The sequence below is a fragment of the Camelina sativa genome, chromosome 12 (genome assembly GCF_030686135.1).
Source record: "Camelina sativa cultivar CO46 ecotype springtype chromosome 12, ASM3068613v1".
In the NCBI taxonomy this organism is placed as follows: Eukaryota; Viridiplantae; Streptophyta; class Magnoliopsida; order Brassicales; family Brassicaceae; genus Camelina; species Camelina sativa.
The window spans coordinates 40,246,370-40,301,085 of NC_141891.1; the positions used below are offsets into that span (position 1 = coordinate 40,246,370).

General features: G+C 34.3%; 5 protein-coding genes, 1 long non-coding RNA gene and 3 pseudogenes across 14 annotated transcripts; 6 read left to right on the forward strand and 3 right to left on the reverse strand.

Annotated features, from left to right (window-relative positions):
• Positions 1 to 6,703: 6,703 nt before the first annotated feature.
• LOC104733984 (FBD-associated F-box protein At5g38590 pseudogene) lies at positions 6,704 to 8,142 on the forward strand (annotated as a pseudogene).
• Positions 8,143 to 8,675: 533 nt separating this feature from the next.
• On the forward strand, positions 8,676 to 9,678 carry LOC104733986 (agamous-like MADS-box protein AGL75 pseudogene; annotated as a pseudogene).
• An 893-nt stretch (positions 9,679 to 10,571) lies between these two features.
• LOC104732871 (uncharacterized) lies at positions 10,572 to 12,506 on the reverse strand. The gene is made up of 4 exons (XM_010452464.2): positions 12,371 to 12,506; positions 12,075 to 12,252; positions 11,222 to 11,286; positions 10,572 to 10,850 (listed from the first exon to the last, which is right to left on the reverse strand). The coding sequence occupies exons 2-4, from the start codon at positions 12,223 to 12,225 to the stop codon at positions 10,782 to 10,784; spliced, it is 285 nt and encodes a 94-aa protein (XP_010450766.1). The 5' UTR covers positions 12,226 to 12,252; positions 12,371 to 12,506; the 3' UTR covers positions 10,572 to 10,781.
• An 83-nt stretch (positions 12,507 to 12,589) lies between these two features.
• LOC104732872 (protein PTST, chloroplastic-like) lies at positions 12,590 to 15,257 on the forward strand. 6 transcript variants are annotated; one of them, XM_010452467.3, is made up of 9 exons: positions 12,596 to 12,746; positions 12,982 to 13,018; positions 13,120 to 13,342; positions 13,455 to 13,544; positions 13,665 to 13,839; positions 13,932 to 14,020; positions 14,129 to 14,241; positions 14,343 to 14,474; positions 14,889 to 15,257. In XM_010452467.3, exons 1-8 carry the CDS (start codon positions 12,743 to 12,745, stop codon positions 14,443 to 14,445), a joined length of 834 nt encoding a protein of 277 aa, XP_010450769.1. In that variant the 5' UTR covers positions 12,596 to 12,742; the 3' UTR covers positions 14,446 to 14,474; positions 14,889 to 15,257. The 6 variants fall into 6 exon arrangements, with proteins under 6 accessions (XP_010450767.1, XP_010450769.1, XP_010450768.1 ...); XM_010452466.3 differs by having other exon boundaries at positions 15,023 to 15,257; XM_087478458.1 differs by having other exon boundaries at positions 12,629 to 12,746; positions 13,098 to 13,342; positions 15,023 to 15,257.
• LOC147933388 (uncharacterized) lies at positions 15,238 to 19,201 on the reverse strand. Of its 4 annotated transcripts, none has more exons than XM_087478455.1 (6): positions 18,915 to 19,201; positions 18,622 to 18,704; positions 17,421 to 18,478; positions 16,073 to 16,492; positions 15,630 to 15,886; positions 15,238 to 15,550 (listed from the first exon to the last, which is right to left on the reverse strand). In XM_087478455.1, exons 3-6 carry the CDS (start codon positions 18,406 to 18,408, stop codon positions 15,290 to 15,292), a joined length of 1,926 nt encoding a protein of 641 aa, XP_087334581.1. In that variant the 5' UTR covers positions 18,409 to 18,478; positions 18,622 to 18,704; positions 18,915 to 19,201; the 3' UTR covers positions 15,238 to 15,289. The 4 variants fall into 4 exon arrangements, with proteins under 4 accessions (XP_087334581.1, XP_087334582.1, XP_087334580.1 ...); XM_087478456.1 differs by having other exon boundaries at positions 17,421 to 18,475; positions 18,915 to 19,047; XM_087478454.1 differs by lacking the exon at positions 18,915 to 19,201 and having other exon boundaries at positions 17,421 to 18,475; positions 18,622 to 18,830.
• Positions 19,202 to 20,421: 1,220 nt separating this feature from the next.
• On the forward strand, positions 20,422 to 21,574 carry LOC147933389 (uncharacterized). The gene is made up of 3 exons (XR_015573861.1): positions 20,422 to 20,917; positions 21,022 to 21,120; positions 21,441 to 21,574. It is a non-coding gene; the product is annotated as an uncharacterized LOC147933389 (long non-coding RNA).
• Positions 21,575 to 27,109: 5,535 nt separating this feature from the next.
• On the reverse strand, positions 27,110 to 28,234 carry LOC147933390 (zinc finger BED domain-containing protein RICESLEEPER 1-like; annotated as a pseudogene).
• Positions 28,235 to 36,966: 8,732 nt separating this feature from the next.
• On the forward strand, positions 36,967 to 40,750 carry LOC104732875 (crossover junction endonuclease MUS81-like). Its single transcript, XM_019233831.2, has 14 exons — positions 36,967 to 37,381; positions 37,805 to 37,899; positions 37,995 to 38,073; positions 38,181 to 38,267; positions 38,363 to 38,485; positions 38,622 to 38,857; positions 38,955 to 39,070; positions 39,185 to 39,315; positions 39,390 to 39,441; positions 39,533 to 39,691; positions 39,779 to 39,858; positions 39,944 to 40,181; positions 40,264 to 40,350; positions 40,441 to 40,750. The coding sequence occupies exons 1-14, from the start codon at positions 37,185 to 37,187 to the stop codon at positions 40,543 to 40,545; spliced, it is 1,785 nt and encodes a 594-aa protein (XP_019089376.1). The 5' UTR covers positions 36,967 to 37,184; the 3' UTR covers positions 40,546 to 40,750.
• A 4,361-nt stretch (positions 40,751 to 45,111) lies between these two features.
• Positions 45,112 to 50,892, forward strand: LOC104733987 (protein neprosin-like; the record flags this gene model as incomplete). The annotated part of the gene is made up of 8 exons (XM_087477433.1): positions 45,112 to 45,168; positions 45,315 to 45,399; positions 45,476 to 45,699; positions 45,768 to 45,916; positions 46,042 to 46,098; positions 46,246 to 46,391; positions 50,755 to 50,818; positions 50,871 to 50,892. Coding segments are annotated over 8 exons (804 nt in total), but the record flags the coding sequence as incomplete, so codon positions are not given.
• Positions 50,893 to 54,716: the final 3,824 nt, after the last annotated feature.

Here is a 54,716-nt window from a genome sequence, read left to right on the forward strand (position 1 = left end):
TCGAAGCTTGAGGTAGTTAGGCTGCTGTTGGAAGAGCTTAACATATGGTGAGGCTCCGTGAAGTACATCGGATGGCATCCGATTTATCAAGTACACTGCAGTGGCGAATGCATACGGCCAGTATGACTTCGGAGCCGAGGCATGACAGAGCAAGGCAAGTCCAGTTTCAACGATATGTCGGTGCTTGCGTTCGGAGATGCCATTATGTTCCGGAGTGTGTGGCGGAGTCGTGAGATGTGTAATGCCATGATCGGCGAGAAAGGAACGCAGGGCAATATACTCGCCGCCATTGTCCGTATACAAGGTTGTTATGCGACATTGGAACCGGTTCTCAACCAAGGCTTTGAATGCAACAAACACTTGTCTCACTTGAGATTTCTGTTTTAGAGGATAAAGCCAAGTATATCTGGTATAATGATCAACCAAAACCAGATAATATTTGAAATTCTCTGTTGAATAAAGAGGAGATGTCCAAACATCTGAATAGATATACTCAAGAGGACGATTTGAAGTAATGGTGTTTGTATGAAAGGGCAACTTATGACTTTTATTGATAAGACAGTCTGAACAAGAGAACTGTTTTTGTGTTTTTGGAGAAAGAGGCAAAGAAAATTGTGAAACAACAGTGTTTAAAACTGGTAAAGAAGGGTGACCAAGCCTGTGATGCCAAGATGAGAGGTCGGTGCACGGTTGTGGAGACACGGTGAAGCTAGTGATAACATTATTGACTACCGGCCACTCATATAGCTCATTCTTAGTTCTGCCTTGGAGTAACTGGGCCCCCGTTTTGAGATCCTTCACCTGAAAATACGCAGGAAAGAAGTGCACCGAGACATTATTAGCATTGCACAGTCTGTACACCGAAATGAGATTCTTGCAAACATTTGGCACATATAAAACATTAAGAAGTTTTAGTGGACGAGATGGAGTAGGAAGTAATGCTGAACCCGTTTGTGATATGGGAAGACCGGAACCGTCGGCGATAGTCACCTCTTCGCCACCGGTATAAGGCTGATGCATGGAGAGATTAGCCAAGTCGGAAGTGAGGTGATGTGTCGCGCCGGAGTCCATGATCCAGTTAGCCGGATTGTAGGCAGGAGCCATGACAACGTTTGCACGTGGTTGCCATGGCTGCATGGGAGATGCGGGAGTACCACCCGAATACGTGTTTGACATCCCATGTGTCATCGGATAACCACCACCAGCTTGAAGTTGGGAGCACCGGCGTGCACTGTGACCAAAGACGCCACACAGTTGACATCGCCCTTGATAGCCACGTCCCATACCACGAGAATCGTTACGCGAGTAGTTGTTTTGTTGTTGTCCACGAGAGCCAGTACGATTGTTGTGACGATTACCAGAAGGTTTGTATGAAACGGTGTTAGCCGTTGTTGGAACCGAAGATGAGGGAACCACCGATTGGAGTTTGAGCTCTTCATTGATAAGCTTCTCATTCACCTCTGTGATTGTTGGAGCGATGTCACGACCCTCGATCTGGTCAATGACGCGCTTGTAGTCATCGGAGAGACCACCAAGAATGTAGTCGATCTGGTCCTCATGGGCAATCGGATTGTTCAGCAGTGCAAGCTGATCAAAACGAATAGTAAAACCCTGCACGTACTCTTCAATAGATTTGTTGCCCTTCTTCCAGTGTGTGAGTTGATCACGGATCTGCTTGATATGAGTACGACTCGGCTTAGCGTAGGTGTCCGTGAGCGTGACCCAAATGTCACGAGAGGTCGAGGCTTTCGACAAGAGCGGCTGGATGGAGACAGTGATCGTACCAAGGAGACCAGAATAGATGAGTTTGTCTTGTCTCTTCCAGTGTTTGAACGCTGGATTTGGTGTGGAGACACCGCGGTGGTGAGAGTGGCATCCGGGGGAGACACGGAGCCATCGAGATAGCCAGCTACATCATAGCCATCGAGGAGAGCGTGGATCTGTCGACTCCACATCAAAAAATTTGTTGCAGTGAGTTTTGTCACATTTGACATGTTGACATTCATGAGTGAAGAGTCATCACTGGAGACAACAACTTCATTGGGAGCAGCCATGGTCGAAAAATAGAGAGAGAATGAGAGAAGAAAGAAGAAGAAGAAGAAGAATAGATGGCGGCTGACAAAAAAATTTTAGGTCTTTTGGATCTTTTTCTGCTCTGATACCATGTGGGATAAAGCTGATATGATATTAAGACAAAATGATTACAGAGTATATATACAGCTGAGAGGTAGGGTTTAGGTTAATACTAATTACAAGTATACCCTTAACATATACACATCCTAACACAAATATGAAGAAGACTCAAAGCAAATCATGTTCTGACTTTTTTGATGTTTTGTCTGAATCCACTTTACAGATTATAGTTTTTGTTACAACCTCACCCTCGAAACCACCAACACAGGCTTGTGTAGTTGTACACAACCGAAAACGACAATAGTTTATAAAAGTAGAACAGAGAAGTAAAACAGAGAAGTAAGAGAGAAAGACACACAGAGCTTTAACGAGTTCAGGTATCGAATGAATACCCTACGTCTCGGCTTGACGGCACAAGCAATTCACTAGTATAATCTTTGTGTTATGTTACATCACGTACAAAGGATCCTTATATAGAGACTAGCCCTAGATTTGAACTTATCTCTACCTTTGTATCTATCCAACTTTGATTCTAGCTTATCACAATAACAAACTCTCCTTATCACTCATATAGATAGAGTGAGCCGGTTACAACTTGAGCCAACCAAATAACAACCACTTAACCAATGATCTTCAATCGACTCTTTGTACCTGTTTGAGTTACAACCAAACCCGGTTTAACTCAAACCACAAGTGTTGTCTGTCACATGTACGATCAACAATTTTATTAAAAGAAACCACAACCAATATATCAGTCTGATTCAGATCATGTTTCAGATTCATAAATCATAATCACTTTAGAGTTTAGACGGTTATTTATTTGTTTGACTCGGTATATAATGTGACATATCAGTAACTCTTATTATCATCAGTTTATCAACCAACACATCTTACATTTCTATATATTTTCTCATTAAATATATAACGTATTTAATGAGAAAAAGGCAAATAAAAATTGTTAATAACAAACTTACAAAATTTAAAAAATACATATCAATTAAAAATAGTTTACCAAATATTTCCAAAGAATGATTATTATTTTTTTAATAATTTGTACTGTCGCGCGGTCGCGCGCGAATATGATATTAAAATGCTGAAAAGGAAAGAAAGAAAATAGTATAAGGTTTTATAGGGTTTTGTCTCTGTTCCTATATCTGTGGGTTGTTACTGTAAGGAAAGGCTTGTCTATTATTGAGAAGGATTTACAATATATATACATATGATCAGTAGGGTTTCACCATTACTATTTACACTTAAATCCTTTACATAAATAACTCTCCTATACGCCCCCTCAAGATGGAGGGAGTTTCTGCACTCCAATCTTGACATTAAGCTCACGAAATCGAGGACCCGGTAGAGGTTTAGTCAAAGCATCAGCCAGTTGATCATCTCCAGAAATGTGAGCAACGCGTAGAACACCCGATTGAACAAGCTCGCGGACGAAGTGATAATCAATGGCAACATGTTTCATCTTTGTATGAAAAACTGGGTTTGCACAGAGATACGTAGCCCCAATGTTATCACAGTAAATGACCGGAGCAGTTGGTAACACAATACCCATTTCCTGAAGCAATGAACAAACCCAACGCAGTTTGGAAGCAGTATTGGCGACGGTGAGTGAGATGTCGAGGATGAGCCAGGATCAGACGATGACAGCGGAGACCTTGGCGGTGTAACGGTGACCGGCGGAGCTGATGAGTGAGAATCTGAACACGGAGGCATGGGAGGATGGGCGATCGGAGACGACACAGGTGCTAGCGGAATCACGGAGTTCCAGATAGAAGAACCGGCATCGTTCGACGCCGTAGATACCCGAGAAACACCAGGTTGTGTAGCAGTGGCAAATGGGTAACACTTTTCATCAAACTGGACATGACGTGAGACATAAACACGTTGAGTCTTGACGTCTAAGCACAAATATGCACTTTGGGTGAGAGAATACCCAAAGAAAACACACTGTGTGGACCGTGGCTCAAGCTTATTTTGACGATATGGGCGCAACCAAGGGTAACAGGCACACCCAAATATGCGAAGTTTGAGATAATTGGGACTCGTCTTGAAAAGCCGCATGTATGGAGAATCACCGTGAAGGACATCGGTGGGCATCCGATTGATCAAGTAGACTGCCGCCGCGAACGCATAAGGCCAATAAGAACTTGGGACTGACGCATGACTAAGCATTGCAAGTCCTGTCTCAAAAACATGGCGATGCTTCCTTTCAGACACACCATTATGTTCAGGTGTATGCGGAGGCGTTGTAAAATGCGAGATACCATGGGTTGCCAAGAATGATCTTAAGGCAATAAACTCACCACCATTATCCGAGTAAAGAGTTCGGATTTTGGTTTGAAACCAATTCTCCACTAGAGCTTTAAAAGCTATAAAAACATCTTTGACTTGGGATTTTTGTTTGAGAGGATAGAGCCATGTGTATCGTGTAAAATGATCAACTAGAACCAGATAGTATTTGAAATTTTCAGTGGAGAGAATAGGAGATGACCACACATCAGTATAGATATATTCGAGAGGGTGAGTTGAAATAATAGTGTTTGAAGCAAAAGGAATCTTGTGACTTTTATTGATGAAACAATCCGAACAAGACAAATGAGTTTGTGTGGGTGAAGAAAGAGGTAAAGAAAATTTTGAAACACAAGATTTTAAAACTGAAAAGGAAGGGTGACCAAGTCTAAGATGCCAAGAGGAGAGATCGGTTTTTGGTGAGACTGAGGCCGCAAGAACATTGATCGAATTATGAAGAACCGGCCACTCATACAACCCATTTCTAGTTCTGCCTTGGAGTAACTTGACCCCCGTGTTCAGATCCTTCACCTGAAAATAAGCAGGGAAGAAGGCAACCGAAACGTTATTAGCATTACACAACCTATATACAGAGATAAGGTTCTTGCTAATATCCGGAACATATAACAAATCGGTTAAAGCAAGGTGACGAGAGGGTGTAGGAAGTAAACCAGAACCCGTATGTGCAATCTTAAGACCAGAACCATCGGCAATTGCAACCTCCTCGCCCCCGGTGTAGGGCTGATGAAGAGAAAGGTTAGCAAGATCAGAGGTCAAGTGATGTGTGGCACCACTGTCCATGATCCAGTTGGACGGATTGTACTGAGGGACGGCAGCAAGATTGGCACGAGGTTGCCACGGCATGTGCGGTGAATAGCCACTGTTGGAGGATTGGGATCCGGAGGACTGTAACTGGGAGCACCTCCGTGCACTATGTCCGAAGACACCACACAACTGACAACGACCTTGGTAGCCACGGCCTTGAGATCCACGAGGATATTGTTGTTGACCGCGAGAGGCATAACGGTTTGAGTGACGACCATTGTTGTGATTACCATTATTTTTGGAGGAAGCAGCGTTTGCAGTGACTGGAACCGACAGCGAGACACTACCTTGAGAGAGAAGTTTCAACTCATAGTTGATTAATTTCTCATGCAACGCCGTTACGGATGGAGGAGTGTCACGGCCATCGATTTGATCAATCACAGGTTTGTAGTCTTCCGGAAGCCCAGCGAGAATATAATCGACCTGCTCTTCAGGTTCATAAGGTTTCCCAAGAAGAGCAAGCTGATCAAACCGATTGACAAAGCCCTGAACATATTCATCAACTGAGCGAGAGCCCTTCTTCCAGGTACGGATTTGTTCACGGATCTGCTTGATGTGTCCCCAACTTGGGCGAGCATAGGTGGAGGAGAGGAGACTCCAGATCTGAGCAGAGGTAGCGGTTTGAGACAAGATAGGCTGGACTTCAACAGATATCGCACTCAGCAGAGAAGAATAAATGAGTTGATCTTGTCTCTCCCATAACGTGTAGTCAGGATTCACCGTAGTGGCACCATTCATGGTGACAGTAGAGGCTGGAGCAGCAACAGAGCCGTCAAGGTAACCAGCTAGGCCGTAGCCAGCCAGCAGAGCCTTAACCTGACGATTCCACATCAGGAAATTGGAAGCAGTGAGTTTTGTCACGTTTGACATGTTGACGGTGTGAAGTGTGGTGGTGTTAGAAGAGTCAATGACATCAGAAGGAGAAGACGCCATTATAAGAGATGACAAAGAACAGGGAGAAGAACGAAGAAGGAGAGAGGAGGCAGCGAAAAAAAGAAAAAGAGAGCTAGGTCTTTGGATCCTATAGCTCTGATACCATGTAAGGAAAGGCTTGTCTATTATTGAGAAGGATTTACAATATATATACATATGATCAGTAGGGTTTCACCATTACTATTTACACTTAAATCCTTTACATAAATAACTCTCCTATAGTTACTGCATCGTTTGGCTTTCGATTCTTCTTACAATTGTTTCTTTTTTGTTGCTCTCGAATCATCGTTGGGTTTCTTAAGGATTGGGTTTCCACCGAACTTCACACAGGTTTTGTTTTAATTTTTAGGGTTTTGTCCCTGTTCCTCTGTGTGGCTACTGCCTAGCTGTGTTTTTATTTGTTACTCTTACTAATATCGTTTTGGTTGGATTCAGACAAAATCCTTTGAATCTTATATAGTGTTTGTTTTGTCAGAGGCAGTAATAATATCTTCTTGGAGTGTTAGTAAAAGATATGGACAGAATCAGTCTGTTATCTGATGACTTGCTGGTGAAGATATTATCGTTTCTTCCGACTAAAGAAGCTGTGTCCACTAGCGTTTTGTCTAAACAATGGGAGTTTCTTTGGATGTGGTTGCCTAGACTCCAGTTCACTTCTCCTTGGGGTACAAAGCCTGGACATCGGGAGTTTATCTACAAGAATCTGCCATTACATAGAGCTCCCTTCATAGAATGCTTGCATCTTGTGTTGTTGTTTGATAGTTTGATTAAACCTGAAGATATCAGACTGTGGATTGAGATTGCAGTTTCTCTCCATGTACGTGAACTGATCATTACGATTTACTCGGATGTTATTGGAAACAAGTTTCCGATCAGCTTGTTTACCTGCAAATCGCTCGTGATGTTGAAACTCAGTGGCACGATTTCTGTTGATGTTCCCTCTATGGTTTGTCTTCCCTCTCTGAAGACATTGAAACTTGAATTTGTGACATTTGTAGATGGACTTGAACAGCTCCTATCAGTTTGTCCTGTTCTTGAAGATCTATCGGTGCTGTATTGTGCATGTGGCGACGATATGGAAGATTATTTAACTATTACTGTCCCGTCTTTGCAGAGTTTATCACTCTGTATAAATGATGGTGATAATTGGTTTTTAGATATAGGGTATGAGATAGATACTCCTAATTTAAAGTATTTGAAACTTGTGGATACGAGTCAGGAACATGAACACTACGATCCTTTGATTAAGAATATGCCGAAGCTGACGGAAGCATATGTCGATATTGGATACTCTAATCTCAACAGTATTATTGGATCAATCACATCTGTCAAGCGTCTTACAATATGTTCAGTGGTAACTAGGTTCTGTTTTTATATCAACTGCAAGTTACATTACCAGTCTCGTTAATGTGACCCTTTTGTTAATGATTTTAATATTGTTGTCAGGGTGTGTATGGTGATGGTTTTGTTTTAAAAAATCTTGAAAAACTGAAACTATGTTTATGCAAAATGACTTTGTCGAAACTCTTTGTCCAGTTGCTCAAGGATTCTCCAAACTTACAAGTGTTAGACATCTCTGGAGTGGGAGTAAGTTTCTTCGATAAACTATTTTTTTGTAAGTCTGATGCATGCCCCAATATGGTTTTAAACTAATTTTATTCTGCTTGGTCTCAGGATCATTATGTTGATGAGTGTAGTGGTATGGTTTCATGGAATCGACCGAGTTCTGTTCCTAAATGCTTGTTGTCGAGTCTACAGATTTTCAACTGGTCAGATTACTTTGGGAGACCACAAGATAAAGATATTGCGGTTTATATCTTAACAAACGCATGTCACTTAAAGATGGTAAAAATCGAGTCGTCTGAAGAATCCGTAATTCCAACCCTTGATATGTTAAAGGAGTTGGCGTTTTCTTCCCGAGCTTCAACCACATGTAAACTTGTTTTTAATTGAGGATGTTGAATAATTAGATGTTTTCGCTGCTTCTTACTTCTTAGTATATGAGTACAAAAACATATGTATTTGTTTAAGAATAGCACACAAGAATTAAGGATGATGGTAGAAGACAATTTTTTTTTTTTTCAAAGCCAGATTCCATATACGTAGTAACGTAGTACTTTTAAAATATACTTTACCAATTCGATAGAATATTTATAATAATTAATAAATATATAATAAGCCTTGAACGAATTGAGATTAGGGGGATCGGAATAAATGAGATTTTTTTCTAGTAAATATTTCCTCTTTTTTAATCAAAACCCTCAACGGCTAATTAAGCAATCTATGCAAGATATGGAAATTAAATCGCTATAGATCTCATTAACGAAGAGAGCGTGAAAGAAAAAAAGAAAAAGAAAAAGAAAAAGTAAATTTTCCTTTTAATCAATGAGGGAGAGAGTGAAAAAAATAAAAACGCATCATTGCTACTGACCTATATTCCTATAAATATTTCACATAGTTTCTTTCTCGCTTTCATATTTCTTCATCATCTTATTTTTCCTTTTCACGAAAGCCAAAGTTTGTCTCCGCAATCAACAAAGATGAGATCTTTACCTTCTTCCTCTTCGTCTTACTCACTAGCTTCAACGAGTCTGAGCAATAGACTTGAAACCGTCTTTAGGAAAGCAGAACAGCTCTCGATTCTGTGTCAAATTGATGTGTGCGTTATCTACTACGGACCTAAAGGAGACCTAAAAACGTTTCCAAACGATAAAGATAAAGTGAGAAACATGGCTATGAGGTACATTCAATTGAACGAAGCCTTGAGAAACAAAAAACGGGTGAATCTTTCTGAGTTCCTGAAAGACAAGGGTGGTTTGGAGAATCCGAACAAGAGGAGGAAGACGTGTCCGAAGGACAAGGGTTTGGATGTATTGATTCAGGACAAGGGTTTGGATGTATTAATTCAGTCGTTGGAACTAAATATCTCTACATTCCAAGAAAGGGTTCGATTTCTTGAATCATCATCATCCTCCTCATCCTCTCAGAATCATCAGACCCAATCTTTGAACCCTAACCCTAGACAGTTCTCGCTCTTTATGTATAATCATCGAGATAATACTCTCTCTCAGATCCCACTCTCTGATTATGATCGCATGAGTGACATCACCAACAACAGTTTTCAACATCCTTGTTACTCGGGGGTACAAGACTCTGTAAACAACTTTGGGATGAATCAGTTGATGCACAAGGAGTTTTATGGCTATGATCACAACATGTGTAGTATGGATAGCATCAACAGAAACAGCTTTCAACATCCTTGCGAAGAGAATTACTCGGCAGTACAAGAATCTGTGGATAACTCCGGGTTGATGCAGCATGAAGTTTATGGTTATGATCAAAACTTGTGTACGAGTAATTTTACCTACAGAAACGTTCCACAGCCTAGTTTCTCAAATCCAGTCTGATATTTCTAGAAAACTGTCAATGGTGGAGCATGAAGTAGTACAATTATGAAGCTGTGTATGCATTGCATCGGTGTCTATTTGTTAGTACGAGGACAATATGTCTATTTCATCAACATATATAATTTTGTGTATTTGTACCTTCTTTATGAATTAGAACATTGTGTTTAGTAAGTGTTTGTTCTTGGTCTATGTTTTGGTTCCATCTCTGCGTTGTCACAAAATTTACAAGTTCAAATACTATATCGGTTCTGTTTTGACGAATAAAAAGTTGCCAAATTACACCCATCAAAGAGGGAGTTATAGCTGAGTTTATTCTCAAGATTGTTTCTGCAGTTGGTATTATGGTATTGTTTCTGCAGGTTGTTCTTCTTTAAAACTATGTCCCTCTCAAAATACTTAGAATTGTGTGTATGCAGTTTGTTTTTGCAAATTTATTTCTAGAGGATACAATTCTATCTTGATTCTACCTTATAGCTCAGTCCTTTTATGGATAAATTAATTTGCAGACGTCGTTAGTGATTGAAGAAAATCGAGCGATGTTTAACTATCTTGACACTTGATCATGTGTGGCTTTCCTCTGTTTCAGTGATTCTCTGTGCTGAAAATTAATAATCAACGTACTGTATATTTATAATCTACTAATAGTAACAATACAAGATACCGAATACCATTGTTTGCAATCTTCACACTCATACTATCATCAAAGAAACAAAACAGATGAAAGGGAAATGGTACACGCTCGTCTTCGGATGATTCGTTCCCTTCCGTTATGTCTGCAGCAGTTTCCACACTTTCATTGCATGTTTACTTTATTTGTATGGGATTTTGCATAACGCATGACAAGTATCTAACAACATTCTCTGTTTTCAACTCTGTTTCAGTACTGATTCATAGTGATCAACTTATGTTTATATAATCTACTAATAGTAACAATAACATATACAACTTATGCTGACTCTATGTGAACATCTTAACTTGTCAAATGAATAATATATAATTCAACCACATAAAACATGTTATTATTTATTTTGGAATTTTATTCAAACCAAATCTCCCATTTTAAGAATAGCACAAGAGGATTAAGGATAAAGTATAAGAGAAGACAAATTTGGTAGAACACAGTCCTTAACTTGATGAAGCTAAATGAAGAAGACCTAAAAACATATTTCTTCTGACTGACTATTTTCACTTGGAAGCTTCGGCTGACTCGTTTGTGTTGACTTGTAAAGGGCACTGAGATACATATGGTTTCAGCTGTAACACCCAAAATAGATATTCATTAGCAGAGCAGCCGAATCACACAACAACATTTGTCAGGATCAGTACCCCTAAGGAGCTTCCACCAATACGACTTGTAAGAAGTTTTCTATGAGGATATCACTAATGTTTTGTTTTGCTCTCGGCTACTTAGTTATCAGGAGAGCAAAATTAAAAACTAGGAAGCTTAACGCATTAAGTAAGCAAGATATTTTACAGGTTTCCTAACACAAATACTTACAAGAAACAAATCACAAACCTAGGGAGCTTCGACCAATAAGACTTGTAAAAAGATGCAATCAACATAATGGAGGAATCAAAGACAAAAGGAAAAGGAACAAAAGAGTTTAGAAGGTGAAATGAAAAACCTTAAAGCCGGTGAGATCAGGGACTACATAATTCGGCAATTTATCTTGCTGCACAACGTATCCTCCTGCCAAAAACCATGTCACAAAAGTTTTGTGACAAAACTTAGAGAAAGATAAAAGGACGTCTCAAAACAATTGCAAATACATATACAATTATATGATGATCAGTTCTTTGCAAAACAATCTGTATTATACATCTACAATTCCACTTAAACTACCATATTCTCAGCCAACAGCAACTTTCCAGATTCTAGTCTCTCGAACACATTTTCATATGAGTTCTGTTCTGATACTTATGATAATTATATGGTCGGTAACACTAGCTTCTCTCAAGCTTGATCAGATATGACTTAAACTACCATATTCTTTTCGTGGAAAGCTAACAACTTTAGAGAGAAAAAAATTGAGCTCTGATCAGTCAAGCTACACACCATGTCATGTCACAAATATTAGAGAAAGGTAAAATCAAGTTCTAGAAACAAATGCAACTGATGATCAATACTTTGCCAAAATGGAGTTAAAGTTGTTAGCTTTTCCACCTAAAGAAGCAGCCATGTAAATTCCAGAAACTTGGATGACAACAGCTTTGACTAAAGTTGCATATATCTAATACAAAACAACTTGGTGACTAAGACCAAGTAATAACAATATTCAGTTACCAATGATCATCAATTGAGTTAAAGCTGTTGGCTTCCCCACCTAAAGAATCTGGTATCTTAAGCCATGTATATATTACTAAACTTAGGTGATAATAATAGCCCTGCCTTAGGTTGCACATATCTAATTCAAACCAAACAGTGAGACCTCTTTCAAAAACACCAGAGATACAAAAAGACTAGAACAAAGTTGGAACCTTTTCTGGTGTGGAAACCATGGGGTTTGCAGTTTTTGCCCTTGTAGAAGTCTCGAGGAGCTCGTTTAGGGGAGAGTATATCAAGTGAAGAAGCTCTCTTCCTTCTGAATGATCTTCCAATTCCCATTAACAACCCTCCTATCGTCGTCATCCTCCTCCAAATCTCTCAATCTCAAATCTGGCAAAATCGATAGAATTAGTCAAAAACAACGGATCCGTATCAAATCTTGAGACAAAATCAACCATAAAAATGGAAGCTTGAGAAGAGAAGTGAGGGATTCAATAGTATTATTTACCTGAGTGAGTGAGTGAGTAAAATGAGCACGACGACTACAGTGGCAAACAAAAAAATTAGGTTGAAGAAGACAAAGTTGTAACGATGACGTTTTGGTGGAATATGGGAAATTATTGTCTTTAGGAAAATATGTGACTCTAAATCAATGAAATGGAAAATATAGGGATTATATTTGCAAATTAGATTTCTTAGATTTACGCACGTTTTTGCAACCATTTTTGTTTTTGGTTCAGGGGTTTGTTTTCAGCTTCTTCTTCTTCTTCTTCACATCTCACAGCTTCTTGATAATTTGAAAGGTTTTAACCAAAATTAGACAACTTTGATCATTTTTTTTTTTTGTGTTGAGTGAGACGAAAAGAGTCTAATCCAATCAATGGGTAAGTAAAAAAATCATTCCTTTTGATTTTACTCAACAACACTCACTCATTTGCTATATCTGTTTCTTTCTTAATGGTTTCCTGGGAGCTTCGAACCCTTAGTTTATGTTTTTTTTTTTGAAATGTGTAATCGTCTTTGCATGTAATTAAAATCGGAGATTAGTAACATTTTTGCTTTGTTTTGAGACAATTATCGAATTGGATGATTGAAAAGTTCAAGCTTTTAAAATTGCAGGTTGTGTAGTACCCAGAATTGAATTTGGTTGTTCAAGGTACAAAAATTTCAATCTTTTTTTCTTATTCTAATTCACATTATTAGTAGGATTTTTAAGTTACTACTAATAGTTGAAGTGGTTGTTGTTCTTGAACAAAGCCTTACTCTTTCATGGAACTTAAGAAGAGCATGGAATTTGGGAAGAGTGACAACAGTCTCACAATTTCAGAAACTTCCTTATCCTTTGGTATCTTCTACTCGAAAACATTACAAGAACCGTTTGCTCTTGAAAAGATTTTTAGTTGGCGTCGGCACAGAGGAATCATCTTTGTCAGAAGATTCACTCAACGAGTCTCTTTCTAGACCTCTCACTAGTGAGGAGGTTAAGCAGCTTTATCTTCTTCTTTTTGTTATCCTAAGCATATACTCTGATTTATGAAGGAACTATGTGTTCTTCTGTACCAATTAATAAAACTCTCCCTTTGGTTTTGCAGTTGAAGTCACTGCTCATTGATGCAGAGAGATCGAAGCTTGTTAAAAAATTGAGTGAAGCTAATCAACAGAATCGTTTTCTCAAGCGCCAGGTGCTTGTGTTATATTTATATACTTAACTTTTAGTACCTCTATCTGTTCATTGTTTGATGTGCATTCCCTTATAGATGATTTGAGTTGTTTGTTGACTACTTACTTAAGTCTTTTTGCAGCTTAAAACACACGAGGATGAAATAAATAAAATCAAAAGTGACCTTGCGATTATGGAGTTCCAAGTTCAGGCTTTGGTCAAACTGGCGGAAGAAGTAGCAAACCTTGGTATACCAGTAGGTTCTAGAAAAATCAGTGGAAAGTACATTCAGTCACACCTTCTCTCTCGTTTAGACGGTTTCTTCTCTTCCTCTCTTGGTTTCATCATTATTACCTTCTCGTTAATTCCCTGTAGTGTATACTAATTTTTGTCTTTTCTCCCTATAAAGCTGTTCAAAAAAAGTTGAAGGAACAAGTAAAAGATGTCGAGGCTGCACAGACGAAAGAGGTTCACGTGTTCTGGATTGGCATGGCAGAGGTAGCGTAATAATATCCACATTCTGAGATGTTTTTACAAATGCATAAGATTCTATGATTTGATATTTTCCACAATGTTAACTTCATTTATTGATAATCTATACATAAGAGTGTACAAGTAATGGGATCGTTTGATGGATGGAGTCAACGTGAGGATCTATCGCCTGAGTACTCAGCTTTATTCACCAAATTCTCCACCACATTATACCTTCGTCCTGGGCGGTACCATTTCTTACACTCAAACTTTTTGCATTCACCATCAATTTATTCATGTTTGAAATTATACAACTTTTTCAATCTCTTGTGGAATTCTTGAAATTAAGGTACGAGATAAAGTTCTTAGTAGATGGAGAATGGCAGATCTCACCTGAGTTTCCTACTTCGGGAGAAGGGATGATGGAGAACAATGTCTTAGTGGTGGAATAGCTACTCATCTTTCTGCATCACACATTTAGGTAATACACCATTAAACATATTTAGACCGGTGTGGATGAGATTCTAGACATATATACTATAAGTTCCTTGGAGGGTTTTGCCTTGCTAATTTTTTATGCTCGAATAGAGCCTGCTGTTGAATACAAGGAATAGTATAACTGTATAAATAGGTGGGAGGAAGGACATATTAGGTGTCTTTGGATCATTAACTATTCGTCATTTTCTTCTAGTTTGTTTGTGGTTAGTCAAGAAGTATTGTTCTTCGTGGTTCTCATCTCTTTTGAGTGTTTTCCTGAACCTATCAATTAGCTCCATACAGGAGGAGCAATTTCAAATGACTCACTAGACTTTCTTAACTTTTGTTCACTCAAAAGCATTCTCATTGATATCCCCATCTCTCAGTTATTCTTTTGGTTTTGATTCTTTGGCATTAGCTTTGAATCCAGACAGAGAAGATAGATTGGTTCCATGGATATCAGTAATTTTTTTTTGTGTGTGAAAGAGCTATTGGCAAAAAAAGAGTTTGAAGCTTTGAGACTTATCACCAATAATATTTCCTTGAATTCAGATATAAAACCAAATCCTGTTCTAGACCCAATGCAATTACCAAAAATGAGTGAGCGAGTGTTTGCTCCATTTTCATAAGTGAAGAATAGAGACTGGTGAAGAGACATTGCAAGAAACTAGGATAAAACCTGGTTTTTGATGAACATTTTGAGGAAGTAATCAGATATAATTGCCAAAAATTGATGAGACTTTGTGATTTTTACTTGCAATAACATGAGGCCAAAATTTGTATTTTATTATTACTGCAATGTACAAATTTGTCAATATGTCAACAAGGGAAGAGGCAAAAGGAGGGATCTAAATGTAACCTTCTATTCACAAAGTTAATCTTGGCCAACTTATTACGACACCAAACCAAATGATCCCTAGTCAATTTGGACATATTCAAGACCCTTGTCACAAGTTTCATGTCCACTTGTGAGAAGAAGTAAAGCACATGATCTTCTGCTGTATCTTCTTCCTTGTGCTTTTGGAATCTTCTTATAATACATCTCTCACTCTTCAACACATCTTTCAACCTTTTCTCCTTCTGCAACCAATCACACAACCATTAAAACCGTAAAAGTTTAAGAAGTTTTAAACTGTTCTTTTAAAATGACAACACTTACATTTTGAAGTTGTGATTTAACCTCAGCAAACATCTCTAGATCTTCTGAGTCTTCTTCGTGATCCGGTTCTATCTGTGATTTGGTCCGCGATTTCTGATCATGAATCGAGCTAGAAAGCTTATCACACCGTACATACCGCCAGAATAATCGAATTGTTTCTTCCATAATTTCCACTAGTTGATCGCTTTTAATCGCACCGTCTTCATTTTCCTCGTAATCTCTTCTTCTTCCATTCTTTTTGTCCTTGTTTCCATCTTCTGTTAACACAATCAAATGTTCTTCTCATCAGTCACATATACAATCATCATCTCTAAACCAAACAAGTACGTATATAATCAAGAAGATATTTGATAAGGTAAATAAGAGCCAATATTTCAAGAAAAGGTTAGCAACTCCTGAACCAGATTAAGAATTTGGTGAGATTCGGTTTAAGGGTTTTTTACCTCGAATAACCGGGACCTGAAGGAGATTCCGAAGAACACAACGTCTCTTGATGTAATGCTGCACTCTAGGCTCTTCAAAAGGCTCGTTTTCAAGAAATCTCTGGAGTAAAACCTGAAACTGTTGAAATTCTCCAGCTACTTCGTTGTACCGACGAGATCCATACACATCAGATTCTAGCAATTCAATGGCCTTTTCATATTGCCAGTGAAGTATTTCCCATGACAAACACATGTGACCAACGTATACGTTCTCTAATTCCCCCTGAATATCTTTTATGAATTGAACCATTGGTTCAGTTTCTGATTTCTTCGGTTTCCATAATCGAATATTAACCGAGAAAACCGATGAAAACGACGACTGGGAAGGAGAGGATCCAACGGCCGAGGTTGCTTGTTGAGGGTTCTTTGATTGAAGAAGCCCTTCAAGAACAATGACCAAGACAATACACAAAAAATGTTAGTTTAAATCGTATGAACTCAAGAAAAATGTAAAATAAAAGCTAACACACAAACTTAATCAAACAAAACTTAATATACATATTTGTATACTTTTTTATCTGTTATTTTTAAAGTTAAATTAAATAATGATAAAAATAATAAGTTGGGAGTAAATTCATATTATAAGAAAGGTAGGTTGGCACTAGCAAACTAAGTTAGTGGTAGAGTGGGAAAAATTAGGTAAAGGAGTGCCATAAGAGAGCAATGCAATAAAGAAGAAACATAAAAGCTAACATTGAAAGCTAACCTCAAAAAACTAAACCCATTTGGTGAGATAGGCCAGTAAAGATATGCATGTGTGTGCACTGTCTTTAAAAAACAGAGAAAACAAAAAACACTTTGATATTCGAGTATGACGCACTAGTCTCAAACCATATACTGTACATATATGGTTTCATAAAAACGAGTGTGAACAAATAAGAATGACTAAAAACTTTCTAATTTCTTCTCTGACATTAGATGATTTTATTCGTCACTGTTCCCTAACAAATTTATTCTATATTCTTGATGAACGAATTTAAAAATCTAAACACACATCATCCAAGAAAACATTTACTACAAAACAAAACTAGTAAGAAACTCATTAAGACAATTAAATACTAATGGTCAGCTTTTAGGTTTGGTGTAATGTTCACTTCAAAAACGCTAATTAGAAGAAAACAAAAATCAAATTTCTGTAAACCCTATTATGTGTAGATTTCGTGGGACCTTTGTTTTCATTAACTTATAAAACACTACAAAATTAAAAAAATTGCTATGGTTGAAAATTAAAAAACAAAAAACAATCTAGGCTAAGTTATTTGACCAGAACTAATTAAAAAAGTAAAGAGTGAATTAAGAGAGAACTAACCAAGAGTATAAGACTTTTGAAAACTCAAGATATCGAGTTTTCGCATTCGTTCTCTGTAACTTCTATGGAACTTATGAACTTCACCAATGGTATCAACGTGTGTAAACTTCTTCTCTTCTTCGATCCTCCATGGCTTTAAACCTTCCATGATCTTAGGACATTCATAATCATCATCTTCTTCATCTTCACGAATTGTCGGAAGCCCACCGATTGCTTTGACTTTCTTCATCTCCATCTTAAGTTGCTCTATCAAATCTTGATGCTCCCATAAACTCTCAAACCCATCTGTATCTTCTTCTTCCTCCGAACCAGAACCAGAACCAGAATTGTCTTTTTTACGGTTTTGCTCTTCCTCCGGAAAGTCTGAATCTGATAAAAACCCATCTTCTTCGTTGCTTGTGAATGTCTGACTCGAATCAACAAAATCAGAATCCGATTCCAAAAAGTCATCCTCTGTTAAAAATCTGATATTTTTATCCTCGACGGTAGAAACAGAGCACTCCTCTGTTTTTCTACTCTCCTCGCCGTGCAAAACAGAGGGTTTTTTCTTCTCGCCGTGAAAAATAGAGTAATCTTCTGTTTTTATACTCTCCTCGCCGTCAAAAACATAAGATTTTTTCTTCTCGCCGTGAAAAACAGAGTGATCCTCTGTTTGTGCTTTCCCCTTCAAACAGTCTTCAACCCTAAAAGTCGCCGCCTTTGGGTTTTCCATAACAAAAGTGAGATTTTTCGCCGACGCAGGCTCGTATATTCTGGCCGCCGCCGTAAATATCGCCGGAGAAGAAGAAGAAGAAGAATACAAAACACTTCCCTCGCTCTCCCTCTCCACACCGGAATCATCAGTTAACGATCTGTAACCTTCTCTGCTTAATCTCTCGAAAGTTTCAGTCTGAAACGCGAATTTAAAAACCAGTTTCGGCGATCCACTAATCTCTTCTTCTTCTTCTTCCTCTTCATCGATTCCAGAATTTTCTAATTCGATCACCATCTTCACTTGTTGGGAAAAAAATCGAGTCTTTGATGTGTCGGTTTCAACAATTGTACCTCTTCGAACACTACTGTGTTTATATATTTAAAGAAAAGTAAAAAAAAAAGTTTTTATTTTTATTTTTATTTACGCGTATCTTATTTTATTAACGCGTAGAAACATCATTAATTGGAGAAAAAAATAATATAAAAATGGAAAATTAAAATAAAGTACCTGGAGGAGAAGAAGATGAAGTAGATTGAGGAGTTGAGGAGTAAAGCGAGAACGAAACGAGCATGATGATGTGAGATCAATTTCTGAAACGTAAAAATGGAATTGATGAGAATTTTCCTAAGAGAAGAAGAAGACATAAAAATGGATTTAGTGTTTTGATGACGAGTCGTTGTTATGTCGGTGAAAATTTTGTTATTTTTTTCAATGGGAGTCTAATTATCTAGTTTGAAAAAGATAAAAATCAATAGTCATGCAGAAGAAAGTGTAAATTTGCAGAAAAAGAGACTTTTTACCTAAAGAACCAAAAGAAACGTTTGTGAATATCGAAAGGATGATGATGATGACGATGTTGATGATGCATGAATAATAGTAATAGATTTTGAAGTGAGAACTAACAACATATTGAGAAATTGAAGGGAAAGGAACAAGTGAGCGACTTGTAATTGTCAAATTAAAATACAAAATACAAAATCTAAAAGTGTGGTGTTCTTTGAGCTAATCTTATGGTTGCTTTGAATTGAACCATGGATTTCTCCACTCTGTTATTGGATGCCACATACCCATCTATCACTAACATTACACTCTCTCTCTTTTTTTTCATAAAATTTTACTTTATAATTTGTCGTAACTCAGACTTTTTTTATATGATTCAAAAAAGAATTATATATGAATCACACGTTTGACCTTTTTGGTATTTGATGCGACCCTTTTGTATATCTATACTATTAAATGATGAAACTACTCATTCAAGTTATTACGTCAAGATGATCTCGCCGTGAGCCACCTCTCACCGTGAAACCTAGTCGGCGGAATATATTTTCTGATTTGATAGAAAAAAAGAGGTAGCCTTGGGTTACATCATTGATGTGAGTTGTTGAGGTATTTTCTTAGGTTGAGTGTGAATATAACAATATCTAGGTTTCGGTTAGCCTTTAAACTCATGTGAACCACTGCGGTCAATAGGGTTGATTCCGACATTGAGCGGATCTTCACCGGTGCTCTAATATAGAATCATCTTAATTAAAATATAAATTATTATATTGTTGCAAGACTATAAAATGTTATTGGGGATTGCTTGATGTCAAACAAGAGGTTGTCGTTTAAGCTTTTGAGCAAGAGGACAATGTATGGATCATGGCATGGTCACTCACGTATGCAGACAATTTTTATGTTTAAAAAGACTCATGGCATGATCATGGCAGGATTTTTTCAGAATTTTAGGTTCGTCCCTTGGCTTTTGCCCCTCCCGCCGCCCCCATGAACCGGGCTCATAAAAGCATGGTGACATCCCCGAAAGAACATAAGATATGTGCAAAACACCATAAACATAGATTTTGGTACTGTTTGGTGTAACGAGCGACAAATTTTGGTGCCGTCCGATTTACTTCTGCGAACCCAAAACAAAAATCCAAAATGATTCTATTTGACTCAAAATCAAGAAATTCGGCGCATATTATGTCCACTAGACGTACGTGCGGGTTTTATATATATATATATATATATATATATATTTATATTTATTACAATACCTTTTTTGTTTTTTATAATTTTACATTTGAAAAATTAAAAATTATATATTATCAAGTAAAATTAAGGCTCCAACTGGTGACCAGTTTTTAGTAAAAGAATGGATAGGAATGTGTTGTTTCTTCTTGTTCCTTATTTTTGTTACCATTTACAAGTAACACATTTTCCAAATTCTGAAACATGGACCCCACACTATTCCTATACGTTCCTTTTTATTTTAGGAATCACTGAAGAAATCTGTTCCTCTCCAATTTTGATGTGGAACAAATAAGAAAATAAAAAAAAAGAAATACCCTTTAATAGCACTAATCTATGTTTTTCTTCCAAAATTAGCACTTACTCTCAAATATTCCACATTTAGCACAAATTTAATATAATTAAGTACTTTTTAATTTTAAGAAAACTCTAAAATATTAATATCTGCAATCTCGTCTTCGCTTTGTTCTTGTTGCCGAAGACCATCTCCGCCGTTCGTTATCAACGGAGTCTCAATTTCTTCCATCTCCATGAATCCAAGATACCAGTAGCTGCTTCCGCAATTAACTTTTGAATCTCTATGAAGATGTATTCATTAATCGCACATACCAAGATAAGATTCCTCCTTTCTATAGCTTGGATTCATCTGTAGACATTAGAGCGACACTCACCAGAGCGGTTTCTTCAATTGCCGACATCGCCGTTGTTGGTGCTGATACCATCGTATCTCATGATCCCACCATAGTGCAGAAGAGTGGTGGTTGGTTTGGTTTTATCTCTGATGGTGCTTAAGGTGAGTTTTAAGCAGCCCATTTCTGATCTATATGTGTTTAGACTTAAGCAAAGATTTCTGGAATTGTCTTTGTAGCTTTAAGTTTTTCTGTTTGAAAATTTTAGATTGTGAAAGATGGACTCACATACAACAGTTCATGTGCCTTATGCTTATGGATTTGCGCTTATCATCAAGCAGAAACATATCCTTCAAAAAAGCAACAGGTGAGTGAATGAGTTAGAGGGAGAGTATAGTTTTGCAGCTCTTCTTGTCACTTTGATTCAGTTTTGACATATTGAATGAGAGTTTGAGAGTATTGTTTATTAGATTATGTTTGGTTTTGAAATTTCTAGCAAAGTTTATTCTTTGATGAATCACATGTCCAAAGTGGATGGGTGTTATGCGAAGTCAACAGATATCAATACCAAAGTTGTTGCATACCAAGTGTTTGTTATAATGTCATTGGAAACAAAGTAGTTGGTAAAAAGTAAGAAAGTTCCTTGTTGTTGTTGATTTTGATCTCTTCAGCTTCTTTGGTTTGTAGTTCGTCGGTCACAGAGTGGATTAGTATTGTTGATGAGGCAAAGTATGGTGGTGGTGGTGGAGGATCTTCTGGTTCTAGTTATCCCCGTTTTGAGATTTTCTATATTTAGGAATAGCTTCCTAAAATTCAAAAACGCATTCCTAAACATTATGTAATGTTTCCTAAACATTATGAAATTTTTCCTAAATTCAAAGAAATGAACTTTTGGATCTTCTATTCATGTGGTGCCTTAATGTATCACAAATTACTCCAATATGATGAATTTTATGCACTTAATTGTTTTCAAATATTATGAGATTTATGCATCATCACTTTAAAAAGTAATCTTCATATTTCAACCATTATTTTTATGAAGAGCATCCTGAATTCCAAAGTGTCCTTGAATATTATTGTAACTTTCCTAAATTTGAATAATTGTGTTTCTAAATCTCTATTTTTGTTTGTTTTGCTTCAATGTGTCAAATATTATAGATTGCTCCATTAGTGAGGGGTAATGATTTCATTTTTGTGGACATTCTAATGTTTGGAAATCTAAACTTATTTTATGAAAGTCATCATGAAGTTCAAGAAATCCTTCCTGAATTTCATAGAATTCTTTCCAAATTTCATACAATCCTTCCTGAATTTCATAGAATCCTACTCGAATTTCATACAATCCTTCCTGAATTTCATATAATCCTTCCTGAAATCAGAGAACCGAGCGAAGAGAAATCAGAAAAAAACCTAAGTGAGTTCAACGTGTTAATCGAGTAACACAGTGAGTGAATCAAGTAAAAATGGTGAAGTAGCAGGCAAAAAGGAACAAGATTCAAAGGAAGAAGAAGAAATTCAAGGGAACATGGGACAATGATCAAGAGAGAGAGAGAGAGAGAGAGAGAGAGAGAGAGAGAGAGAGAGAGAGAGAGAGAGAGAGAGAGAGAGAGAGAGAGAGAGAGAGAGAGAGAGAGAGAGAGAGACCATACGCATTTGATATGGACAAGACCAAAGATAAGAGACATGAGCAGATTCCATGGAAACAATAATTTGAACAAGTTGCCAACAGTAGCTCTTCGTATCCAGTGATGGATTCGTAGGTGGTGTTCAAATTGAGATCTGGGTAAAGATAAATCGTGTTTGTGGAGGCTGAGAAAAAACGAAATAAACTTTAATTTTATTAATAATTTAGATTTTTTCCAAAATTAAGGATATATAAATTTGTGCTAGTTTTGGAACATTTGAAAACATGTGCTAATTGTGGAAGAAAACTTAAAATGGTGCTATTTTTGTCAATTGCCCATAAAAGAATTATTATTTATAAAAAAAAATAATTCATGCAAAAGTCTAATAAATTGTAAAACAACGTTGATGATAACGATCAAATTAAACCTAACTATAAAAGGTACATGATAACGTCAAAACTCTTCTAAACAATTCCTCTATCTTTTAATTCAACTAGTTCCACAACTTATCATAAACAATTCGTACATATCCAATATCAAATTCAAACTCATCTTGATCTATCTCATAATTATCTCATGAATTGTTTAATAATTTAAGTCTTATAAAATACAACTATAAATAGTCTTCAGCACAAGAAGCCATCGACCATAGGAAAAAAATTCCCTACGATCCATAGACGTAAAGGTGAAAAAAAAATCATACAGTATTTTATAGCATAGGATTCTTTTTTTAATGTTTTGCTTACAGTCTTGTGTTTGGTTTTGTTAATTTATGTATTTGATTTTGATCTTTAGAAAATACTTGGATTATGGCAAGTTCACGAAAGACTGGTGGATCATCATGGCGTGGAGGTCTTTCAAGAAACAAAGGCAAATCGACCACTGGCACTGCATCAGGGATTGACACCGAAGAAAAGGTATATATGTTTTGTATATATTTATTTATTAAATTTCAATGCATATAGGATGAACTGTAATACTGTATTTAAACGAAACATTGATTATTATAATATGTATATATTATAGTATGCGTGGAAGGAAAGGCATTGTCAAATTATGCTTGAATTGGTCATTACGGAGCTAAAATCAAATGAACATTCTAGTAGAATGCAAAATGTTGCTGGTAGAAAAAGAGTAGAAAACAAATTATTTGAGTTGACCGGAGAGAAGCTTGTTTGGGATGGTGAGATAAAGAGCAAAATCGAGTACTTGCATAAGCTTTGACAAATTTATAGGCAACTGATGGAACGCATGGGTGTTGCTATTGATCCGTCTACTGGACAAATAATTATGACAACATCTTGGTGGAATGATCGAATTGCTGTAAGTCTCTTTGTTATCATTTATAATATTTTTATATGAATAGAAAAATTATTCTAATATGTTTTGAATCATTGACAGGAATTTGGAAATAAAGGAAAATTTGTGCGGGTTTTGAAGAACAAGCCTTTGCCCTTCAAACATTTGTTGGACCAGATATATGATCAACATGATGTCGATCAAGATCAAGATTTGTAGTGGTTACCGAAAGTTCAAACAATTCATGTTCATGTTCATGTATTCATGTTCGTACGTTGGTTTTGATGGGTTGAAGATGCTTGTTTTTGATTAAAAAAATTATTTTTATTTTTCTTTTAATATTTTTTATATGTGATTGCTTGTTCTGTTTTTTTGGTTACCATTTACCAGACCATTTGTTCTATTTCTTCTCTGCACCTATTAGTTTTCATTCCTTTTTTATTTTTTATTATTTTCTTTTTGTTCCATTTTATTCCTGTTCTTCCTCATTCTTTTTATTCCTCAATGGGTTACCAGTAGGAGCCTAAGATTTTTTTTGTGAAGAGGCAAATAATACTAAATTTTGTTTAAATCTAAATTTTATTCTAAAGTAATTTTTGTAGATAAAAACTATTAGCATATTTTTTAGGAAGTAAAATAATCATACAATTTGCACATTTGATTGGTAGATAAAAACATTTAAACATCATACAATTCTTGTATAAAACTTAGGTATTTAGATATATTTGTATTTAAGCTTCTCAATTAAATACCATGAGATTCTCAAATTCTCTTGGTTAACTCTTTAATAGTTATAACTAAGATAGACAACTTTCCTTCCTGTTTGCTATTCAATTTTTTGAATGTAACTTTAGAATTTAATTTTATTCTGCTTTTTTTTTTTATGTATTTTCCTCAACCAACATTATATCATTGATTTAACCATCTTTCATTCGATAGTGAACAAACTCCTATCTTTTTCATATATAAAAATATATTTCTGTAGGGATACACTTTCATGAATTTCTATGCAATAGTAACCAAATTCCCAGTCACTGCTACAACCCTTCAAATTGTTGAGAAAATTCTAGCGCTAAACCATATGTTCATATCTTCATGGTTTATCCTAAGAGAACGAGGCAAATCTTTTGTTTTACTCTCGATACATTTTTTTTCTTTTGGTGATGCATCTACTTACTTAAAGAATACATCAACATGTTCTAAGCCTCTCTAGATTTCTTATATAAATATTAAAATTGTTTGTGATATGAAAAAGAATAAAAGACATGGAAGATGTTTCAAATTCCTCTTTAATTTTAAATATGTTTGCTTTTAATTTGGATTGACATGTGTCACTCTCTCCACTGCTGACGTGTCACTCATATGGAGAGAGTTTAACAACTTTCATAATATAGACTAGATGGGTGTCCGCGCTACGCGCGGGTTGTTATTTTCGTTTGTGTTATTTATTTTTTGTTTCGAATTTTTGTATTTTGACGTTTGTTTATAGGATGTTTTGTGTAGATTTTTAAATTATGTGTATTTAATAGCAGTCGCCTTAACTCAACCGATGTTTCATACTCTGCAATAGATGTTTGAGAAATAGTAGATACCAATTCCTTCTTCTCGACAATAGCAGTAACAACAATAGCAAACACCTTCTTTTTTTTTGAATGAAAAAGAAGGTGTTAATGGGATAATGAGATTGAAACACCTTTTTTTAGCTGCAACAGTTTTACTTGCAGCTGCTGCAACAACAATAACTACTACTAAATCAATTGTTTGTATTGCAAACTTGGTTCATAATAATCCGTATAAAACTTTATAAGAAACTAATAAGACAATTGAGAAAAATATTATTTTACTTTTATAACATCATTTTTTCCATAAGGTTTATAATTTAATAAAGTGAGACTGTAACTATAATTACTTAATCTAACCCCATGGTTTACTTAAATAATTTTATTTTGTTTGCTAAAAAACCCAAAATTTATTTTTTCCAAATTAAAAAGTATTTAACTGGAAGTAAATAAAACACTAAGTTATATAATTTTGTTGAATTATCTATATTAATATTTTTAAGTACATTTGGTGTTCTAACATTTGAATTTTACTTATTTACAAAGAAAAATTGCAAAAAGACAAAACCAATTTCCTAAAATATCTCTACCAATTTGGGTTAAAATTTCCTAAAACAATTTATATATTTTGAAATTTATTACACTTAATAAAATATTCCAATAATATATATACAATATATTTATAATTTCCTTTAAAACTCTAATATTCGATAATAACTATATTGTTTGGTATGAGAAAATTTATTCTTTTATGGTTATTGATATGTTGATTAAAAAATTGTAATTATAATTTTTTTGCGGGCTAAATCTAATAAATAATCTAATTTAATCCGCGGTATACCATCTTATGACTTTTATATATATAATTCTTTCACGGGTTATATCTCAAAATCACTTAACTTACAAGAAAAATTTAACCTCATTATTTAAATTTAAAAAAATAATAATGTAAGTATAATTCTTTTACGGGTTAATTGTAAAAAAACCCTCTTTTATAACCATAAGAAATTTGATAAAGTAAAAATATAATATTATTATAAATATACTAAATAATTGTCTCATCGTGTCCGCAATATTTAGTTGGTCAAATTTTATAATTAACAATTAAAAAACTGTTATATAATTTTTAATACTGAACAAAAGAAAAAAAATTAACAAACAAATACTATTTTTTTTTGTTTTGTAATATAAATACTTTTTGGTTTCTTATGTCGATTTATCCTTATTACTGATGTTGATATGGTTGTATTTTTTGTATTCTTGCATATTTTGTTTTTTTTTTTTTTTTTTTTTTTTTTTTTTTTTTTTTCTGTTTTGCAGGCCCCCTTTGTAGTTGATTTTACTTTTCGTTTATGTTCTGACTCATCAAACTTTTATCCCTTTCTTGGCTTTGGTTGTGGTTGAGAAGGACTAATTTGCCGCAAGTAGCCCTGGGCATTCAGGTGACCCGATCGGGTTCGGGTCGGGTATTTTGGATTTTTGGGTATTTTGGATTAAGGGGTCCTAAACCCATTCGGATATTTCTAATATTCGGGTCGGATTTCGGATAAACACCCATCGGTTCGGATCGGATCGGGTATCCGATCTCAATCCGAAATTAAGTAAACCAAACTCAATTTCATTCAATAAATCGATCAATAACCATTAACAAAAAAAGACCAATGTTCAAAATTCAAACCATAATCTTGTTCAAACAACGACATAACAAGATTGTTAAACAAACAAGTCCATGTCTTAACAAACCAAATACTAAACGAGACAATAAACTTAACCAAGATTAAAAATCAAGTACTAGCCGATAGTTCTTGTAGAAATGCCACCAATTGTAAAACCAAAACAACAAAACACCTTGTAGCTTCAAGTAGCGGAAACCTTACTCTTCAATGTAGAACTCTGAAAACAAAAGAATTGGATGAATTAACATAAACTATAAGAGAGCCAATAACAAAAAATAACAAGATCTAGTGATATACAAACCTTTTTCAAGTCGATCGTCATATTCTACTTCTGCCAGAATTTGAGCATTGGTAAGAACTCTTGATTCAATTGCAATGTCTTGTTTCAGCCACTGCTCAGTACACATCAAAACCTCAACCATATAGGGAGTTAGGCAACTTCTACATGGTTCTATTATCCTACCACTTGTGCTAAAAGCACTTTCAGATGACACTTGCATAACAAATACATCACGAGGATAGAATAGGGTACTTACCACAGTTAACTTTCCACCAAGATAGAACATCATACTCAATCCCCATCATCACATCCGGATTCTCAACAGCCTCGTTCAAGTATGTAGTCAACTCATCTTTTGTTACTTTAACTCCAATCTCATTTAACACTGCTTTGTACCTTTATCAATTGTGAAAAGACGAGGAACACTATCTGCCTCACTCACATCTGGCTGAGATGGCTGAGACTGAGATGACTGAGATGATTGAGAAGGCTGAGAAGGCTGAGAAGGCTGAGATTTAGCATACCTTTCACCATACTCCTTGAACATATCAACCAGAAGATTGTAAACCTTGTCATGCATCTCTTTATATGTTGGAGTCTCTTCACCATACAACTCGGCAAAATAAAGCTTAGCAAAATGCAGCTTCTTACTAGGATCAAATACTGTCGCTATTATCAACATCAGATTGATATTACTAGCCCCATCCTAGTACTTATCAAACTTCTTATACATTTCCTCAGCCTTTATCTTCAACTCAAAATCATAACTAGAACACAGAAGGTCAAGATTGGTTGATATGTTGACAATCTCCCCATAACACTTATGAGAATTCAGTTTAGTAGAAGCAGAGACAATCAATGTTGAGTTGTAAAAAATCTCTAAAAACTTGTCTAACCTTTCAACCGCATGCCAATCATTGAAGCTAGGAGGTCCAACTCTCTTTTTTCCATTATCAATCTCCAAGAAATGATCATTGTATAGCTTGTCTTCTATCTCCATCTTATCAAATGTTACCTTGTACTTAACTGTCCTCTGCAACATCAAGTAAGTCGAATTCCACCTAGCCCTAACATCCAAAGGCAAACTACCCCTTGTCATCCTAACAAAATCTATCTTCTGGTCAAATGCGTTTTGCCTATTTGGGTGGGATCTAAAATAAGAGATAGCATTCCTGATTGCAAGTACATTCTCAGAAACTTCAGTCAACCCATCTCTTACTATCAAATTAATGATATGACCAGCACATCTCACATGCATAAACTCTCCTTTCATAACTAAAGACTCATTAGAAACGAGAGAGAAAGCAGTCTCAAACTTACTCAAAGCATTTGTATTTGCCGTTGCATTGTCCACTATAATAGAGAAGACCTTCTCTATACCCCAATCAGCTAAACAATCAAGAAGAGTAGTTGCAATTGTCTTCCCTTTGTGGTCTGTCACATACTTGAATCCTATAATAAGCTTCTTTAGTAGCCAATACTGATCAATGTAATGTGCTGTTATGACCATATAACTTGCACATGTGATTAGCAATCGATTTTAAGATAAGATTAGAATAGAAAAGTGAACTCAAAAACGAGCCATTTGTGAGTAAAAAGAAGGATAAATGACATTACCTGTGACATCACTAACCCATATATATGTTGTGAGTGAGACTCTTTGTTTGTTAGCAATGAACCACTTTCTCATTGTCGATTTTCTCTGAATAAACATCTCAGCAATGTCCCTTGTGGCAGTCCTTCTAGAGTGTGGTTTATATAGATTCATCTGCATCCATAAACATATAGAAAAGTATTAGTATCATTACAATAAAATCCAGAAAAAAAAATAGGAAAAAAAATGAAAAAGAACACTATACCTTGCTACAGAAGTGTCTCCAAGCCATACATTCAATGAAAGATAATGGCAACTCCCCTATCACAAGCATCTCATTGGATGCTTCTCTGAAAACACTCTCAGGAACTTTAGCATTTTGCAGATTTCCATCCTTATTAATGACCTGTTGACTCAACTTTGGATCTTTTCCTTCTAGCCACGCGTTGTGCTCCTTACAGACTTCAAGATGATTCCACAAATTTTTAGTCCCTGACTTTGATGGACATTTGTATTCTCTCTTGCAATAGTGGCAGGTACATATATTACGGTTATTTGGTAGCCTTTGTGAAATGAACCCATACACCTGATCTTGGAGTGATTTGCCTCATAGTTTTTGGTTGTTCATCTCCATCTTCATGATTCTGTTTTCTTTTTCCCCATTGATTTGCTTCTGGAGTCTGAAACCCTTCTCCTTGGTCATCAAACTCAAATCCATGTGCATCATTATCTCGATCATGTTGATGTGGAGATGATGAATCCATCTGCCAATTGTAAAAAAAAAAGTTAGTAAAATGATCAACACAAAAGAAATGATCAATCACGGACAGAAGCTCAAATGAACAACATAAGCTCACAGACATCAATTTAAAACAGAACCTAATCATATTAAAATAGAACCTAATCATATTAAAACAGAACCTAACCCAGAACTTCTTAGCATATTAATCATGCTTTACTCAACAATACAAGAGAAGAACACATAGAACTTCAAATAAATCATAAAGCTAAACTAAAACAGAACCCAATCAAAACAAACAATTGAAGAACATGTGATTAGAACAGAAATAGGAAGAACCCAATCTCTGTTTTTAATAATTGATACAAGATGATTCAATTGCAGAACACATGAGCAAAGAACCAAAACAGAGCAAAACTGATAACTCCTTCACGAACAGTAGGTCCAAGAGTCACAGTCTCGACCTTTGGCTCCTTAGTCAACTGGTCTAACCCTTATTCACTACATGGCGATTAATCAGACAACCACTAAACTAAGAATCAGACAAACAACTATCAACATCGGATATAGCTGAAACATAATTAACACAAGACTCCCATGACGGCTTATATTCATTTGACTCTCACCAGTTACATAACCTAAAAAAAGTATGGAACATTATAAACTAGCAGGATTAAGTACAGAACAAACAAATCCGAAATTGGGTTTGTTTGTATATGCAAATTGATCAACCGAACAAACAAATCCAAAAACCCACAGAAATTGATACAAGATACAATAGAAATTGAAACAGAGTAGAACTCATAGACAAATATTGATACAAAATACAACAAAAATAATCACCTGTGAATGTCTCCGTGAAGTCTCAGACGGAGGAGATGAGTAGCAGTTTAGGTTTTCCAGCTTGAATAATGGGGATTAAATCCTGAAAAAGTGTTTATATACCTTGTAACTGGAAAACGAACCGGTGGTGAGAGGTAAGAGAAACGAAGCGAAACAAATTTATTTGTTTTAGTGAGAGATCGTAGGGATAGGGGATATGTAAAACGACTATCAGCACATCGGGTGTTAATCGGATTTTAGTCGGATTTCGGGTAAAACCCGATCGGGTTCAGATATCTGAAATTAATAAATCTTAGATCCATTCGGGTATTTTCTTCTATCGGGTACGGGTTCAGGTCGGGTTTCGGGTCCGGGTATTTTGCCCAGGGCTAGCCGCAAGTTTGAACGACGTCTAGGTACTTCCACTGCCCGTACTTCCACCGCCTGCACTTCCCTTGCTTTCTTCTCCCAATGTTCCCTCGTGAAATGATCCCACTGAAGACGATGATAACAACTTTCAAGAACGGACTCTATATCGGCTACATTGTTTCTCAGCGTTTCTTTCACAATCAGGAGAATATGATTAATACATCGTAATATCCCAATATGAAGGAACAAACCAGATGAAAACAGAAAACCTAGTATCAGTTGGCTTATTCATAAACTCCAACTGATGATCTCTGATCTCCTTTTCACTAAAAGACTTGAAATAACATCCCTTACCCAAAACTCTGTTATATCAAATTCCTCAGACATCTCGTTGTATCACAAACAGACTTCAGATAAGTATAGAAAAATACCACAAAGTCTTAATATTCTATGATACTTCCAGCATAACCACGTGTGCCTGAAGAAAACAGACAAAAAGATAATGTACTACAATATAAACAGAGTAACTTAAATATTGTTTCAGTCTAATGTTAAAGAATTATATTTATCATATTGCTACAAATATGATATACCGATACACATTCACACCATTGTATGTCTTATATGGCATCTTAGCGCTAGAAAATTCAAAAGGGTATGTCTTTTCTTTCATATATTTCTCCAGGTACATCAAGCTCACGCAATGAAATTTAAAAATTGAAAGCAGTAAAATAGTTGGATCAATAAGTTACATACAACTAAGACTCTAAGAGATCACCAAACAAAAGAACAAAATTATGTCATAATCGAACTCTAAACTGGTCAATATAACTTTTTTGTGACTTATAATTAGTATGTTTAAATATAAACACTTACGGGTTTGTTCATTACTAAAGTCGTAACAGATAAAATCTAGTGTATTTTTGATCAAGGATTTGAAGGTGTTATTGTGTGGGATAGTCCTGGGCAGATTAACCAAACCGAATGGACCGAACTGAAACCGAACCGAAATATTGGTTAATAACCGATATCCATGGATACTTCAAACACTATCCATTCGTTTATTTCCCTCTAACCAAACCGAACCGAACCGATATCTATTTGATTATCCGAATATACCCGAATAAAATTAAATTCATGTTAAAACTATTATTTTCAGGGACTCGAACTGGAGATCTCTCAGCATTAAAGGAATATTGCAACCACTACACCACCGTGATAATTTTACAACTCAATGCATTTTGGATTAATAAGGGAATAACGTTTAAACCAAAAAAACTAAAACCAGAACTGAACCGATATCATATAAATTTAGACCAAAATATTAGAATATTTCAAATAACCAAAATATCCAGAAAATTTTAGATATATTTGTGATCGCGCATGTCAGAATTGAGGTTACCTTGAAGACGGGTCCAAATCCATTTTCGCCACGTTTATGAGTTGGGAGAAAATCTTTGGTAGCGGAAACTAACTTGAAAGAGACATATTTGGTTTTCCTTCTACTCAAATTACCTCCGTCTCAAAAACTTCTTCTATGGTTTTGCGATAGAAAATTGACTGAAATTGGAGAATCAAAGAGAGATATCCGAAGAAGATAGAAAAAGGAGATGAGAGAGAACCTAACTCTCCAAATGTATTGCATTTCTTCTTCGGATGAAAATTGTGGCAAATCCATTACAATTACGCTATAGCTTGAGAAGACAATTATAAAGGATATGTTGGTGGTGATACACGGAGTGTCTGTTACAATGTGAACATATCAGCCGCAATTCTCTCTCTCTCTCTCTATGGGTTGAAGAAGAAAATCATATGACATGAAGAAGAAGAAGAGCGAGACTTTTAACTTGTTTTGATTTGGTCTGCTAGAGACTTACGAGTAGAGAGAAGATGACGTGGAACCGAGAGTAATTAACATTGGTTCAAAAATATGAGCTGTATTAATTGTTATATTTTGATTGGCTAGCTGTTTTAAATTAGGTGTCAACTCCTAGTTTCTCTAAAATGCTGAGGTGGCTTGCTGAGGGAGAAAGTTAGCCAACTTTCATAGTATAGATTTCATCAAATTTTTATTCAAATTTAACAAGTTTAGAGAAATTTATATTATTATGGATATCCGGAACCGAAACGAAAATAACCGATACCAAACTGAAATAGTAAATTAACCGAATGGATCCTAAACTCCTATATCCAAAATACCCGGAACCGAATGGATATATCCAGAACCGAACCGAATACCCGAACGCCCATGACTACTGTGGGAGCTTAGAAATTCAAAGCCAGTTATGTCCAACCATCATCAATTTATCTGAAATTACAAAAAAAAAAACAGAACAAAAAAACACCCAAATACAAAATTTCATCATCTGAAGAAGTATAATCCACTTGAAAATAATAAGCAAAAGTCCTCACAAAAACAAACAAACTTCACTAAGCAACATCAAGAGGCTTTTGAAAAGATTTGTGAGACTTATGTGTTTTGTTATTAATTTGACTTTAGATTGAGAAAGTGAGGTGCTTCTAATATGAGATGAGGCTACCTGCATACACCCTAATCATAAACCCTCAAAGAACCTCAACTGTAACATACCATAGCAATGTTCAACCTAATCGCATCATATCCAATACACTGAATCAAGCTATTGTACTAAGAATTGCTACACACAAAAAAACAGACAAAAATGTAGGAAATGAGAATGAATCAATACAAACCATACACAAATAACTTACAACAACAAAATGGTCAATGATACACTTAAAAGAGGAAACTTTAAGATCGGGCATGTCAGAATTGAGGTTACCTTGAAGACGGGTCCAAATCCATTTTTGCCAAGTTTATGAGTTGGGAGAAAATCTTTGGTAGCGGAAACTAACTTGAAAGAGACATATTTGGTTTTCCTTCTACTCAAATTACCTCCGTCTCAAAAACTTCTTCTATGGTTTTGTGATAGAAAATTGACTGAAATTGGAGAATCAAAGAGAGATATCCGAAGAAGATAGAAAAAGGAGATGAGAGAGAGCCTAACTTTCCAAATGTATTGCATTTCTTCTTCGGATGAAAATTGTGGCAAATCCATTACAATTACGCTATAGCTTGAGAAGACAATTATAAAGGATATGTTGGTGGTGATACACGGAGTGTCTGTTACAATGTGAACACATCAGCCGCAATTCTCTCTCTCTCTCTCTCTATGGGTTGAAGAAGAAAATCATATGACATGAAGAAGAAGAAGAGCGAGACTTTTAACTTGTTTTGATTTGGTCTGCTAGAGACTTACGAGTAGAGAGAAGATGACGTGGAACCGAGAGTAATTAACATTGGTTCAAAATTATGAGCTGTATTAATTGTTATATTTTGATTGGCTAGCTGTTTTAAATTAGGTGTCAACTCCTAGTTTCTCTAAAATGCTGAGGTGGCTTGCTGAGGGAGAAAGTTAGCCAACTTTCATAGTATAGATTTTTTAACCAAAATTTTTATTCAACCTTAACTAAAACCTACCCAATGTAAAAACAAAACGGTAAAAAATTTAGAGAAAAATTTAGGATTCGATTTACAGATTAAAAATTGTTTTTATTTACAACTCTTGTTTTTGGAAGAGTTATATTTAGAAGACAAGATTAAAAACAAAAGCAATACAAAAGCAAAGCTATAACAAAACGTAGTACTACTAACTGTTTTCAAAATGCAATAATACTTTTTTTTTTGTTCAAAGATTTTCCATTATAAAGTACGATTGTTAACTACAAGGGTGAAATGTATTTTTGAAACACTAAGCTGGAGGAAAACACGAATGGAATAGTCCCAATTAAGTCCACACAAGAGAACCACAGAGAAGGCAAGTTGAAGTAGAACGAATCGCGGAACGTGACAGAGAATTTGACAAAGGAGGATGAACGTACTAGCTCAAGGAAGACGACCAAACCAACCTTCTAGCAAAACCAGAGAAAACCCAATCAAGTGGGTAAACTGAACCATCCACGATTTGCAATAAGAGGAACCCGATTGAATACTCAGCCATGGAAGGGTAATCAGAGACGAACCACAAAAATAATCCAAGACAGATTACCATAGCAGAACAAGTCAACCAGGCTAGCAACCAAATCAAAGAAGAGAGGCCACAAAAGAGCTGATACCGGATTGCACAAAAAGGCCAACCCGTAGATTAAGGACCTCTAAATCCAAAAATCTAGCCTAAACCAATGATTAGACCGTCCTAAACAAAGAAAGACATAAGCGATCAAATAACATAAAAACCAAAGCCAAGTCACTCAACACAACCAAAAGAGGAGGAACCCAAAAACAATGAGGCCGTTGTCGCAAAACCAAAGAGAACTTTAAAGCGAAGTCAGGGATACAAGCTGACTAAATACAAGCCTCAGACGAGACAGCACCACCGCAAAGCCTACAAAATCCAAGAAAAAGCTCTTCAGATCCACCTCGAAAGCAACCAGAACATGCGACAAGTCACCACCGACTCACAATCAAACGAGAACAAAGCCGATGGACTAGAATGTCGAGACATTAGAACCATATCGGGGACCTGAAACCTCCACGATCAGAAAGATGAGAAGGAGCCACCGGGGAATAGATCCACTTTCAAACATCAACAATCGGCCACCAAACCTCCGAGATAGTCACCACGCCGGAAAGAACTATCATCACCGAGAGGAAATGACAAAGGGTGGAGACGAAAAAGCTGAGGTTTGACAAAGCTATGAAGACAAACAGGAATGACTTAAAACGAGAAGAAACTAGAACCGACGATGGTGCTGTGGAAGCCACCCATCACCGGCCATCAGAGAGAAACTATTGGTTGACGGCTAGGGCGAACGCTTCTTCGAGAGAGGAAAAAAAAGGATAAGTATTGATGCAATAAAAATTTTGGTTAAAAAATCTAAACTAGGGGTATTGGACTTGTATTTGGTAGGATTTTAATATTTTAGAATTTTGAAAGATTTGATTGAGTTTTTAGGAGATTTGATTATTTTTTAAAGTTTTCCTATTTAAAAAACAAGAAAATGAATGTGATTCTATGAGATTTTGTTATTAAACTTTGGGTGATTTTAAAATATTTACAACACAGACAAAAAAAAAGCTTTTTGTTAATAAAAGGCACGACTACAGATTTTATGCACAAAAAGCATGAAGAGTAGAGTGAGCTCTACGACCAGCTTCTGTGTGATAGAAGCTCATCAAGTCGATGTAATCAAAGGGTTTGAAGACTCGTGGATGCTTCTCGTCAATAAGTTCTTTTGGTGAATCTATGGTAGGATTTTAATCTAAGGAGGGAAGAAGAGGAAACATGTAGATATTTCAATTGCCAAGAGAGAAACGACAGAGGAAGCCTAGTAGTAACTGAAATCCTTTTAAAAACTATCTCAGAAGGTGTGATTTTATTAGACATAATTTTCAACTAAAACACAAAAAAAAAAGTCTCATAGAATCATGCAAAGTATTAGTTTTTTAAAAAGTTGTGAAATGTTGAATAACAGTAGATTTCAAGTAAGTTTTATAAATAATTGATTGAATAACAAGAGATTGTAGAGTAGTTTAAATAATATTATATAAATTCAAGTTGAATAACGTAGGATTTTAAAAGATTTTATAAAATCATCAATTGAATAACATAGTATTTTGAGAATGCTCTAAAATCTTTTAAAATACCAAGTTCAATACCTCCTAAATGATCTCTTATTAAATACAGTATATATAGAGAGATACAGTCCCTAAGACCAACTCCAACCCATCTCTATTTCCATCTTCATAATAGAGTTTGGAGTCAATTTTGTTCCAACCCATCTTAATTTTCATCTCCAAAATAGAGATCTCCAATTTTTTCTCTATATTTGAAGACCTCTCTTTTTTCTTTACACTACAATTTGGAGATCTCTATTTTTTCCTCCAAAATGAAGTAGGGTTGGAGTAAAAACCAACTCTAAAATAGAGTTACTCCATTTTGAAGAAATAAATGGAGATATGAGTTGGAGATGCCCTAATAGAGATGTTGGGTTTAGTTGTGCTCCGGTTTACTAAAGCAAGCAAATCAACTCAGTTTAACCAAGTGAAAGTCAACAATTTAACATTTATAAACCGGTTTTGGTTTATTAAACTAAATCAAACGGGTATAATTCTTGATTATAATTTGATTTCCATTCTGGTTTAAGAGGTGGATTGAGATTTTAAAAACCGGTTTAGTTCAATTGAAACCAAGATTCTTTTATATCGAAGTTCTTGGAAATTGGATTATTTAAGCCTCTGTGTCAGACTGAGGCTCTTGACTTGTCACATCGATGTTTGTCAAATCCCCCAAATTTTGAAAATTCACAACAGAACGCCTAAAGCGTTCATCACACACTTCTCTAGCAAACCAAAGATCAAACCTTTGCAAGAAAATTCCCTCTTTTAGTGTAATAATGCACCAAAGAATTTGATAGATTCTAAACTCTTTGTAGTGTTGGGTAGTAGTGATGGTTGATGAGAGAAGGGTACGGTGTGCAGCGAACAAAGGTTTAGCTGATTATGTGTTGAAGAAGAAGCGAGAAGAAGACGCTGCTAGGCCTAAGGGTTTGTCAGAACACTTGGAGAGGACGTTTGTTAGGGCGTATAGAAATGTCTGTGACGCTAAAGATTCAATTGACACCCTCAAAGACTTGTCGCAGATCAAGTATGTTTCTTGCTTTCTTTTTTCCTCCATAGATTTTTGGGTTTGTGGGAAATGTCCTTCTCCTAGAGTTTTTTAGCTGTTCTTGCTCGGTTATAGGTTAAAGATGTGACCTTTGTTCATTTTCTCTGGAAAAGATGTGACCTTTCTGTGTTTCTGGTTCGAAATTCTCTGATTTTTCATGATTGATTTCTGATACAATCTGTTGAGAACAAAGATGTGGCCTTTGTTCAATTTTTATTGACTTCTCATGCATTAGTGGTTCTTTAAGAAGATTGAAACTGTTCAAGAATCAAAGAATCTGTATTTGTTGCTTCAAGATGTTTTCATTCTTGTAAGGGAAATAGTTGTTGAGTGGCTGGATTTGTATCTCCACCCGATTGTTTGGTTTTTGTTTTTATATGTTGGCTGGATTTGTTTGCGTAGGGGCTTTGGCAAGTGGATGGTTAAGCTCATGCAAGGATATTTTGTTATTGGGGATGAAAGTTCTGAGCAAGAGGACTTACCTGGAAACCGTGCTGGTATTGGTGACTGCTCTGTATCTATTATCTCACATTGTTCACTTGAACTATCAATGTAATGTTTTTATGTAAGCGGTGCTTTTATTTCTGTTCAGGGAAAAAGGCCAAGGGAAAGAAACCGTACAGGCCACAAATAAAAACTGCGGCTTATGCATTACTGATAACATTGCACAGGTTTAGTAGTTACATGTGTATTTTCCACGCAATGTAGTTCTTTCTTTCATCTCAGTGAACCCTTCTTCAGGACTGTGTTTATGGCGTTAATGTTTTTCTTTTACCAGAGAGACTGCAAACGGGAAAAAATTCATGCGTAAACAAGAGCTTATGGACGCTACTGAAGCGAGTGGGCTCTCACAAGTTCCTATTGTGTATGATTCAATTTATGTTCCAGTCTCTGATATGTTGTTAATTTTGTACCCAATCACTGCTGTTTGAATTTATTCTCCCTCATTCTTGTTGATAGACCAGAGAAAGGAAAAGGAAAAGCAGGAATTGGACAGTCGAAGAGGGAGTGGTATAGCGGATGGAGCTGCATGACAACACTTATACACAAGGGATTGGTGGTGAAATCTAGCAATCCAGCAAAGTAAAAAAAAAAAAAAAAAAAAAACTCATTGCTAAAACCATGTCTTATGTATTTTCTGCATTTTGACTTGTATTATTTATAAAGAAGTAGGCCTTACCTTGAGACAAAGGATGACTTGGCTTGTTTTTTCTTGTAGGTACATGTTAACAGTTGAAGGCCATGATGCAGCAAATGAATGTATCGTGCGATCTCGATTATCTAATCCAGTTGAAATCTTATCTGATGATGAAGTGGAGCCTGCACAGCAAGCAAAGAGACCACATAATCAAGATTCAACCTACTCTATTACCATGAGGAAAGAACAGCCGTATGTCGATGCAAGATCCAGGGCACAATCATTCATTCCAGCAGGACCTTCTAGAGCACAAGCATGTACGGTCTTTAGCAAGCATGTGATCTAATATCTTTTAGTGTTCTGTCTGTTAAATGTTGTATGCTTCATCTTATGAAGTCTTAGCTACAAATACAGGTCAAGTTGATCTTGAGGGATCTCGTGCTAAGAAGTTCCGTTCTTGCAATGTTGGATCCACCTTAAACCCATGTTCATCTGGTTCGAGTCATCCCATGAAAGCCTGCTCATCTTCTGTATGTAACCATTTCACTTCAGTAGATTATTTAGCTATATGTTTACGATCAGCAGCAGCAACTGTGTATTACTAATCAGCATTGGTTCTTCTTTATTGTGTGCTGTGTACAAAGTTGGCATCAAATGGAACCGAAGGAGTAACAACAATTCCACGCCTTCCACCTCTTAGATTTGGTGAAGTTTTCGAAGAAGCATACGATGTGATCATGATATTGGATGATCGAGAACAGTTTGCCACCAAGGGGTTTGTGGAACTCTACTCATTTTTAGTTATGAAACTGAGATAATAGCACTAACCCAAAAGCTTCTTATTCACAGATCACGATCCATAGTTGATAACATATGCTCTGTATTCAAGATTAAGATTGAGGTTTGCATTTGCTTTTCTTGGATAGATGTCAACAGATTCCAACTTATCAGACATTAACTGGAAAAGTGGGTGTTATGGATTGAATCTGTAGGTTAGACGATTACCTATTGGGGACTGCATATGGATTGCTCGGCATAAGTATCAACAGGATGAATATGTTCTGGACTTTATTGTTGAGAGGAAGAGCATTGATGATTTGCACTCGTCAATCATGGATAATCGCTACAAGGACCAAAAACTTAGACTTCAGGTTTGTGTGTGTAGTGTACTCTCTCAACTCATAAAGTTCTGACTTGCTCTATCTTTCGTTGAATTTTATTTCTTCTTGAATTGCCAGAGATCAGGAATCAAGAAGCTGATATACATTCTTGAAGGGGACCCAAACCAGTCTAAAACATCAGAAAGCATTAAAACGGCGTAAGTTTTTATCTTTTTAACAGAAGATTTCTGATTGGTTCTTTGAGGTTTGGAAACCAAATTTGTTTTCATCTATGTGCTTTAGTTGTTTCACAACGGAGATTCTGGAAGGATTTGATGTGGTGAGGACGAACGGGCTGGGTGAGACGCTAAGAAAATACGGTTATCTCACTAAATCGATATACCAATACTACAAGTCCCGGGTGAATGATGACCAGAACAAAGTCCCGGTCTCGTGTCCTTCTTTCGATGATTTTGTCAAAAGGTGTCAAGACTTTGATAAAATGACAATCAGCGATGTATTTGCTATTCAGCTTATGCAGGTATTGATTGAGTCTTGCTAAGGATCTTATATGTCAAATGGTCATGTTGATAAGTATGCTCTGCAATGCTTTTTTGTTGCAGGTGCCGCAGGTAACAGAAGAAATTGCCATAGCTGTTCTTGATACGTACCCAACACTTTTGTCTCTTGCTTCTGCATATTCTAAACTAGTAAGCCTTTTTTTACACTTGTACTGCTTTAAAACACACTGTATGACTTCTAGTCTTGAACTACAACTATCTCTCCATGGTTTTTTGAAGGATGGGAATGTCTCGGCGCAAGAAGAGATGCTAAGGAATCAAAGCAACAATGTAATATGTGCATCAGCTAGTAAGAATATATACAAGTTAGTTTGCGGTGAATGACTGACTTCTACTCTAGTGTTTGTCCCTTTAACCATTTTGTTGTGTAGAGAGAGAGAGAGAGAGTGATCTGAAACAGCTCCAGTGCACATATTAGCGACTTGCTCTATTAGAATTTGGACAGTGATTAGTAGAACCACTTGTGCTTGTAACTGAAGTTTAGGCTCACAATTATTATAACTGTTTCAATTTGTTGTTCCTCTAAAAATATTCTGTTCTTATTGATGTTAGCTGAAGATAAATATGTTGATCATATTATTAGTGATATTTAAAATTTATAAAAGAACATTTAGATAAATAAATATGTAGTGATATTATTTGTTAAAAACAACTGAAATTAGAAAGAGAAAAGGATAAAGTGGAAAGTAATTTTTTTTTTTTTAATTTGTGTGAAATGCGTTGGAATGAAACTTTTTGTGAAAGAGAACATATGAAATTGTGAATTATGTATGTGTATGAGTTTCTTATTAATATATATCTATATATTTATTTAAGCAACCTTTTAAACAAATAACTTTACTCCATGTAAAATATTACACAAAATGTCACTGTATTTTAATACAAAATATAATAACAGAATCTTAATATTAATTTGTTGTAACCTGAAAATGATTATCCAAAAAAGTAGTAATTATTAATTTATTAGATTACAAGAAATCATTAATAAAATAATTTCGAAATTATTTATTAAAATAATAATAAAATTATTTCAAAATTATGTAATAAAATAATTAAACAGATTCTATTTATTGTTTCAGAAATCTTAGGAAATAATAACAAACTATTTAGAAAATTATAAGACTTAAATTTATTTATAAAACTAAGATTAAATATTTACATATCTAAATCATTTAATAATAACAAATATATATTAAAATTAGAATACATCATTGTTTATATTTTAAAAATATATCTATATACTTATTTAAGCTATGTTGTTAAAAATTTAACCAGTTCTGATGTGACATATTACGAAAATACTATTATATTTTAATTATTCTAATAACTAACAAAAGAAAAGTTTAGATTTGTTTACAAAATAATAAAAATCTATTTATTGTTTCATAAATCTTAGAAAATAATAAAAAACTATTTAATTGGCTAAAACTTAATTGTTTATACACAATATTCACTATATAAACAATACTAAGTGTATAATATTGATAATATACATAACCTAATTGTAATTTTCACCTATAAAATTAATATACAACATGTTATACCAATAACTTCAATTTGTAAATTTGGTATATTAAGATCTCTAAACACGATCACATCAATTTGTAATACCAAATCACGGGTCAATACATGTTTTGTTGGATTTTTTTGGCTTTACCGAATGTATAATTAACGAATTTGATATTGCACCGAACCGAAATAGTAGTACCAACTACGGGTCGAAATCAGAGTATGACCTTAAGTAAATTAAATATATGATTTTATAAAATGTATAAAATTAATAAATTTTCTACTATTATTTTGTAACAAAAAAATCCAAATTTACATAAATATTTCCTCACGCTGGTAACATTATTCTACAAAATATTAACGTGTATTTATGAGTCGGGTAATAAAACGGGTAATGAGACGGGTAACGAGACGCTCAAAAATTAAATTAATATCTGATACTCGATCATTATTCATAGATAATATAATTATTATACCCTTCACTCGACCCTAAAGCTGCGGGTAACTTTTTTCGGGACGTATACAAACCGAAAAATGGGTCCAATACGGGTATCGGTAGTAGTTTCCAGACCTACCTATTAGTAGTTTAATATGAATCAAAATTTACCATATAGTACTATATTATATAACATGTAAATGAATGATACAACATAAACATAATATTAACAAATAACAAAATAAAAAAAAATTTCCCGCGCTACCAGCGCGGATTATTATCTAGTTTATAGTAATTATGATACTTGGTTTTCAAAGTTACTAATTTGCACGATCGCGACACATAAATTATATCGATTATAATTTCACAATATGTAAAACAAAAAAATAGTTTTAATAATTTTAAACTATAAAAAGATAATTGTAATTTTTAGAAATTTAGAAAATAGAAAAAGAGAAATATTATACTTATATAAACAAAATTTTACTTTAAAAAATTTTAAAAATATAAAAAATATAATATGAAAATATAACAATATACATTTATAAACAAAAACTGTAAAAAAAAAGATAAATTATATTCTAATCTTATTATAAGAAAATCAGATGAATTTATTAAATCATTAATTTCTGATGAAAAAGAAGTGACATGTATCTAGTAAACATTAATGCCATTTATGTTTTACAGATATCATTAATTTCAGTATGATTATATATAGCTACTAGCAATCGATCCGCGCTACGCGCGGTAATTAGATTAAGGTGTATTCTGAATTTTGTTGTATATAATTTTTTTTTTTTTTTGTAAATTTATCTTTTTGTTTGTTTTTGTATTTAATTTTGGTTGCTTATGTTGTTTTGTTGGATATTTTAATAAAAATATGTTTTGCAGTAAGAATAATTTAGTTTGCTGTTTTTAAAGGAAAAATTGAGATCATCGTGTGTGTTTCTAATGCTTTAAAAAAAGTTATTATTAGAAGTTAACATTGTTTAGTTGAAGTTGTTGTTTTTATGTAGCTGTTAGTTGTCATTAATTTATTATTATTTTCCATTTTATGGTTGGATTGTTATTTAATATTTTCATATGTATTTTGTAAACTATTGGAGTAATTTTTTTTGTCAATGTTTTAGTGTTTGGAGTGAAAAATATTGTGGATTTATTAAGAACAATAAATAAAATCAATAACTTACATTCCTCTTTTCTAGGCTATTTTTGTTTGTTTCATTCGGGCCCAATTTCTCTGTAAAGCTTATAATTTGTGGGTTTATTGGGCCATTATTTGTATGTTATTGAGTTGAAATTGATTTGTTCTTTTCCAAAATCCGATGTCCTCGTGAACGGATATGAGAAGAGCAATTTTCCGATCTAGAGGTCTGTTTGAGGATTAAACTTATGTCTTTGATGCTTGTAATCATTTTTTCAGTCATTCCTATCGTAATCCTTTTCCCTTGATTTTTCTTTTTTTGGGGGTTTGCGTATTTGGTTGATTCCTTGCTCGCTTCGCATCTGTTGGGGATATTTGGTTATCCCCTGTTCATTTTGTTAAAAGTGAATGTCAATTGGGTTGCAAATTTGTTTATATGAATATGTTGGCTTCTTTAGGTTTCCTAATTAAGTTGTGAGTTGTTTTGTGTTATTGGTTGTAATTTTTTTTCCCGTTTGTCCTGTGAGTGATTTTTTCGATTCGATGTGAGTTGTGTTTTGGGAAAAATTATTTTCTTGTTTATTTTGCTGTAATTTTATAAAGTTCGGGTTGTTTTTTTGTTTCTTCGGTTGTCTTTTTCATATAATTTTGTGTTACGGTTATCTGATTGTGGCATTCATATATCTGAATCTTTTTAGTTTATTAAATGTGTGTTCATCTTTTTGCGTCTTTGTCTTTGGTGATGGATTTGTGAAGTGCTGCCAAATAATTTTAATTGATTTCTAGTTGTGTTTCCTTATTCTTTGAAAGTGTTGCTTGGGTTGCCTTGTTTTGATATTTGAAATTTTAAATTATGATCAGTTTAATAGAAATATTTAACTATATTATTACCACTAATGAAAAATTATAGTATTTTTTTCTTATTTTAACATTTAATTTATTTTACGTAATTATGTTTTATTTAAACTTTCGATTAATTATAATTAACAAAAAATATACACTAAATGAATATTTTAAATTTATTTTAAAATAAAAAATTGAACTCATAGGATTTAAAAATAGTGATGGGTCTAGAGACTTTGAATGAAATAGTGTTGGGCCTATAGATTTTAGATGAAATTTAGTTGATCATTTGTCATTTGTATGATTGTTTAAAAGACTTATTAAAATCTGTAAAACCCATAAAATAAAAGAAGAAATTGCTGACGTGGCAGCTGAGGTGGCTGTACCAGGAGTGACAAAAACTAACTTTATATATATAGATAATTAGATAAATCTCTATACTCTTCGATTGTCACCATAAACACTCTTCTTAGATAATATGAAATTAAGTTCTTCGAGGATGATATTATTTTTCCTGTGTTATATTTATTGTTTTAGTGAGATGGCGAACCTAAATAACCATTTTGCATTCATTTTTTGAATGAATGCAAAAACCATTTTTTGTTTATAATTGCATACTTTCTTAAGGTTTTTACAAAGGTGATAGGATTCTATTTATACATAGGACTGAGATAGTGTAGCCCTAATCATTTGCACACCTGTCATTATCACACACGAGGTTAAGGGCATCAAACATATTCTTTGTCTTTATTTGCAGTCATTTGTTACAGCTCATTGCTTTTGCTTTTGCAACAGCTTGATTGCAGGAAGCTTCCTTCTTCTTCTTATCCGACCGTTGCTCTGTAGCAGGCTTGGTGGGATTCTTCATTTGAATGTTATAGGGCTTTATCAGACCCACATTCTTACTCTTCAAAGTTTCTGATTCCAAAACAGTTTTTGACTGTTTCTCCTTTATAATTTTGATATCGAAAAGCAATTTCAAGTCATGAACAAACCTGCTGTTAAAATCATCAAATTTTGTTTAATTTTATCTTCAACTGTTTATAGACAACCTATCTAGTAATTTTGATTTCTATGTAGTATATATGGGTAAACATTAAAACTCTAGTGACACATAACATTTGTAAAATGTTTCTATTTTTTTTAATGGATGATAGAAACACTTGTGATACATATGGATGTGTGGATTTTTACAAACAACCAGCGTTTGACCATATTTTGATGGAAAACAAGTTATTCCATTACAACATATGTTTTTTTTTTTTTTCTTGTGAGCTGGATTATTATTATTCTTATCTCTAATAACAAAAATTCTAAAACATAGATGCGTTGGACATCATCCCTAAAACATCCAAAAGCAGATAATGGAAAATTTGGTTTTTTATGGGAAAATGGTATTGGATGCCCTATTGGTACCGTGCCCATAAGGAGAGTTACAAAAGACGAACTTCTGAGATTAAATTTGTTCTCCACAAAACATAAGCCTCGAGGGTCATGGAATTTGACTAATAGTCATTATAATGTTGATAATGATCAACAACATCATGTAAGTAGTATATTCTTTATTGATTATAATTATTTCTTAAAAAAATTATTGATTAGAATATATATTAGTTTGCTGTGTCCCGCTCCAAAGGAGGAAACTACAATAGAGCAACAATGGTAGTTTCTCTATATAAACCTAAAATTAAACTTCCACAATATAGTTCTACCCGTATGCATCTTCAGATTGGAGACGATTTTATACAAACTAGCTGGATTGTAAGTTGTTATCATGTCTTATATTTAATTTGAAGTGTAGTCTAAATAATATCAAAATAATAATCATGCTAAGTAATATTTTAATAATCACTATGAAATTTTTGAAATGAATACTTATGTTGATAACAAATCCGACGTTATATGGTGATAACAAAACTCGCAGTTTTGTGTATACAGAAGTAAGGTTTTTATTCATATATGTATATCTAATAAATATATTAACTAATCCATCATAAGTTTTTTTGTTTTTTTGTTTTTTTGTTTTGTCTTTTTATAAGATATTCATATGCTACTATGCTAGTCATAACAACATACAAATTGATACAGGCAGGTTTAAAAACCAATGTTATAATAGCATGTGTCAAGCTGGATTCATATCTGTCCGATCAGATTTACCTCTTGGTTTTGTTCTAGAACCTGTTTCTGTTCGTGGTTCAAAACTAAGTATTTCAGTTTCAATTAGCTTATTCAAGGTTGGTAAGTTATTAATTTAACATTTTCTAATTTATGAGATTATGATACTTATTAAATTTATAACTCAACTAGTTTAAGTGTGTAGTTCTATAAGTATTACTCCCTCCGTTTCATATTAAGTGTCATTTTAGACTGTAAATTTTGTTTCAAAATAAGTGTCACTTTGTATTTCCAATGTAGATGTTTGGTAATTTTTTCAATTTTATCCCTATTGATTTAATGTATTGACCAATAGAAAAAATTATATAATATATTAATAAAGAGTAAGATAGAAAATTTAATGATTTTCTTAATATGTGTGAAAAATCTTAAAACGACACTTAATATGAAACGGAGGGAGTATTTTTTAAACGAAATAATAGAACATATATATATATATATCAAAATACATAATTATAATAAATTATGTGTTTAACAAATATCCAAGCTTAACATAATAAATTTAAAATTTTCTTTTACTTAGGAAATTACATAGACTATTTTAAAAGTATTTTTAACAATAATTAAAATATATTTTTATGTGATTATTTATTAAAGGATAAGGCGGTAACTGGTGGCTCGATTATAGAGATGAAATATTTGGGTTTTGGCCAGCAAGTAGATTTAAACAAAGCTATGCAAACAATGTTGAGTGGGGAGGAAGCTCTACAAGATTTAAGTGTATAGTGCATTTATGCCAGGTCCTCAAATGGGTAACGGTTATTTTTCGAAGAAGAGTCCATGCTACGATGCCATTATTTATAATACTAGATTAAAATATAATTTATGTTGTATTTTTGTATTTTTTTATATAAAATATAATTTATGTTATTGTTTTAAATTTTTTTTTTGAATAAAACATTATGCAATAAACTCATATGCTAAATATGAAAGCTTGTAAAAAACACATATTTTGTAAGTTTTATATTGTTAATGATTTTAGATAAATATCCGTGCTATAACACTGGTTAAATTTTATTTCGTAATCTATCTTGTAACCCGCTATTTAACTTGTAACCAATCAATCTATTAATTTCGTAATATATCTTTAGTTAACGTTGTGGTCTATCGATAAAATCTGTGGAAAATAAATTTGTAATATTGTGTTTAAAGATTTTTGGAAACAACGTGATATAAGACTAAAATCTTCCAAAAATACAGTTTGGAATATCCATAATTTTATTTGTTACCATTAATATATCAATTATCAATTTAGAATATCCTTAATATTTAGGTGTAACTATTAATATTAATATATGGATTAATCTATAACCTATCTATAACCTATATATAACCATTTATTAAAAATATAAAGTCTACAAAAACTATGTTGTGTACTTCCCTTTTATTAAAAAGGGATTACTATAGTAGATGAGAAATTTGAGATTGATGAGTGTGTAAATACTAAATACTACTGAGACATTTTCGGAAAACGCTCATGGCTATAGAGTATTTGAAGATATTTTTTCTGAAGAGATTGTTAGACATATCATATATTTTGGGGGTCCTAGTAATATCTAAAAGAGACTAATGTAATTTTATGTAAAACTTAGTGACTGTTTATTTTTAACTTTTTGTAACCGATCATCTAACATAAATGGCTCACCATCCTTGTTTCTATATACAGAAGTAACATCAAAATCTTATATTAGAAATATGTTGGTAAAAAGCGATTTTACCAATTATATTTCATCCTCTCTAGTATTCGGTAAGTTTTTTCCACACTAGCTAAGACTTCATAAGATGAAATATACAACATCTAACAGATGACAATATCTTATATAATATGATTAGGTTTTTCTCAACTTTTGCTAAGGAGATGGCACTTGGTGGGTATGTATTATTTAAGTAACTTTGCTTTTTTTTAAAAAAAAATTGTACATATAAAATTTTGAGCTTACTTTCTGGAAAATTACGTAAGATTGTTAGATGGTTTTGATCTAATTCAATAATTATTATATTCGATTCACACTTATTGTTTCAAACGTCATGGTATTTTTGAATTATATAAAATTTATAAGTTTTCATATTAGGAATTTCAGAATAAATTATGAACATAATCAGTTATGTTTTAATTTGAAATAATACCGTCATTTTATGCATTACCTTATACCCACTATTCTTCTCAATTTTATTTTTCTTTATATTACTTCTTATTTTTAACTTATTATTTTGAAACACTTGCAAATTTATGATCATTAATATTTGATTTCAATCCCTTCTCCTTCTTAAAGGCTCAAACATTCTATAAAGTTTAGTTTTCTAAAAACAACCTATTACCATACAAAGTTACAAACATATCCTCTTTCAGACTATTGTGAAAACTAAAACATTTAGGGGAGTATATTCAACTTGATATTTTAAGTGATTTGTGTAAAATTTACAAATTCTATGTTATTCAATTATTGATTTTAAAAAGTCCATTAAAATCCACTGTTATTGAACTGATGATTTATAAATCTACTTTAAAATCCACTGTTATTCAAAACAGTTTATGGATTTGGATTTTAATAAGTTTTAGGAATTCTGGAGGATTGGAGGGGATTTATTTAGTTAAAAATACAGAAATCCAAATCTCATGGTTTTTGATGGGATTTGAAATAATTTCACCATAAATCATATCAACTTCCCTAAAATCTATCAGAATTCCAAATTTTCTAAATCCAATAAAATCTTCCAAAATCATGGTTTCAATACACCTCTCTTACTTTCTATTCTATCCTCGATTCAATCTCCAACGAACAACAAAACACCGGTAACAATAGTATCGTTGTTCGGATCATCCCTTTTCGGGAAGTTCCTAACTTTAGAAGAAATATTATTTTACTAAGTATTGAATATTTTTTCCAAAAATGTAAATTATTTTTACTATTGTTCATCTTTCGATGATTTATGCAATCATTTTAAAATATTTATAAAAGAAAATAAATAATTTTATGTGTATTTGATTTTAATTTAATATATAATGATGTTGGGCGTCAGATTCTTAGAGTAAGAGTTAAAAGAAACTTAACTATATTATATCATCTAATAATAAAGTAAAGTTTTCTTTTGGAAAGCTCCAAAAGATTGTCATTTAATGCTCTCTTCTTTCACAAGTGTCATTTTGTTTCTTTAAATTTTTAGTGTAACAAATTCATTTAATTGAATTTACATAATAAAATTTTTGCTTAACAAATAATTTGATGATTAAATAGTTTAAGGATATAAGATTATAATATATATATATATATATATATATATATATATATATATATATATATATATTTGGGTTGTATAGGATAATGTCGAGTAATAATTGGCTGTTTTATTTCCACGCTTTAATATATTAATATGTAATGATTGCATATCTATAACTCTCACAAAGTTTATGTGACTCCTATAACAATGAAATACTCCCTCTGTTTTAATTTAGTTGTCGTTTTAGGTTTTCAATGAAAATGTTTGGTGAATATTCCAGTTTTTATCCTGCTGTTTTAAAATTTTGATCAATGAAATATTTATAAAATATATTAATAAAAGATAAAACAGACGATTTAATAGTTTTTTTTTTAATTTGTGTGAGAAAACCTTAAATGACAGGTAAAAAACCGGAGAAAGTATAAATTACATTTACCTAATTGATATAATGATTAGTGCATTTATTATCTAAATAAATAATAAATTTTCCATATGCTCTTAACTACAATTTCTCTTATAAATAGAAAGATACACATTTTACTAACCCTCATATCTCAAATCTTACATAATATTTTTATTTAATTAATATTGTCTTAACTAACATTCTCCAAAATTACAAAAAGAACGACACAACTACATGTATTGGCTTTCTTTTGTCTGGCTTAGAGCGGCCTATCAAGGGCCTAAGAGCAATGCCCTATTTGTTATCACCATGTAGAACTAGAGGCTTTATGTTGGGGTATGGAAAGTGCTCTCTCTCTCTCTCTGGTATATGATATGGTTCATTTTGAGACAGATTGTCAAGAGATTTTAAGTGTCATAGATGAGTTAAAAGACTGCCCAGCATTTGCTTCGGAATTAGATTCTTTTCAATCTTATCAAAGGAGGTTTTCTATTGGATGTATACCTAGATTGAACAATGTCCATGTCGACCATCTTGCAAAAGCGGCTCGAATACGAGGATTTTTCTTTTCCTATATAAGTCCGTAGGTTCCGGAATGGGTAGCTCACGAGACTATCCTATTTGAACCGGCTTAATAAGATATGGTGTTTTTGAGATAAAAAAAGATGTTGACGATAAAAAAAAAATAACAAACAAATATCCAAAAACAATGTAAACTAAATCTGTGCGTAGCACGGAATGACTACTAGTTGAAGATATTATTAGATCACATGCTTGCTTGCTACATGCATGCTTGTGCTCTAGAAGGTCCTGCCGGAATGGATGATTGTGATCTTGCATCTGACATACGGACTGTTCTTCTCTCAAGGTAAAAGAGTAGGTTGAATTTTGATTATGTGTTCTCTTTGCTTGCTGTGCAGGCTCCACTTCATCATCAGATAAGATTTCAACCGAATTAGATATTCGAGATCGCACGATACATTCATTTGCTGCATTACGACCTTCAATTGTCAACATGTACATACGAGAAAAACAAAATATCATCCTACTTCTTTGTAAATAATATAAGCCAAAAGGCAAAAAATACTCTATTTGTCCCTTAAAAGTTGATGTTCTGTGGTTTTTTCATGTTCCATAAAGATTGATGTTCTACCACTTTTAGTTAATTAATATTAAATTTTTTAAACTTCAAGAAATAATCATCATTAAGAAAATTTGAATATCTGAATAGTTATTCGTCTATAGATATATAATACTTTTTGAGTAGAAAAACAATATTGTATTTAAAACTTAATAATCATTGTTTCTTGTTCTGTGTGTAAAAACTCTCAAACATCAATCTTTAAGAGACAAAGGGAATACATAAGAGCATCCACATCGGTGATGGTGTCTCCAAAATTGTTTTTAAATATATCTTTATTTTTTTTAATTAAACTAATTTCTTTACACCAATAAATTTGTAACACTTGGAGGACTCTTGCTTTGATCAGTGTCTCAAATGTCTCTTCGAAAACACAATCTCATTCTCTCTCTTGTTGTGAAACTTAGAGAAACAAGAGGTTGTATTCCCTTCTTATTCTTATTCATTCTGTTCGATAATGATACATATATATAGTAGTACAAAAGTCCTAAACATATTAGGAATACTAAACCGACTTTGACTAAGACAATGTGGCCTATGGGCCTTATGGACTTGGACAATATGTGGACCGGTTATGGAGATCCATCCTAAGTGATTTACAACACCCCCCCTTGGATGACATAACCGTGCTGATGCTAAGAGATCACCATAATACGCTTGGGGATTCTGCCTCATTAAAACTTTACCAGGAAAACCCAGTGGGACAAAACCATGGTGAAGGAAAAAGGGTACAACACGTATTACTTCCCCTGTTCTAAGCATCACTAGAAGTCCTTGAGTCTCCGCATCCCAATCTGGTGCGTGAGCTTCTTGAATGTTGATGTCGGTAATGACTTGGTGAAGAGATCGGCTGAATTGTCGCAAGATGGAACTTGCACCACTTGAAATTTTCCGGTCTTTTGTAGTTCATGTGTGAGGAAGAACTTAGGTAAAATGTGCTTCGTCTGATCTCCCTTGATGTAACATTCCTTGAGCTGTGCGATGCAAACGGTATTGTCTTCATATATGACGGTTGGTTCCTTGTCATCGACCATGCCACAAAACACACTCACGGCTGGCTTCATGCATAGCCAAAATCTCTGCATGATTAGACGATGTGGCTGCAATAGTCTGCTTCATTGAAAGCCATGAAATTGTTGTACCACCGTGTGTAAACACATAGCCAGTTTGAGACCTAGCATTATGTGGATCCAATAAATAACCTGCATCAGCAAAACCAACTAAACATTCTTTGTTATAGTTAGTATAAAACAAACCCAAATCCAACGTCCCTTGTAGGTAACACAATACATGTTTGATACCGTTCCAGTGCCTTTGGGTTGGACAAGAACTAAATCTTGCTAGGAGGTTCACGGCAAAACAAATGTCTGGTCTAGTGTAGCTAGCCAAGAACATTAACGCTCCTATAACACTGAGGTATGGCACTTCCGGACCAAGAATTTCTTCATCGTCCTTCTTCGGACCGAATGGACCACTATCCAAATTTAGGCTTCTCACAACCATTGGGCTAGGCAATGTGTGAGCCTGGTCTATATTAAATCTCTTGAGTACCTTTTCAGTATATGCCATTTGATACAAAAGGATTCCATCATTTATGTACTCAAGCTGCAATCCCAAACAAAACTTAGTCTTACCTAGGTCTTTCATTTCAAACTCTTTCTTGAGATATTCAACTGTTTGGGCGATTTCCCCAGAGGCTCCTAGGATATTCAAATCATCCACATATACTGCTATGATTACAAACCCTTTGTTTGCAAACTTCTTTATAAAAATACATGGACTGATGGGATCATTCTTATAGCCTTCTTTGGCTACGTGCTCCCTTAGCCTATTGTACCACATACGCCCACTTTGTTTCAGTCCATAAAGGGATTTGTTTAGCCTTATGCAGTATTGTTCTCGAGAACCATTCCTATCTTTGAGCTCAATACCCTCTGGTAATCTCATATAAATCTCATTATCCAGTGGACCATGTAAATATGCGGTCACTACATCCATTAGCCGCAGGTCAACTTTTTCTCTTATAGCCAGACTTATCAAAAATCTAAAAGTCATTGCATCCATCACAGGGGAGTATGTCTCCTCATAATATATTCCTGGTCTTTGGGAGAATCCTTGTGCTACAAGCCGTGCCTTATATCTACGATTTCATTATTCTCATTTCTCTTTCTTACAAAGACCCATTTGTGTCCCACTGGCTTCATATCGAATGGTGTCCTTAAGATCGGACCAAACACATTCCTTTTCTTTAATGAATTCAACTCCACGTCAATGGATTCTTTCCATTTTAACCAATATTTTCCTTGAGTGCACTCTAATATAGACGTGGGCTCATGATCCTCATTTATTTCAATTGCTACCTTGTATGCAAATATTTTATCAATGTCGACATCTCTTTGGTTCCATTGAATTCCAGACATGATATAATTTATTGAGATCTCATTATTATCAATACCTTTAGGACCTTGAGGTTCAGTGTCCCAAACCTCATTAATCGGTTCCTTAGGTTTTACCGCGGCTATGTCTATGGTTTCCTTAACCTCAGTTTGATTTGCACCTTTCATTGATCTCCGAGGATTCTTATCTTTGGAACCTATTGGTCTACCACGTTTCAAACGTGCCTTAGACTCTGTAGCAACTTGATTGTGTTCCTTTTGAACATCAATACGTACTAGTGCATTACAAGCTGGTATGTACGATTTCATAACTCTCTTTGGGTCAGCAAAGGAATCTGGCAATTGATTAGCTAGCTTTTGTAAATGTATAATCTTTTGGACCTCTGCCTCACATGCTAGAGTCCGAGGATCTTGCCAATTTAAGGATGTTTGATTCCATAATATTTCTTTGACCAGCTTGTTTGTCTTCCAATGTAGGCAATTTGGATTCAGCAAACTGACAATCCGCGTATCTAGCCTTAAATAAATCACCCGTAGTTGGCTCTAGATACTTAATAATGGTGGAAGAATCATATCCAACATATATTCCCATCCTCTTTTGAGGTCCCATCTTTGTTCTCTGTGGTGGAGCAATAGGTACATAAACGGCACACCCGAATTTCTTTAGATGGGATATGTCTGGCTCATGACCCGTTAATAATTGGGATGGCAAATATTTATGCTCACTAGATGGCCTGATGCGTATAAGCTCTGCTGCATGTAATACTGTGTGTCCCCAAGCCGACACATGAAGCTTCGACCTCATGAGTAATGGTCGAGCAATCAATTGAATTCGTTTAATGAAGGATTCAGCTAATCCATTCTGTGTATGTACATGTGCCACAGGATGTTCCACAATTACCCCCATGGACATACAATAATCATTAAACGCTTGGGATGTAAATTCACCAGCATTGTCTAGACGTATAGTCTTAAGTGGAAAATCTGGAAATTGGGCTCACAGACGTATGATCTGGGCCAGCAATCTAGCAAAGGCTAGGTTTATTGTGGATAATAAGAAAACATGCGACCATCTGGTCGATGCATCAATAAGGACCATAAAATATCTAAACCTCCCACAAGGTGGGTGTATTGGTCCACATATATCTCCTTGTATCATTTCCAGAAAATTTTAAGTCTCTTTAGTGGCTTTTACTAGTGATGGCCTTATAATGAGTTTCCCTTGTGCA

Coding starts and splice junctions, on each gene's coding strand:
- LOC104732871 (XM_010452464.2), bottom strand. CDS start 12,225: ATGACGACGATAGGAGGGTTGTTAATGGGAATTGGAAGATCATTCAGA. Junction 11,287..12,074: donor TGGTTTCCACACCAGAAAAG/GTTCCAACTTTG, acceptor GGTTTTTGGCAG/GAGGATACGTTGTGCAGCAA. Junction 10,851..11,221: donor CTGATCTCACCGGCTTTAAG/GTTTTTCATTTC, acceptor TGGGTGTTACAG/CTGAAACCATATGTATCTCA.
- LOC147933388 (XM_087478453.1), bottom strand. CDS start 18,758: ATGTCTTCTTCTTCTCTTAGGAAAATTCTCATCAATTCCATTTTTACG. Junction 15,887..16,072: donor TCAGGTCCCGGTTATTCGAG/GTAAAAAACCCT, acceptor TTGTGTTAACAG/AAGATGGAAACAAGGACAAA. Junction 15,551..15,629: donor TTAAATCACAACTTCAAAAT/GTAAGTGTTGTC, acceptor GATTGGTTGCAG/AAGGAGAAAAGGTTGAAAGA.
- LOC104732872 (XM_010452465.3), top strand. Junction 13,019..13,119: donor ATTGAATTTGGTTGTTCAAG/GTACAAAAATTT, acceptor TCTTGAACAAAG/CCTTACTCTTTCATGGAACT. Junction 13,545..13,664: donor ATCGTTTTCTCAAGCGCCAG/GTGCTTGTGTTA, acceptor GTCTTTTTGCAG/CTTAAAACACACGAGGATGA.
- LOC104732875 (XM_019233831.2), top strand. CDS start 37,185: ATGGTTGATGAGAGAAGGGTACGGTGTGCAGCGAACAAAGGTTTAGCT. Junction 39,442..39,532: donor TATTCAAGATTAAGATTGAG/GTTTGCATTTGC, acceptor TTGAATCTGTAG/GTTAGACGATTACCTATTGG. Junction 40,351..40,440: donor CTTCTGCATATTCTAAACTA/GTAAGCCTTTTT, acceptor GGTTTTTTGAAG/GATGGGAATGTCTCGGCGCA.